Genomic DNA, 71,106 nt, shown 5'->3' with positions numbered 1-71,106 from the left:
TGACCGAAGTAAGTGCACATGGTCACAGGGTAGTTTCAGTTGTTTAAGTCAATATTGTCTCAGATGATCCAGGGATAGAATTCCACAGCAAGTGATTCAGAACTAGGAAAACGCCCAGGTATTTGGTTCCCAAGGTATTTGTGACCCAGTCCCTACAGAAGGTTACTCCTGAAGAGATCTCCTAGCTAATCCCAACATTTGGGAAATGCTGTCTGTGATGAGGTGCATCCACCCTGACATGGCCACACCCCCTCACCCTCTCTGGGCATGCTCCGACTGGAGACGGAGTATAAACGGGAGCAGCTCAGCCTGGGCGGACTGGGGAGAACAAACCTATATTGTTGGCACGGGGTATGGGGGTGGGGGGGAGAGCCCAGGGCTGGGGTGGCAGGGGGCTGCGGGTGGGGGGAAGCCCAGGGCTCGGTCGGCAGGAGCATGTGGCGGGGGACCCCAGGGCTGGGATGGGGGCAGCCAAAATTTTTTTGCTTGGGGCAGCAAAAAACATAGAGCCGACCCTGCCTCCACGCACTGTGAGGTAGGTAGGAGCGGCTCGTTATTATCCCTACTCGAAAGAGGGAGAAGCTAAGGCTGAGAAAGGAGAATTGACTTGTCTTAGGTCACACACCCAGCCAGTGGCAGAGTTGGGAATAGGACCCAAGAGCCCTGATTTTCAAACTAACCATCGGATATTGAATTTCAGACACTGAATGACCTGAATAAAGTGCTCTGATGAGCTCCAGACCAACAACAGTGACAGTAATTATTCAGCAAGTATCTGAGGAGAATTGCAATGTTAGAGGGAAGCGTGAACTGCTCAGAGACCATTAATGCAGAGAAGCAGCAAAATTCATCAAACATAGAACTGGTTCTGACTTTATTTACTTGTTCTTAAAAGAGACCAACAAGGACCTGAGTCTCGTCCCTGTCAATAAATCCCCTCCTCAGCCAATCAGGGTAGAGACTGAGGGGAGCTGAGGGTTCTCACCAGCAAGCCCAAAGGATGGCCCAGGTCACTGATGGGATCACTGCCCAAGCACTATTTCAGCCCCACATTTTTGGGTGGAGCTCCCACAGTGGAAGCTGCAGAGCACTCCCCTCCGCAACACACACACACCCACACACCCACCCACCCACCCCTCCTGGTGTTGGGAGGGGAACAGGTAAAAGGACAAAGGAAGCAAGAGAAAAAGAGGAGGGAGGGAAGAGGGGAAACAAAAAGAACAACCCCTAGTGGCCCCAGTGATTCTAAGGACAAAATCCCAGGTGCAGAATAAAGTTCTGCCTCCTTAAGCTCGTGTCTTCCATGCCTAGAATTCAACTGTCACCCCAATAGAACAGACTGAACAGCTTTCAAACCTCCAGGAGGCTCTTACCTTCTAAACAGGGACGGCTGTTTTCTAGTAAAATCACTAAAAGGGAAGGAGAAAACTGGAAAGAGGTTCCTCCTGGCGCTCACGTCCGGGAACCCGAATACTCTCTCATCCTCAAAGAGAGACCTGGAGAAGGAGACTTGCTGAAGCAAACCACAGGGGTCTCTGAGGTTTCCCTGGCCCCTCGCCCCGGTCCTGCCTGGCTGATGTCAGCATCTCTCTGTGAGGTCACCACCTCCCCACCCACCACCTCTGACCAATAGGCTGAGGTCTTGCAAAAGGCCTTTCTGATGTCACTGCCATACCCCTCCCTTGCTGTGCCAATGTCCTGCCCCTGCCCGGGCACTTTGGAGGTTTGAGCTACTCCCTGTGGATCACCCCACTCAAGGAGCGTTCGTTCTAGGCAGCAAGCCGGCTAGACAGGGAAACATCAGACACTGCTGCCAATGCTACACTCAGTTTTTCAGAAATTAGTCGACTTTATGGTCAGAAGAGACCATTAGAGCATCTAATCTGACCCCCTGCATATCACAGGCCTCCTGTATGACACAATAGCTACTTTTGAGGCAAACACATTCCAGAAAGGCATCTTGTCTTCATTACATGACATCAAGAGATGGAGAATCCACCACTTTCCTTGGTAGCTTGTTCTTGTGGTGAATCATCCTCGCTGTTGAATTTTTGTGCCTTAGTTGTAATATGAATTTGTCTCTCTTCACCTTCCAGCCAGGGGTCTTCTTTGCTAGATTAAAGAGCCCTTAAATACCCAATCTTTTCTTTCCATTAAGGCACTTCAATGACGTCATCTTTCAATCTTTTGATAAGCTAATCAGGTTGAGCTCTTTCAATAGCTCACTAGAAGGTATTTTTTCCAGTCCTCAGATCATTAGGTGGCTCTTTGCTGCCACAGCTCCAATTTCTCAACATCTTTTTCAAATGAGGACACCAAAACTGGAGCAGTATTCCAGTGTCAGTCTCAGTGATGCTGCGTCACCTCCTGTGACATTATTGACATAATCTGTAACTGTATAGATCACCATTGCGACCACTGTTCTATATTTGCAGCCAATATTACAGAGAAGTGGTCGTGTAAGGGGTCTATGGAGAGTGCTGATTATAATGATGCTATCTCTAGATGTGTATCATTTTTTTTAGTTGATATTATGAATATTGGCTCTATGCTGCCTGTATTTCAAACTTGTGCTCTGCTTCAGGGAATGATACGTTTTCTTTAATTGATGAAAACACAAACTAGACACTTAGAGGATTGGAACTGATTTCAGCTGATGGACAGGTTTGCTAGGTTTTTATGCATTTGGACAGCGAAATGTTGAGTGTTCACATTCATTTCAAGCATCCTCGTATGGTGGAGCTCCTGAACATAATGGAGAATAGAAATGAAAATTTTTTTCTTCGAGGTCACCTGGTTTGAACAAAGGACCATTTGATTTGCAATCAAACACTCTACTACTGAGCTATACCCCCATTACAACAGGAGTATGGAATCGTGATCTCCAGGACTTTGAAGGACAGACCCTGCTTCATCGAGCTCCTTTGCCATTTCCCAGACCACAGGTGGTTTTAAAAATGGGGTTTTGATTAAACTTCTTAAATGTGGTAAACACCACAGCTTGCACCCCCACCGATATAGCTTCTCCCCATGACAGAGCTGCCACCTCCTGGGGAAGTGGATTGACTACACCAACAGGAAAACTCTCCCCCCTCAGCATGGAGCAGTGTTCTCAAACTGGGGTCAGGACTGCAAAGTGGGTCGTGACCCTGTTTTAATGGGTCACCAGGGCTGGCATTAGACTTGTTGGGTCCTGGGGCTGAAGCCAAAAGTGTGAGGCGCCCCCACCCAGGGCTGAATCCCTCAGGCTTTGGTTTTGCCCTCCCCCCCCCGAGTGGAAGGGTAGAGAAGTGACTTTCAGCCGATCATATCCTTTCCCTGATACCTTACAAGTCATGCTCTATATGTAAGATCATGATGATATGAAAATGAGGATTATGGGGGTTACAGCCGCTCCCCCAAAGGTATAGAATGTCACACTGAGATTCTCTGTTCATTTGTTCTGTAACAGCATTACAGAGATCCAGTGACTGACCAATGGCATTTCCAAGTGCTAAAATAGCAAGCGATGTCAATCTCTCATTGGCTATCAGCGACTGAAGATGTGGTTTAATGAGCCGGAGCTTCAAGGCGAGGGTGGGTCTGTCCACTGCCTTCCATTGCGCTGCTGGGCCCCAAGTCCCTGGTGGCCAATATGTTAAGCTGGGAGAAGAGAGTGGGGTGGCAAGTGGCGGCAGGACTTTTGCCACCAGGGTCAAGCTGCCCAGCTTCCTCCTGGTACTGCTGGCCCCCCGTCGCCTTCAGGTAACCCAGGAACTAAGGCAGGAATAGGGCGAGGAAGCAAGTAAAGCCGAGCAAGGAAGGCAAAAGTGAATCTTGTCTTCATGGGCCGCTCGCAATGACGTCCTTTTTCTGTGCCACAGCTGACAACAACATTGCAGACAGAAAAGCAGGAGGCCAAAAAGAAACCGAGCAGCTGCTGAAGTAGTTCATTTGGGAGCGTGCTAGACTAACAGGCTCTTCTATCCCCCTGTGTGCACGGGTGGGATGTTTTCTGAAAGTGCAGCAGTTCCTTTAACTGCCATGAGTCCCTCATTTCAGGCTATGCAGCAGGAAAAGGCAGCATGGGCTTCTGCACCGAGTTGGCCCACCTGACCTTTCATTCTTCTCTTGCTCTTTGTCAGCAAGGGGAAGAAAAAGAAGCTCCCCTTCAAGCTAGAGTCACAAGGGCGACGTAAGGACGACTTCCTGAGCCCCGGCTCCAGTCCTCTGCTCTGCCAGCTGACCTATTGAAGGGCTGTCACTCCACTTTCTCCAGGTTTGTCCATCGGTCTGTGCCAAGGGTGAGCAACAGTCTAAGCAGGATGGAGTGTCCTTGTAAGTGTAGTGGTTATCACGTTTGCCTAAAACGTGCAAAAGGTCCCTGGTTCAAAAAACCAGGCAGAAACATGCATGGCTTCCTTTTCCCAGATACCCGTGCTGTTCAGGAAGGCCTCCTCCTTCTCCTATTGGCCTGGCCGTGGGATAAACTCCAACCCCTGCATGACAGAGGGTGCTGACAGCAGTGGAGAAAGCACCTTGACGTCAGGCTGGAGAACCTAGAGGAGTGCCGGCGTGTCACCTTTTGGAGGCTTTGTGCCTTGGCCTCCTATGCCCTGGGAGGTTGGCTGGTGGAGGCCGGCATCTTCCTGCTGGCCTCCTATGCGTGAATTGCCAAAGGAGGAAGTGAGGCAGGAATGGGGGGAAAAGAGGAAAGTCAAGATGAGAATGGAAGGGCTGAAAGTAAGCACCATAATTGCGGCTAAATGGGGTGAGTTAGAGCTTAACCATTCGTTCTGCAAAGCGGGGGAGGTGCGGATGGCTGCTGGGAGGCATGAATCCTGTGGCCTGCCGCTTGGCTTCCCAGGGGATGGCTCCTTGCAGCCCAGGAGAAGCGGGGTTTCTGGGGGAAAGGAAAAGCAGCAATGGCATGTGGCTGAGTTGGGTTTCCTTTTATGGCCAAAGATGGTTGCGGTCTGGGAGTTGCCTCGAAGCCATAAGTGGACTTGGTGCAGTGAAAAACCGCTGCTCCATTCTGGCTGACCTGGGGGAGCCATTGATGACTTGGGAGTGGGGGCAGGTCGGTGGCTGTGAGCCAATGGGATCTAGGAAGCCCCAGCCTGCCCCTCCAGGGGCCGAGTCGTCTTCTTCTCTCCTGCCATGGGGAGACCGGCCTAGAGCCTGCCCGAGACATGTGCTGCAGCTCGAGCATTATGCCTTGCTGTGGACATAACCTAATTACGGCCTAGTGTAATAAGGGGTCAAGTTTAGATTGTGAATTTATCTTTAATTTTTCCATGGTAGCTTACTTTGCTCTTTTATGCCTACCACTTATAATCCTTAAAACTCCATCTTTCTGTAGTTAGATAAATCTGTTTTTATGCTGTACTTAAAATAGTGTATTTTGCTTGAAGTTCTTGGGAATTCGCAGCTCCTTTACAAGGCTGGGTTAATGTATCTATTTCACAGTGAGGGAAGGGGTGGACCCTGCGTAATAAACTCACACTGATCAGGCTCTCTGATTAAAGGCAAGTTGGTATGATACTAGGGGCGGCAAAGGCTGCAGAGGCTGGGGGGAATTGGCGGGAGGCTCTCTGTCATTTGTGTTTTGAGTGGATGGGAGAAGAAAGCATTCATGTAACTCAGGTTGGATTTTATGTGAACCTACCTGTGGATGTCTGTGGTTAAGTGCAATATCTGCCAGAGATTCACATGCTCCTCACAGCATCACCGTGAGAGTGGGAGCCCAGTGGGACCACAGGGCTCAGGGCGGGTCCCCACTGTTCAGGTGTGCATCCCAATAGATCCCATCTACAGACTTTCAGCAAAACCACAGCAGATGTTCACTGGAACAAGTGCAGAGAAGATGGCAAAAATAGTGATCCTCCAGGGCCTGCAAGACATCAAAACTATCAGGAATTCTGCGCACGTAGAGAGGACCCTGCAAGTGAAAAATGTACGCTTTGGAAAAGGACCCTATCTGTCCCCAGCTGTGGTCGTACAGTGCTTAGTGCCTCTGCGTTGTGGCCTCATTAGCCATGGATGCAAGTTGAGTTTAACGGTGACCTTTTTCCTTTGTCTCCACAGTTTCTTAGGTGCCTCCTTCCAACCACCGTGTCAGAAAAAAACGACCGGTTTCTTTTGGAAGCATATTGCATTGCAAGGCAGAGGCAGTCCTCTACTGTTTCCCCCCCCTCAAAAATTGACCAAAAAGGTGGGAGGAGTGGACACATTTGGCAAAGGCACTACTGGGTGCTGCATCTCTAACTTCCACCTTACCTGGCAGGTGCCTCTGGGAACTTTTTCTCCCAAGGCTGCTCCATTTTTCATTCCAGTGACAAAATCAAAAGGGAAGAATGACATGACATCTCTGTGCAGACATCCTCAAGCGAATCACAAGGACGTGTGGCGCAGGCTCTTGTGTTGCAGCAATTGCAGTTTGAAGCAACCACCATGCTAATGCCAGTCATAGCAGCCTTTTCATTCAACTCCAGCTTGTGATTTGATTCTTTCCAATGTTTCTCTCCAAAGAAACCTTTTCCTTAGCAAGCAATTACTTGGATACCAAGGGAGGTCTCTTCTGTTTCCTGGAAAGACACAGGAAAATGTGAGCAGAGGAGACAAAAGCCACACAACAAAGCACCACTGGGAGCTGAACCCAGGATCTCCTGTTTACTAGACAGGTACTTTAGCCAGCTAAGCCACGGTGCCTGCCTCAAGAAAATACTTGCAACTGTTCCATTTGATGGTCCAGGACAGCACCTGCAAATTCCAAACTACAGACGTTCCCCATTTCCCTCAAGACTTGCAAGGAAGAAACTGGCAGGCCAAGGCCAGGATCTCCTGGTTACTAGGAAGTCACTTCAGCCAGCTCTTCCCAAAGATCACTATCCAGAGACCTTAAAACAGCCACTACAGAAGTTCACCGACAAAGAGATGCCAAAATGGAGTTCTCCACTGCCTGCAGCCATCACACTACCAGCCATCACACTACCACAGAGAGGCCCCTGCTGTGGGAAAGGCTTTGGTAGAGACTCTTCTGACACCAGCCCGTTCTCATATAGTGTTTAGCGCTCTGTGTTGTGGCTTCAGCATCCACAGATGCCAGTTCAATTGGGGGACATTTTTCCTGTCTCCACATTTGTCTAATGGCTCCTTTCAACTCTTGTCACCAAAAAGACGTGTTTCTTTTGCAAGCGATGTACAGCTAGGCAAAGGCAGTCTTCTCCATTTCCTCAAAAGTCACCAAGCTGTGGAGAGAGGGGAGACATTCAGCCAAGCTGGATGCTGAATCTCCTCTTTCTTCAGCAGGTATCTGTGAAGGGACACAAATCTCCATCGTGTAGAGGTCAAGAATAGGACTTTATTACACACCGCGCTGGCGGAGTGGGCTTATTAGACTCAGAGACACAATTAATTAATTACAATAGAATATATAGATTTTCCACGGGCGGGGGAAAGTGACGGCGTAGGCAGTTCCAAACCCCGGGATAGGTTTTGCAGCAAGACAAGATAGCACAGTAGCCAATGGTTAACAGGTTACATAATGTCTCCACCCATGGTCTCAAGTTAGCAAGTTAACATTTTTAATTACTTTGATAATATGTTATTAGTATAAAATATATATGTTGAATTCTGATTTGGGGTCCATAGGAATGGAGCAATGCCTTTGATTGTCCAACAGGTACATTCCTAGGGGTTAAAGCAAAGAAAGAGTGAAAGTATATGGCAATAAAGATTGTTTTCTGTGTGTCTTAAGGCAGGCATTGGTCCCTGGGAAGGGAGGTGGAAGGATGCCATATCTTATACTGACGTGCCAACTTTTCATAAACTCAAGGTTGGCTCTGTGGGAAAAATGTCTCCCTACAGAAGAGACTAACACAATAGGAACAGGGATTCTTTGCTCAATCTGCAACTCTGAATAAGACACAATTATTTAGTTCTTAGCTCCATCACCTGGCAATTTGCTGACCACGGCCTATCTTAGCTTTCTGTTTACCCCAGCTTTCTCTTAGCTGGTCACTATTTGCTAGGCTTCTGGTCCCTTGACCATACTCTTGACTTCGGGTCTGGAAAAGAGGTGGCCACAATCCATAGACGAGGTTGTTATATGAAATGCACATGGATTTTAACCTTTCACATCCAGTAATGGCAAAGTTCTTGGTTCAGGCTTGTAGCGGTGATGGAATAAACTGCAGGTTTCAAATCAAGTCTCTGGAGTACATCCCCCCACTGGGATGGGTCATTCAGTTCTTTGTACAGAGCTTCAGTTTGTAGCAAAGTCCCTCCAGAGGTAAGAAGCAGGATTGAAGACAAGATAGAGACGAGGCATCAGCCTTCTATAGTCTCTTGCCATGTGGTCTTTGCTTTCTTTGTCCCAAGGACACTATCCAGCACGTGGCACAGAAAAACCTTAGAGTTCTCATCCATAGGCAGGTCCCTGCATACCTTGCTGAGTCACAAGGCGTATCTGCCTTCTCTCAGTGGGTCGATTGTATAGCATATGGTCCTTAATGGTCCATCAAGCAGGCTAGGCTGAACTGACACCAACTTGTTGGTGTCCCTAGGCATAAGTGAACCAAAGTTGTGACTCTAGGCCTGAGTGAACCAAAGTTCTTCCATGCTGTGAACTTTAACCAAGCCTAAGATGCTAATAAACAGCAAGCAAAATGTGTAACTGTCAGCTTTCTTAGCTTGCAGCTGCAGTATAGCTCGAAACAGCAAAAAGCGGCAGTAAGACGAGGGAGAAGGGGGAGGAAAGTCTGCATGTGTCTGTGCTGTGAAGGCCATAGATAAACATGGGAATGAGAACAGTTCTAACAAGCTACATTATAGTGTTAAGTGTAACTGTTGCAAGGGGAGGGAGGGAAGAAGGGGGAAAATAAGGGGGGTATAAATGCTGGGACCCCCGCCTGCGTGCGGGTGTTGCAGGATTTGAGATTGCTTTTTCTCCCTTGCACCTTATTTGAGCTCAAATAAACTTGGTTTGCTTCTCCACCCTGGTGTGTTAATTAGTGCTAACGCACACCGGGCAATGAACCCCACTGTTGCCCCCCCCCACTCGGGCACTCTGGGCCGGCAACAAACTTGTCCGGGGTATTCCCCAGAAGCATATCACAAGTTTGAAATACAGACAGCATAGAGCCAATATTAATAACGTCAACTACAAAAAATGATACACATCTAGAGATAGCATCATTATAATCAGCCAATCAGAACCTCTCCATAGATCCCTTACCACCAGGGGTCCCCAACCCCCAGTCCGCCGTCCGGTACCGGTCCGCGGCCTCTTACAAACCGGGCCACGAACCGACCCAGTGGAGCTTCCGCAGGCGTGCCTGCGGGAGGTCTACCCGAGCCGCGGGACGAGCGCTTCCCTCCGCAGTCATGCCTGCGGGAGGTCCACTGGCTCCGGTGGACCTCCCGCAGGCATGACTGCGGACGGTTCGCTGGTCGCGCGGCTCAGCTGGACCGCCCGCAGGCATGACCCGGTCCATGGTCCTAAAAAGGTTGGGGACCCCTGCCTTACACGACAACCTTTCTACAATATTGGCTGCAAATATAGAACAGTGGTTGCAATGGTGATCTATACAGTTACAGATCATGTCAATAACATCACAGGAGCTGACACTGCATCAGTGAGACTGATATTGGAATAGCCTCCAGTTTTTGGTGTCCTCATTTGAAAAAGATATTGTGAAATTGAAACTAGAGCAGCAAAAAGCCACCAAAATGTTCTGAGGGCTGGAGAAAAATGCCTTCTAGGGAGCTATTGAAAGAGTTCAACCTGTTTAGCTTATCAAAAGATTGAAAGGTGATTTCACTGAAGTGTTGAAGGGCCTTAATGGAGAGAAAATATTGGGTATTAAAGGGCTCTTGAATGGAGCAGAGAAAGGCATAACAAGACCCAATGGCTGGAAGGTGAAAAGAGACAAATTCATATTACAACTAAGGCACAAATATTCAACAGTAAGGATGATTCACCACAGGAACAAGCTACCAAGAAAAGTGGTGGATTCTCCATCTCCTGATGTCAGTCAATGAAGACTAGATGCCTTTCTGGAATGTGTTTGCCCCAAAAGTAGCTCTTGTGTCATACAGGAGGCCTGTGATATGCAGAGGGTCAGATTAGATGCTCTAATGGTCTCTTCTGGCCATAGAGTCGACTAATTTCTGAAAAACTGAGTGTAGCATTGGGAGCAGCGTCTGATGTTTCCCTGTCTAGCCGGCTTGCTGCCTAGAACGAACGCTCCTTGAGTGGGGTGATCCACAGGGAGTAGCTCAAACCTCCAAAGTGCCTGGCCAGGGGCAGGACATTAGCCCAGCAAGGGAGGGGTGTGGCAGTGACATCACAAAGGCCTTTTGCAGGACCTCAGCCTATTGGTCCAAGGTGGTGGGGAGGTGGTGACCTCATAGAGAGATGCTGACATCAGCCAGGCAGGACAGGGGCGAAGGGCCAGGGAAACCTCAGAGACCCCTGTGGCTTTGCTGCAGCAAGTCTCCTTCTCCAGGTCTCTCTTTGAGGACTGAGGGAGTATTCGGGTTCACGGACGTGAGTGCCAGGAGGAACCTCTTTCCAGTTTTCTCCTTCCCTTTTAGTGATTTTACTGGAAAACAGCCGTCCCTGTTTAGAAGGTAAGAGCCTCCTGGAGGTTTGAAACCTGTTCAGTCTGATCCATCTGGTGACAGTTGAATTCTAGGATGGAAAACACGAGCTTAAATAGGCAGAATTTTATTGCACACCTGGGACTGAAATAGTGCTCGGGCAGTGATCCCCACCATTGACCTGGGCCATCCTTTGGGCTCTCTGGTGAGAACCCTTCGCCTCCCGTCCTCAGTCTCTACCCTGATTGGCTGAGCAGGGGGTTATTGACAGGGAGGAGACTCAGGTCCTTGTTGTTCTCTTTTAAGACCAAGGAAATAAGTCAGAACCAGTTCTATGTTTTGATGAATTTTGCTGCTTCTCTGCATTAATGGTCTCTGAGCAGTTCATGATTCTCTCAAATGTTGCAGTTCTCCTCAAATACTTGCTAAATAATTCGTGTCCACTGTTGTTGGTCTGGAGCTCATCTGTGAGCACTTTATTCAGGACATTCAGTGTATGAAATTCAAGATCCGATGGTTAGATTGAAAATCAGGGCTTTTGGGTCCTATTCCCAACTCTGCCCCTGACTGGCTGTGTGACCTAAGAGAAGTCAATTCTCCTTTCTCAGCCTGAGCTTCTCTCTCTTTCGAGTAGGGGTAATAATGATCCGCTCCTACCTAGCTCAACACACTCACTCTTCCCCAGCACACACACTGTCTCTCCCCAGAACACAAACAGTCCTCTACCCCGCCCACGCACACCGCAGTTGAAAAGCAGCTGGCAATCTAGTAAGGTGCTCGTGGAATGGTGGGATAGAGAAACCTGCATCATGTGATGCTGTACCAGCCCGTGAGGCATTGCAAACCCTTCCCAAAACACCCTGCAGCCAGTTGCACAGTGGGATAGTTACTCACAGTGCACTGCTCTCTGTTGCCATCCACGAACTGCTAGCATGGATGTGCTCTGGTGACACAAGGGGCATAGGGAGGACATTCAATAGCTGTTTTAACTAAACACTTTAACTAAAGCAGCAATGCCGGGGGGTTGGTGGCTTCTTTGTTTCCTCACCCTGGAGTAAACTCAGCTTTTTATTCCATTCTTGATGCTTCATGGAATAACAACAGACGACCGAAGAAAGACATGGACAGGGTGGGTCTCAGGGGAGGGGCAGAGAGGTTCGAGCGGTGGGCAGAGCAGGTCTCGGAGGTGGGGGCAGTGGGCAGGGCAGGTCTCAGGGGAGAGGCAGAGAGGTGTGGGTCGTGGGCAGGGTGGGTTGCAGGGACAGGTCAGAGCGGTGGCGGCTGGTGGGCAGACCTTGTGGTAGGGGGTGGAGCGGCACGAGCAGCAGGCAGGAAGGTCTTGGGGGAGGAGAGGAGCGAGCGAAAGGTGGCTCAGCAGTCCTCAGCCAAAGAGGAAGAGCGGGGGGTGGGAAGTGGCCAAATAGGAGCAAGGGGGGAGCACAGGTGGGGCCTCAGAGAGAGGAGAAGGGTGGGGGGCAGTGCCATGGTCTGGGCACCAATGGGCCCCCCACTTCCAGGGAGCTTCCAGCGCTCACACCCAGCCTCCCCAAATGCAAGAGCCATGGGCCACCTATTCTCTTCATCTTCACTAACCAAGCCCCTCCCCAAGCTATGCTGATGGGAGAAGCCCTCCTGTTGACACAGCACTATCTGCACCGGGGTTAGGCTGATATAACTGCATTGCTTAGGGAGGTAAATTTTTTACACCCCTGAGTAATGTAGTTACACCGATCTAATTTTGTAGTGTAGATCTGTCCAAAGAACCTTGGGAGTAAAACTTCACCTGCTCCTCTGCTTTACTGAATCCAAACACCAGCAAAGCTTGTCAGGCCTAGATGGAGGTTGGCAGAGAGTCAGGTGTGTGCAGACATGACCCCTTCAGCAACTGTAGGCACCATGGCTTAGCTGGCTAAAACCACTGTTTTGTATACAGGACATCCTGGGTTCAAGTTCCAGTGGTACCTTACTGAGTTGCTTTTGGGGCACATGGTACTGGCTACTGTCAGAAGACAAGATTCAGAGCTAGATGGACCGTCGGTCTAGCCTAGTGTGGTTTTTCTTATGGTTTAAATTACGCTCACAGGCACTGATGATAGAGTTACTGAAAGTTTGGGAGTTAGGAGCTGATAGGTCAGTGGTCCAGTCCCCTCACAGACGACCCTGTCCCTCTGGGACAGGGTCAGGTCTGAGCTCTCACACCAAATGCTCATTGTGGCTGCTAGAATCTGTGGGCAGCTTGTTTAGTTTATGCCGAGGGTTGAGTCCTGTTTTTGTGCACCGAGTATGAGAATGAAAATCCTAAACCGCCCTTTGAAATAACAAAAGCAGCAGGACGTGTTTCTGTCTCTGCCCCAGAGCAGACAGACCAATGGAGAAACGCCATGAGTCCAGGGTAATACTCCCCTGCGGTTTTACCATTTCCACTTGCTAAACCCCCTCCCAACCTTCTGGGCTCCTGGAGCAGGGGACTGAGCCTGAGCCGAGACACGGACACTGCAACTTTGCAGCCCAAGCTGCATGACCCTGATTAATGTGACACGGGCCAGTCGTGGGTGTTTCATTGCACTGGAGACGTAGCCTAATGTTATGTCTGCACTGCGATTAACACACCCAGGACACCTGTCGCAAAGCCCGGGTCAGCTGACTCAGGGTTATGCGGCTTGGGCTGCAAGAGTATAAAATTACAGTGCAGACAGATGGGCTTGAGCCCAGTCTCTGAGACCCCACGAGGGGTGAGGGTTTCCGAACCCAGGCTTCATTGTGAACACAAATATCTGCACCACAGTTTTTAGCCTCTCAGCTTTAGCTTCATGAGCCCACGTCAGATGGTCCAGGCCAGCCATGCTGCCATCTTTATCCCAGGAGAGATGGACTCTAAGGGTACGTCTCCATTGCAATGTCAGCCCAGGGGCGGCTCGCTGTGCTCAGAGCAGCACCCTGGAAGCCCCATATTCACCAGTCTCATATAATGATGATACGGTTTGTACAAAGTCTGCCTGGTGAGGTATCATTTCAAAAGTCTTGGTCTGTTGAACCTTAATATTGTGTTGGATTGTGTGTGTAGCATTGGCTGGGAAGTTTTGCTCCGTGTGTGTTACTGAGATGAGGTTGGGAAATGCCCACCACCAGCCTTTCAGGTGTGACAATGGAGGAGCCAGACTCGCTGCTGGCCCATTAAAGGGATCCACACTCCCAAGGACTGTCCCAGGAACCGTGTACAATGCAGACTTCTCCGAGATAGCACAGCGACAATGGGCACTGCTTGACTCACATCCTAGCAAAGGTACTTCCTAGCCAGTTGGAAGAAACTATGAAAGGGGGGGTAGAGACATGAATTGGCCTCTCTCCCCCACAACTCAACACCTGTAAACACATCTGGAGGACAAACACTGTTAGGTGTGAGAAGTATAAACTGTTCAATATGTTCAGTTAGTTGGTTAATAAGATGTTTATGAAGTAAATTGAAATTTAATGTGGATAAATGTAAAGTAATGCACATTGGAAAAAATAACCCCAACTATACATACAACATGATGGGGGCTAATTTAGCTACAACGAGTCAGGAAAAAGATCTTGGAGTCATCGTGGATAGTTCTCTGAAGATGTCCACGCAGTGTGCAGAGGCGGTCAAAAAAGCAAACAGGATGTTAGGAATCATTAAAAAGGGGATAGAAAATAAGACTGAGAATATATTATTGCCCTTATATAAATCCATGGTACGCCCACATCTCGAATACTGTGTACAGATGTGGTCTCCTCACCTCAAAAAAGATATTCTAGCACTAGAAAAGGTTCAGAAAAGGGCAACTAAAATGATTAGGGGTTTAGAGAGGGTCCCATATGAGGAAAGATTAAAGAGGCTAGGACTCTTCAGCTTGGGAAAGAGAAGACTAAGGGGGGATATGATAGAGGTATATAAAATCATGAGTGATGTTGAGAAAGTGGATAAGGAAAAGTTATTTACTTATTCCCATAATACAAGAACTAGGGGTCACCAAATGAAATTAATAGGCAGCAGGTTTAAAACAAATAAAAGGACGTTCTTCTTCACGCAGCGCACGGTCAACTTGTGGAACTCCTTACCTGAGGAGGTTGTGAAGGCTAGGACTATAACAATGTTTAAAAGGGGACTGGGTAAATTCATGGTGGCTAAGTCCATAAATGGCTGTTAGCCAGGATGGGTAAGAATGGTGTCCCTAGCCTCTGTTCATCAGAGGATGGAGATGGATGGCAGGAGAGAGATCACTTGATCATTGCCTGTTAGGTTCACTCCCTCTGGGGCACCTGGCATTGGCCACTATCGGTAGACAGATACTGGGCTAGATGGACCCTTGGTCTGACCCAGTACGGCCTTTCTTATGTTCTTATGTTAAATCACTGGCTTTAAAATAAGATCCAATCTGGAGCATATGAACTATTGACCCCTGGACTCCATCTCTGAGAGGGGACTTGTTTACCATCAGGGGACAGGCTCAAACCAGTCCAAACCGGTTTTTCCCCGCCAAAACCAGCCCTCAGCGTTCCATCTCCTCAGCACTTTTCCCGCCACAGAAGTGATATAAGGACGTGCTCAGCGCCTGCGCGGGGCCGGCCCCCCCAGCGACGGCCCCTCCACGGTCGGGTCTTCCCAGCGCTCCCGAGCCGGAGAGTGATGAACCCCCTCGGTCCCGCCGTGAGACTGAGGAACAGGAGGCCTGTCACCCCCATTCCTGCCGTCCTGCATCCCTGGTGTCCAGCCTCCCACAGGGCCTCCCTGCCAGCAACGACGAAACCCACCCGTCGTCTGGACTCCCCAGTGCTCCTCCTCAACGGCTCTAAACCAGCCGGCGAGTGGAAGGTCCTGGGCCTCGCGCCGGCCCATGGGACCCGCTGCACCTGCACAGGGGGGAAAGGTTTCTGTGCTGGGACATCGTTCAGTGTTTTCCGGTTTCCAAGGGAGGGTTTCTGGGCCTGAGTGTTAAGCTCCCAAAGGCAGTCGCTGTTTGATTGGATTCATTAAGTTTGCATTTTCCCTTCTTCCCCCAGTTTTCTGTACCTTTATCCTGACTACACTGACCTTTGTTTGTGCCAAACCACCTTGTTGCCTCTTTATTTTATTGACAGCTCACAAGGAGGGAGGCTAAATCCACTGGTGATAGAGACAGGAGGGAGTCGAGTTTGTATCTCCTGAGAAAAGGGGCGTTTTCCTTTCCTATTTCTCCCCTGCCACTTCTAACGTTTTCCTTTGAAGCGCTGCCTTATTCCCCTGGAGGTCACAGAGGGGACGTGGCCACCTTCCCCTCTGAGAGTGAGATATTGGCTCGGCTCTTTCTTTACGCTGCTGCTGTTAGTCCATGAAACATCAGGGATGGATGCAAGGCTGAGCTCACGCACCAACCCCCTGAAACATTTCAGTAGCCCAGAGAAATCCTGCCCCCGGCTATTGGCATCATCTGGTGGCCTCTGGGTGACTGGGCAGTGCTAAGATGTAGCCACCTGGGGTGGATCCAGGGTGGCCATTATTTCCTAGTGACAGGCCATGGACATTTCTTACCTATTTTGTCCCTCCAGGCCTTCCATACTCCTGTTCAAGAGACATCCCCCAGGGCTCCCTCTGCCTGTGTGACTGGCCAGCAGGGGGCGGTGGTCACTTTCTATCCACTTCTCAGGCACTGTGAGGTAACAGTGTTGCTGGGTGGGGGTGGGGCTGTGGGGGGAGATAGCACCTGAAGGGGGATTGTGGTGGGGGAGGCCTCTGGGTGGCTGGGCAGGGGGTACCCTAGTGAGGTTGGTGGGTTCTGGAGATTTGGGGTTTCAGGGGGTGGGTGTGATGTGCCCAGCCCTGAGGCTATGGGTCCTGGAGGTGGGTATCGCTGGGGGCCTGGTGGCTGCAGAACAGCCGGGGTGGGCGTCTCTTGGGGAGGCGGGACAGGGGGTTAGAGGGAGCCTGGTGCTGTGCCAGGGGCTCTGTCTGGGCTTCCCCCGCAGACTCCTGGGATCGCTGCCCTGCCCAGTGCACAGAGTGTGTGGGGGAGAATCCCCGGCGCTAGGCCAGGGGTGCCCCTGTAAAGCATCAGGGGATCCCGCAGGGGCGGGAGGGGGTGCCAGGCAACGGGCTGGGCAGATCCTGCTGGAGGGCGGGGGAGGGATCCTCGGCTGGCAGTGTGGGACTGAGTTCCCAGTGGGGGTCCCTTTTGGGGGCTCTCTGGATGTTGGGGTCTCTTGGTGGGGGGAACCTTTTCGGATTCCCAACCTGGCAATGAAGGTCTGGTGGGGGTTTCTGGCCGGTGGGGCTCTGAGGGGTATCTGAGGTCCCTGGCCAGGGACTCTGGGAGCTGGGTCCCAGGGAATATCTGTGGGGGGGGGGGGCTGGCTGGGGCTCTAGGGGCTGCTCCTGACCTTGCTGCTTCTCCATGATTAGCTTATGCCAGAACCCTGGCTCCAAGCACTGCCCGACATTCCTCGGCCAGGCCCAGTCACCGTGATAACTTTCTAGCCACTTATCAGACACTGTGAGGTGAAATCACAGATTTTTGCTCTTCTCCCCTCTTGAAAACTGCAGGAACTTCCAGTTCCATTGTCCTAGATTGTCCAGTCCTTGTCCTGGATCTGGGGGTGAGGGAGGTGGGAAGGGGGTCAGCACTGCCGCACAATGGTCTCTTCCACAGCGTTCTGGACTCATTCTTTCTGAACTCTGGTTTCATTGAGACCATTGTTAATCCAGAGTCACTGTATGGAAAGACAAGGAGTGACTCCAGATGGACAGTGCGGCAAATGAGATCAGCAATTCTCCCTGTGAGGAGGGGCTCTCATTAGCTGCTCTCCCCAGAGAGCTAAAGGAGGGAAGCTGCTCAAACGCTCTGTCCCTCTCTGCTCAGGATACTGGGGTTCAGCTTCCTGGGTCAGACGCTGCAGCCTCCATTGTGATCTGGGAAACCAGGCTTAGCAGCTGCTGCTCCCCCAGCGGGATTCTGTGCTGGGAAGTGACCTGAATTAAAGCTGCTGCAGCCCTGGGCCCTGTTAATACTAAATTCTGAGCCAGAGTCTCCAGGTAACTGACAGACCTCAGGGAAAGTGCTGGGGACTGGCAAGAAAGTGACTCTGCACAAACAGCCCCTCCTCATTTCTCCTCCGAGTAGCAATTGCCAGGAGAAAATCCAGCCATGGGAGAGCAAAGCCCCCAGGAATGGGACTGTCCCAGCCAGAGGGGCAGGGAGAGAGGACAGGGGAAGGAGAGACTGAAAGGGGCACTGGGAGAAATGAGGGGGGAGAAATTTCCAGCTCTCTAGTCCACCCAGACACATGTATTGCTGCATCCCTGGGCAGAACCACTTTCCAGTGGACAAAACAAGGATCAGACAGAGGAAAAGCCAGTTCCTGACTCCATATTCCCTCTGCTGGGGTGTGGCTGCCATGGGGTCAGTGTCCGAGGGAATCCCCCACAGTGACTCCTTTGGTTTCTAGCCTTGTGTTCAGAGACTTTGTTAGGGGGTGAGGGGTGGGAGAAGGGAGGTTAAAAATGTGTCTGTGGGCTTAGCCTGGCAGGAGGGGCCAGGTCTACATTGTAATAAACAGATTGAGCATTTCCCAGCATGGCAGGATCTAGGGTGTCTGTGTGCAGGGAAAGGGCCTGGGGGAATTCTGATGTGAAATTAACTAAAACTGGTTCTGAAACACCCACAACTGCCCTTCTCCCCCAGACAGGCTGCAGAATGATGTCCATGTTTTGCTCCAGCTCATCCCAGCCTGGCGTGGGACAGGGAAGAGAAATGGCTGCAGTGGAGCCAACTCAGGTAGAGATTATCGGGGGGTTGCTGGTGGGTTCCTGCTGGAGGAGAGGGAGAGCAAATACACCGGAGATGGGAAGGTTTGCACAGTCTGGTTTGGAGGTTGGAGCGGGGCAGGAAATGCACAGGGTGGGGAAAGGAGGAGGCCAGGGTGTGGCAAACCTGCTGGGAGTTATTTAATAAGTGGCCTAGATTCTAGGAACAGACCCAGGAGGTTCGGAGGTGGAAATTCCCTAATGTGTGAAGAAAGAAAATAGCCCACCTACATGGAGCTAGTCAAACTGACCAGACTCCCAGGGCTGGAGCCTGAGCTCACTAACCAGCGGCTGCTGTGAGATATGAAGGGGGCACCCATGAGTCAGGCTTATTGGAGCTGCCTCTCCCTTCATATCCCGCTTCTCACAATGAGGAGGCTATTGGGCTTCCTACCAGGGAGCTCTACCTGGACCCTGCTAGGGTTTCCATCTCCTCTATCGGTCAGTGGCCAGTAGGTGTGTGATGGATCTGCTGGGAGAGACAAGTGGCTCTCTCTTCGTCCCCTCACCTTGGTATTTGCTGGATACGCTGAGCGGGGTGGGGGTGGGACTCTGTTGAGTGGGATCCACCCGGAGCTTCCATTTGATTGGCTCCTCTCTGCCACAAATAGTGGGGCTGTGAGTGGGGAAAGAGGTCCTGAGTGTTGGAGTCTTGCTCTTTCAGGGGCCGGTGACCTTCGAGGAGGTTGCTGTGCATTTCACCAGGGAAGAGTGGGCTCTGCTGGACCCCGCTCAGAGAGCCCTCTACTGGGATGTCATGCAGCAGAACTATGAGACTGTGACCTCGCTGGGTAAGGGTTCCTGTCCCCTCGGATCTTGGAAGGGGAAATGAAGAGAAAAGGTTCATGCCAGCCCCATGATGCCACCTCTACTCTGTCCTGTTTCAGCATCACCCCAATATGCCAGTGACACACACACACTACCAGAGACCCTCCCCTGCTGCAGAACACTTTGGGAACAGAGCACAGGAGCCGTATCACACAGTGTCAAATAGCTCCTGTTTGCTCAAGTGAAACCGGGGGTTAGGTCTGGCATAACTGTTCCATACCCCTTGTTGCCCTTTTCTGAACCTTTTCCAATTCCAATATATCTTTTTTTGAGATGGGGCGACAACATCTTCATGCAGTATTCAAGATGTGGGTCTATCATGGATTTATTTGCTGTTTTTACAAATATGATATATGATATATTCTGTCATATCTATCCCTTTCTTAATTATTTCCAACATTGCTTGCATCATATTTTTGCAATATATTCCAAATAAGGTAATTAACGTGCAACATGTGTGTCGTTGTTTGGGGTTTTAAGCTTTAAAAAGGCTTCTGTGATTTTTAGCTCAGGGGACAGTATTCCAATAGCTGTCGCCCCCTGCACACTTTTAACTAAGAAAAGAACCTCAGGCTGAGCTGATTCAAAATCAATCGTGTGGTTGTTTTCCACAACAGCTTCAAGAGGTCCCTGTGATGGAATGTAAATGTCTTCTTCGCACCTTCCCCCTACAGGAGAATGGCTGTTTGACCAGCTGTTTGCCTTGCTGTCTCTGAGGAACTGGTCTGTGGGTGTTCCCCAGAATTGTAACTTTTTCAGTAATCTCATACTGTAAAATCTCATAACTTTACATACAGTGTTACTACACATTTTAACAGGAGGATAATATTCAGTAGATTATGCGTTTTCAAATGATACCTCACAAGCCATACTGTGTACAAAATTGATCATGATTTTCTAGAAGAGTGAGCACAGTGACACAGTGTCTGTGTGTGTGTTCCCAGCAGATATGTGGGTATTTCAATCCCTTATAAGCATAGTGTTCAGCATCTTCAAGGACCTGGGGAAGTGGTCCTGGAAATTCACTGTTTTACCAAGTGTGACACTGTATGGAATTGTGAGACACTTTGGTATTAATAATAAAATAATAATATAATCTGATAAAATTGCAATGAATCGTGCTAGATATGCCATGTAAGGTGTCAGTAAAAATGCTATGATTTGCCAAGTATGATAATATTATTTCTATGTTTGTATCACCTTTGTATTGTGAGTTATAGATATGTAGGGTATATCTGTATTTCCAGACTTGTGCAGTGTTTCTGGGTGACACCCCCAGACATATTGGGATCAACACTGTCTAGCCTGTTTGATGGCCCATTGACGATCATCAGCTGTACAATGAGCCCAGGGAAAGGACCAAGGGGATACACCTATTGAGTCAGCAAGACATGCCGGGGTATGCCTGTGTAATGAGAACTCCAAGGCTTTTCCATGCCATGTGCTGTGAATCTTGTGTTTGGAACACAGGAAGTACAGGCCACATGGCAAAAGGAATATAAAGGGCAGCTGCATCATCTCCATTTTGTCTTCAATCCCCCTTCCTACCTCTGGAGCAACTTCTCTACAAACTGAACCCTGGAACAAAGGAGTGAATGACCCATCCAAACTGTGGATGTGTTCCAGACGGACTTTCAAGCCAGCAACTCACCAATACTGCTAAGAACCTGATATATCCATTTTGGAATGTATCTGACTGCTTTCCCATTTAACTTCTTTCTGTCTTTCTTTCATTTAAACCTTTAGTTTAGATGTTAAAGGATTGGCTGGAAGGATGGAATTTTGGGTAATATCCAAACCTATACTGACCTGGTGATATGGCTGACGCTTTGGGGTCAGAGGAACACTTTGTTTATGTGAGCAGAGTTTTTAAATAACCTCTCACTGTATTGGACCTCGCTGCTGATTAGGAGCCAGAGAACTGGGATGGAATAAAGGGGGCCGTGTGATTTCTTTTTTCAGCTTCTCAATTACCCGTGTGGGGGATCAGAAGCACAGTTTGTGACTGGTCGGTGAGTTTAACTTCAGTGTTAACCAGCAGTTTTGGGTATCCGCTCTCCCTTTTTCAGCCTGCCCTGATCTTGGCATTTTCAGTGAGAACTGCCCCTGGCCCACCAGGTCACACTAAGCACTGAAGTTAAATGAATAGAATATTTTTTTTATGCCCAAGTCTTATGAAATCAACTGAACTCCTTTGTTTTCTTTCATCTGAGCAAGGTTTCTAGTTTTCCAGCGTGATGTGATCTCCCAGCTGGAACAAGGGGAAGAGCCATGGGTCTCAGACCTCCAGGGTTCAGAGGAAAGAGAGATCCTGAGATCTCCCTGCACAGGTGAGGAAACATTAAACCACCTCAGAATCTGTAAGTGCCTGAAGGAAACATCTGGGATGCCCAACAAAGCCCCTGGGAGGTCTCTCAGTTCATTATTGTCCTTAGCAGGGGTTGTATCCTCAGGGTAAATATAGCTCATGGCTTCCTATAGATCCTAGCTCACACCAGGCAGTAGCTTCCTCCCTGCGTATTTGGATGGGATGTGAAGGCTGAATTCATCCCCCTCCTCTCTCCTATTTGGGGGAAGAGTTTGGGGGAGTTCAGCTCCTGATTTTTATTTCACCTGTCTTCACCACTTGTTTTTGTTTGGTCTTCTCCTTTCCATCCCTGTTTGATGTTTCTGTCTCTATCACAGCAGGTGATGCAAAGGCATGTGAGAAAGAGGAGCAGAATTCTCAGCCTGAAAATGTTGAGCCAGTGGGTAAAAACAGAGCATTATCTCAACGATGGAAAAGGAATGTGTCCAGGAGTCATGAGCAGGGAAAATCCTGGGAGATTCAGCACAGACCAAAAACAGATCAAGGAAAGCAGCCAGGGAAGAAAGTGGATAAATTTATTTCTTCTTGGGGAACTCAGAAGATCCTCATGGAAACCCCAACACAGCAGGATATCCTCAGGCGAAAGAGAAAAAATACATGCAGTGAGTGTGGAAAAACCTTCTCTCACAGCTCAGCCTTTCTGTACATCAGAGAATCCACACAGGGGACAGGCCCTACAAATGCCCTGAGTGTGGGAAAACCTTCAATCGCAGTTTGCACCTTATTAGGCATCAAACAATCCACGGAGGAGAGAGCCCCTAGGAATGCCGTGAGTGTGGAAAATGCTTCACTAGCAGCTCAAACCTTATATTTAATTTACCCTGGTTCCTCAACTGTTGCTACAGCTTTAGTACCCATCAATCCAAAGACTGAGAGAAATGGAGAGTTCCAACCATTGTCCTTTTAGTATCTTATTGTTCCTCTCTCTGTTTTTTGTGCTGGCCTTTCTATTCTATCACTTTCTGCCTTTGTTTAGTTGGTAACAGTTGGTTTGCATCACTCACATTTGTTTGTTTAAATCTCTATCCGTTGTGAAATAAATTTTTTGCTTGTTCAATAACTGTACTCAAGTGCTGTGTGAGATACAGTAGCAATGGTCCACAGTAAAACTAGTAACCTGGGATACTTGGGGAAGAGAGGATCTGGGATTTCACCAGGTATCTGGTGATCCGGGCTGGACCCCAGAGGGGGACACATTGAAGGAACTCAAGGGTTAAGGTGGCTGCTGTAGCTCAGAGGAGGGTCCTTGAGTTCCAGCAGGCTGGTGAGTTTGGTCACTAACATCCAGCTGCCAAATGCAAAACTCCCTCTTCCTTGTGGCAGGTGGCAACAAGGAGACTCACAGTCCTCAGCACCCTGAGAAGGGTCACAGTGTGTCTCTGTGTTGATCCACCTGTCAAATCCACACAGGGAAAGCTCCCGATAGCACAAAACTCTGCCCTATGAAATCATGGAACATGTGCTCTTTGCTCTGTGAAAGCATGTAAAGAATCCAAGCGCTGGAGGACAGGGTTTGGGTCCAGAGCGACCTAGACAAATTGGAGGATTGGGCCAAAAGAAATCTGAGGAGGTTCAACAAGGAGAAGTGCAGAGTCCTGCACTTAGGACGGAAGAATCCCAGGCACTGCCACAGACTGGGGACTGACTGAGTGAGGGGGATTTGATAGCAGCCTTCAACTACCTGAAAGAGCAGCAGTGTGGGCTTTCTCCTGGCCACTTTTGCTGGGCTGGGCAGGCAGCCTGGAGGCCTTTCTAGAAGAGCATTGGGAACGGAGTTAGAAAAACCAATGTGAAAACCAGAACCTCAGGTTTAGAGTCATTTATAATATTAAATCTTCAATTCTAGTGTCACAGTCAATACAATTGCTTCAGCCTGATAGTTGCCCAAAGGGAAACTTAACGTCTCTCCAAGGGGAGTGGAGAGAAAACACTTTTCAGAGTCCAAGAGAGACAAGGCGGGTGAGGGTAAGATCTTGCAGAGGACCAACCTCTGTTGGTGAAAGAGACAAGCTGTGGAGCTAACCCAGTACCCTTCTTCAGTTCTGTGTAGCCTGGAAGGTCGTCTCTTCCATAACCAGCAGTTAGAACATAAGAACAGCCACACTGAGTCAGACCAGTTCATCTAGCCCACTCTCCCGAAAGTGGCCAATGCCCGGCGCCCCAGAGGACCCCTGGGACCAACATGGATACACCACCACCACAAACAAGGTTAAAAGTCAATGCACATGGGAGAACGATCTTGTGTTTCATTCCTTATGTCCTAGTCCCATCATGTGGCCATTTCCTTTTCTTCCTTTCTGTTAAAAGCTTTGGTGTTTTGCACAGAAACATTATTTCCCCAGGAGAGACCCAGGAGGGGGGGCTGCATTCCTGTGCCAAACAGTCACTGGAAGGGGGCAGACAAAGGCCTTTAGGATGAGGCATCCGTCACTGTCAAAAGATCATCTCCCTCCTGCAGGTCACTGGCAGCCTGAATTTGTTCCTTATCCTCCCAGAGTCTGGGGGCTGGAATCAGCACTACCCAGCCCCTCCGAATGTAGCAGGAACAAACACAAACCTGGTCTTTAAAACAAGCTGTCCCCTTCCTTCTCAGGGAAGATTTTTCTGTGATTGAAGTTGAGCTTCCGTTGCCCTCTCCTAGGGGTGGGGCAGGTGTGGGGCCAGCTCCCAGTGAGATCTGTTTTCACCTTTGCCCCCTTTCAGTCACTCTGGGATGGTAACTCTGCTCCCAGCTGTCAGGCAGCTTCCAGTCCAACCACCCTGCTCACTAACTCCATGGTCATATGTCACCCCCTTTGCCAGCACACACAGCCTGCAGGAAAGCTACTCCTGCCAATTGCATTGGTGGTATAGTGGTGTGCGTAAGTGTCTTCCAAACAATTCACCTGGGTTTGATTCCCAGCCAATGCAATAATGGCTTTTCTCTTCTGTTGTTTCCTCATCTGGATGTGGTTTAATTTCACTCACATTGTGTTACAATCACATTATCTATAGAATGAGACAATAAATGTGTCGAAGTCCAGCAGGTCATACAGGATGGAAGCACACAAGGGGCTGGAATGTGTCATCTGAGAAAGACAGAACACTTGGAAACCTGCATCTCCCATCCCCTGGCCTTGCGTGTTATGAGTCCAGCTGCGTGAGCTGCTTGTAGGATGTTCCGGCATGATGGGGAAATGAAGTTTTGAGTCAGTTTTTGCTCCTGCAGATTCCTTTGCTGTTATAATTATAATGACATGAACAACAGGGAGGCAAAATAAACATAAAACCCCAAATTGCAATACAGGTGGGGAAAGAGACGATCACGGTTAAGCCAAACACGTCAAAATAAAAATTAATACTAAAAAAGGGAAGGGGGGAAGAGATCAGGTATGTGGAGATCCCCTTGATATTTCAATGCACATTGTTAGAATCAAAGATCAGACTTGACACTGGAAAACTACCTGTCTCTCTGAACACCTGTGATGAGCAAGATGGAGTTGGGACACCTGTTCTGCTTCAATTATTTATTGTCTCTCTGTTCTCTCCTTCTTCTCCCCCCAGTTCCTCGTCTCCAATGTCTCTGCCTTTCTCCTCTTGCTCCTTCTCCCCTGCCCTTTCCAGGAACTCACACTCTACAGCATTTAGGACAAGCCAGAGCTCCCATGTTCTGCACATGAGCCTGTGTCAGAGGACGTGTGACCCCGGTCAGAACCAGTCACCAGATCAATATGACCCTTTATGGGCGACTTCTCTGCCTGCTCTGCAATTTACATCTCCCCCCTCGCCCCCCCCCCCGCAAACAGGGTGGGGTACAGCTCTGACTGAGGCCTAACAGGAGAAATTTCAGCCCAAAGACAAATTTGTGTGAAATGTTGAGAAATGAAGAGCCCCCCCAAATCCCCAGAACTCTAGTGTCACCCCCATGGCACCAGCACAGGGAACCCAGTGAGATGGGGTTACAGAATACAAGGGGGGAGGCAGCAGGGAGAGAGGTGACAGGGAATCTCTCTTTTTCTTTCTCTCGTCACTTTCTGTTCTTCTCTTTCCTTCCAGGAACTGCAGTCACAGCAGGGAGGGGTTTGTCTCCGTGTCTGTCACGGAGGTGGTGGAAGTGACGGATTCTGTGACTTCCTGCAACCTCCGTGACTTCTGCAGTGGGCACAGTGGCTGACTCCAGGGCCACTCAATCAACTGGCTCCGGGGACCGCCCAAGCAGCGGCCAGTGCGGCTGGCCCGGGGACCACTTGACCAGCGGTCCTGAGAGCAGCAGGAGCAGCCACAGCTTGGTGGCCTCTGGCAGCACTTCTTGGGTGGCAGGAGCAGCAGCTGGCCCCCTGGGGCTCCCCCCTGCCCCAGCAGCAGCTGGAGTGGCAGCGACTCTCAGGGCTTCTCCCCTGGTAGCTGGTGCTCATTAGCCATCAAATAAATCAAAACACTTCCCCTGCAAGTGGATTTAGCCCGGGACCCTCAGAGTCAGCAGCTGTTACGCCCCCACTGAGCTCTCTGGCCAGGTGTCCTAGTGCCGGGAGCCTCCGATGTAGATCCTAAAATAGCGTTTTTGCACCAGGGGGGCTGAAATTTTGGACCAGACATTGTAGCTCCACCGTTATTTTACTGAATTGCTTCAAAACAGCAAGTGTAGAAAGTCTCCTAAGTGCCAGGCTCTCTGCCATGGAAACAGCTGCCCCTGCTCTGCAGGAGTCTGTGCGTTCCACCCAGCAACGTACACACCTGCTCGACACTGAAGGGGGGTCAGACAGTGACGGTAACGCAAATCTTCAGACTATTAACCCAGGTCCCTTTCTTTAACCCAGGACGTGCCAGTCAGCTGTTAGCCATGGCGTTATCTTCATCTTCAAATACCTCTCAGGACATTGAACAGAGGAAGTGAACCCCTCCAAATGGCTCCCTGTTGAGGCGTTGTACCGTACCTGCCCCTGGAGACTGTCTGGTTTTATACTCTTAGAGCTTTTTCTCTTCAAACCCCTTATTCCAATCTCTGGGCCAACCTGCACATTTCAGAGTTTAGAATTTACTCTCATCACCCTCCTATGGCACTTTCCATGTGAATTGGGCAAAGCAAGTAGGGGAAGCTCCGTGGCTAATGAAAACCAATGCTCTGGGTGAGGCCTGAACTCACACCCACAGCTGTATTTCCCCCTGCATGAGCCACTATAGGTGCTTCTTAGACAAACTTGGGCTGTCGGTGGTTATGTGTGTCTGTGCTTCACCACTTTGGCTGCTCTGTGAAAAGCTGATGGTTCAAACAGAAGCTGGTGGGTTTTTGTTTTGTTTTAAGCAATTAGAGTCTAGTACATTTTAACAGGCAGAAAATGTCCTATTCTGGTCTAGCCCCATTTGACTCCTTCTGTCCAGCTTCTTCCTTCCCCCTCAGTGTCTTTCCTTCCCCATTGGGGACATGCAGAGATGAACCCCAGTCAGTCTGTGTCACAGAGAGTCTGTATCTCCTAAGGAATGTGGGTGAAGGATTCCAGCTGAATTAACGCTGCTCACCTGGGTTAGAAACATTTGTTTCTTTCGAGCAGATAGTGGGAAATGGGACATTAATTCAGACCCAGGAGGCAAGGCAGAGGCTTCATGATCCTGATCTCCAGGAAGGGAGAGAGGATCCCCAGGAAGGAACAGAGCTTCCTTTAGACTCAAGCTGGGTCTCCTGGAAGTTGGAAAAGACCCTTGGTCACTGAGGATCCCATGGGATCGTGCTGCTGCAGAGGCTCGAGAGTCCTGGGTGCAGGGAGGGTGTCACTGCACAGTCTGAAATGGAAGGGAGGACCCTGGAAGGGAAGGGGAGGAACAGAAAATGGAGAGGAATGAAACAGAATAAAGGCCTCTTCTCTTTCCCATTCCCAACCCAGCAAGAACTGTTATCAGTGGGGAAACTCCCCACGATGAATGGCAGAGACCACAGAGACATTTGCCTCATGCTGAGAAGTAAGGTGACCAGACACCAAGTGTGAAAAATCAGACACTTTCACCAGATGCGTTGGTGGTATAGTGGTGAGCATAGCTGCCTTCCAAGCAGTTGACTTGGGTTCAATTCCCAGCTGATGTGATGATTCCTCCACTAGGAATTGGTTTAATTTCAGTCACGTTGTTTCAGTTTATCAATGGAATGAGAGAATCAGTGTCCCAAATCCCAACAGGTCATTAAACACCCAGTGGAGGAAGAAAGGGGTGGGACTATATAATGAGCAGTTGGAGTCATCCTGGTATTACAATGCTTGGTTTATTTTATTTTTTTAAATCCTTTACTTCCCTCTCCCTTTTAGACTCAGAGCCTTTAAGGTCAGAAGGGACCAGTGTGATCATCTAGTCTGACCTGCTGCACCTTGCAGGCCAAAAGACCCCACCCACCCACTCCTGGAATAGACCCGGGAGGGGAGGCAGCTCCGTGCTTTGCCCCTACCCCAGGCAGCACAAGGAGGCCCTCTGCTCCCCTCCCCCCACAACGGGTGTGCAGAGATGTGCCAGCAGCACTAAGGTGGCTCCCTGCCCACTCTGCCTCTGTCCCTCCGTGCCGCTCCCAGAAGTGGCTGGCATGTCCCAGCATCCCTTGGGGTGGGAGGAGTGTCTCCACGTACTGCCCCTGCCCCGAGCACCAACTCTGCAGCTCCCATTGGCCAGGAACTGTAGCCAATGGGAGCTCTGGGGGCAGCACCTGCAGAGAGCAGCACATGGAGATCCCCTGGCCCCACTCATCTAGGAGCTGCTGCCGGAGGGTTGTGTATACCGGTCACTTTGGGAGCTGCACCACCCCTCCTGCACCCCACCCCCACCCCCAGCGCAGAGCCCACACCCAAATTTCCTCCCAGTGCTTTGCTTGTCTTCCTTTCACCAGAACCATCCTTCTTCTCCTGGGCTGCAAGTAGCCACCCCTGGGAAGCCAAGAGGCAGGCACAGGATTCTGCCAGGTAAGTGTCCCACAGCGCCGTGATGGACAGTGCGATGAAGGTAAGTCTTCCTGAGGCACAATGAACTGCAATGCAGCGAACCACTGGCCAGGCGGTCCGGGCGAAGGGCATTCACTGGAGGTACAAGCTTGTGAGTGACTCCTGAACACAGGGCCCCTTCCCCTTTTAAGGACCTGCTCCTCATGGCCTGCGACTAGAGATGACTTGGCTGCATCTGGTGGGTCACACTCCACCTCAGCCAGTGTCCATGCTCTGGGTGTGTGATCGCTGCCTAATTAGAGTCCCAGACACCTTGTCTATCTAGGAGTTCCTCTGATCTTCCAGCTGTTCAACCAGCCCCTTCATCCCACAAGCATTGCAGGAGGGAGCGAGAGAGGGAGGGGGAAAGCCACTTCACAGGCATTCAGAGAGGGAGAGGAGACAAAAATGGGAATGGGGGAAGTATAACAGACCTATTGAGCATAGAAATCACTGCTGCTCCTACAACAGCAGGGACAGGCCACTAGGAGCTGGGAAAAATTAAGCTATCATGTTTCTGCCTGATTTTGAACCAGGGACCTTTTGCGTGTTAGGCAAACGTGATAACCACTACACTACAGAAACTCTGTGGGAGGGCTCTGCCCCTCCCTTCATAAGAACAGAAGAGTGGCCAGACTGGGTCAGACCAAAGGTCCATCCAACCTCATATCCCATCTGCCAACAGTGGCCAATGCCAGGTGCCCCAGAGGGACTGAACCTAACAGGTAATGATCAAGTGATCTCTCTCCTGCCATCCATCTCCACCCTCTGACAAACAGAGGCTTGGGATACCATTCCTTACCCAGGCTGCCTAATAGCCATTAATGGACTTAACCTCCATTAATTTATCTGCAAAAATAATGAGGAGTATTTGTGGCACCTTAGAGACTAACAAACTTATTTGAGCATAAGCTTTCATGGGCTAAAATCCACTTAATCAGATGCATACAGTGGAAAATACAGCAGGAAGATATATATATACACAGAGAACATGAAAAAATGGGTGTTGCCATCCACACTATAATGAGAGTGAGCAGTTAAGGTGAGCTATTATCAGCAGGAGAAAAAAACTTGTAGTGATAATCAGGATGGCCCATTTCCAACAGTTGACAAGAAGGTGTGAGTAACAGTAGGGGGACAAATAAACATGGGGAAATAGTTTTACTTTGTGTAATGACCCACCCACTCCCAGTCTTTATTCAAGCCTAATTTAATGGTGTCCAGTTTGCAAATTAATTCCAATTCAGCATCTCTCGTGGGAGTCTGTTGTTGAAGGTTTTTTGTTGTAATATTGCGACTTTTAGGTCTGGAATCGAGTGACCAGGGAGATTGAAGTGTTCTCTGGCTGTGTTTGAATGTTATAATTCTTGATGTCTGATTTGTGTCCATTTATTCTTTTATGTAGAGACTCTCTGGTTTGGCCAATGTACATGGCAGAGAGGTATTGCTGGCACATGATGGCACATATCACATTGGTAGATGTGCAGGTGAATGAGCCCCTGATGGCATGGCTGATGGTGATTAGGTCCTATGATGGTGTCCCCTGAACAGATATGGGGAGAGAGTTGGCAATGGGCTTTGTTGCAAGGACAGGTTCCTGGGTTAGTGTTTTTGTTGTGTGGTTGCTGGTAAGTATTTGCTTCAGGTTGGGTGGCTGTCAGTAAGCAAGGACTGGCCTGTCTCCCAAGATCTGTGAGCGTGAGGGATTGTCCTTCAGGATGGGTTGTAGATCCATGATGATGCACTGGAGAGGTTTTAGTTGGGGGCTGAAGGTGACGGCTAGTGGGGTTCTGTTCCTTTCTTTGTTGGGCCTGTCCTGTAGTAGGTGACTTCTGGGTACTCTTCTGGCTCTGTCAATCTGCTTCTTCACTTCAGCAGGTGGGTACTGTAGTTGTAAGAACGCTTGATAGAGATCTTGTAGGTGTTTGTCTCTGTCTGAGGGGTTAGAGCAAATGTGGTTGTACTTTAGAGCTTGGCTGTAGACAATGGATTGTGTGATGTGGTCTGGGTGAAAGCTGGAGACATGTAGGTAAGTATAGCGTTCAGTATGTTTCCGGTATAGGGTGGTGTTTATGTGACCATCGATTAGCACAGTAGTGTCCAGGAAGTGGATCTCTTGTGTGGATTGGTCCAGGCAGAGGTTGTAGGTGGGATGGAAATAGTTGAAATCATGGTGGAATTCCTCAAGGCTTTTCTTTTCCATGGGACCAGATGATGAAGATGTCATCAGTGTAGCACAAGTAGAGTAGGGGCATTAGGGGACGAGAGCTGAGGAAGCGTTGTTCTAAGTCAGCCATAAAAATGTTGGCATACTGTGGGGCCATGTGAGTACCCATAGCAGTGCCGCTGACTTGAAGGTACACATTGTCCCCAAATGTGAAATAGTTATGGGTGACGACAAAGTCACAAAGTTCAGCTGTGACATTATCGGGGATACTGTTCCTGATGGCTTGTAGTCCATCTTTGTGTGGAATGATGATGGAGCGTCTACATAGCCAGACAATCCTGCTGTCAGGGTGCCAATGCCTGAGATGATGGAGCATCCAGGATTTCCAGGTTTATGGATCTTGGGTAGCAGATAGAATAACCCTGGTTGGGGTTCTAGACTGTCTTATTGCCAAGGGACGGAGAAACTCAGCCAGCCGCAGGGGATGCATAACACCGCCCTAGTGTGGGGGTGACAGCGCCTCCAAGATCCTGACACCCCTATTGGTTCCACTGCTGGTTGTTTTCCTTTTCCGGTGGGACTTTGGGCAAGTTGCTCCCCCCTCTAGGGCTCCGTCCCCAGCAGGCAAATGGGGATTTAATACCTTCCCGCTATTGGAAAGTGCTGGGAGAATCCCCCAGCCAAAGCTGCTCTGACAGCGCTAAGCAGCATCTGACCATTCAAGGTCAGAGCGCACGGCCCAGGAGGAGGAGTGTCTGGCTTTGGGGTTTCACTTCAGCCCAGTCTAGAAAGAGGGGCCCAGCCATGGGGTTTGGCTCAAGAAGACCAAGTCTCCAATTTGTTAAGGGTGTTTTGGATTCCAATCCTGTGCTCCAAAGTGCTTGGTGTCAGTTGCACATTTTAGAAGCAGGCTCTCCACTCCATTTTCCAAATCAGTCATGAAACTATTGAATAGTACCGGACCCCGGACTGATCCCTGCCGGACCCACTAGGTGCCCCCTCTCCGTCGGACAACCAAACCTGGAGAAGGGCCCCTGGAGTCTGGGCTTTCAACCAGCTCTGCACCCACATGACACTGATTGCATCTAGACCGCATTTCCCTGGTTTGCTTGTGAGAATGTCCTGCGGGACTGTGTCAAAAGCCTTAGTAACCCCGAGATAGATCCCATCTACTGTTTACCCACCTCCACTAGGCCCGGAACCCTGCCGAAGAAGGAAAGAGGATTGGTTTGGGATGATTTGTTCTTGACAAATCCATGCTCCCTCGTCCTAAGAGCCAAATTATCCTGTAGGTGCTGCTGACAAACTGATTGTTTAAGAATATATTGCAGTATCTCTCCAGCTGTGGAAGTGAGGCTGGCTAGTCTGTAAATCCCAGGGGTCTCTTTGTTCCCCTTTTAAAAATGGGTCCTGTCTTGTTCATGGATGGGAAGATGTTCTTTTTCAGGGATCTCAGACGAGAACTGAGGCACAACACCTGGTTTGTTACGGCCACAAAAATGGAGGCAGGAACCTCTTCTCTCCTGCTGGCAAAGAACCCCAGGTACCTAAAAGACAGGGACTCACACCCCTGAATGGGCTTTAGAAAAGGCAGTGGTTAAAAAGTTTGGCCCTGACCATTTCTTGTTTCCACAAATTAGACATTTTAGCAAACTTTAGAATTCCTTGGTGCTAAACACCCTGAAACGCCCCTTTCTCCTTCACAGAGGGCTTTATCACCCCTTATCTCACTCAGGCTCACGACTGCCCAGAGTTCGAGAACTGTCCCTGTTCCCATTGGGCAGATGGGGAGGAGCCTGAGGTATAGAGAAGGGAAGTGACCTGTCACCAGATGGATCAGACTGAACAGGTTTCAAACCTCCAGGAGGCTCTTACCTTCTAAACAGGGACGGCTGTTTTCTAGTAAAATCACTAAAAGGGAAGGAGAAAACTCGAAAGAGGTTCCTCCTGGCGCTCACGTCCGTGAACCCGAATACTCTCTCAGTCCTCAGAGAGAGACCTGGAGAAGGAGACTTGCTGCAGCAAAGCCGCAGGGGTCTCTGAGGTTTCCCTGGCCCCTCGCCCCTGTCCTGCCTGGCTGATGTCAGCATCTCTCTGTGAGGTCACCACCTCCCCACCACCTTGGACCAATAGGCTGAGGTCCTGCAAAAGGCCTTTGTGATGTCACTGCCGCACCCCTCCCTTGCTGGGCTAATGTCCTGCCCCTGGCCAGGCACTGTGGAGGTTTGAGCTACTCCCTGGGGATCACCCCACTCAAGGAGCGTTCGTTCTAGGCAGCAAGCCGGCTAGACAGGGAAACATCAGATGCTGCTCCCAATGCTACACTCAGTCTTTCAGAAATGAGTCGACTTTATGGCCAGAAGAGACCATTGGACCATCTAATCTGACCCCCTGCATATCACAGGCCTCCTGTAGGACACAATAGCAGGTGAGGGTGGGGGCTGAGGAAGTGAGAGGGCAGGCAGTGGCGGGGGGGCAGGTGAGCCGTCCGCTCTGCCTGCTCCCCTGAATGCCCCGCCTCGCTTTCCCCCCTCCCCCTGCTAATCAGCTGTTCGCACAGGAAGCCTTGGAGGGAAGAGAAGCTGTGTGGCGGCTTCGCACTCAGGCCCAGCAAGGTGGAGACGGAGACGAGGTGAGCTGGGGCAGGGGGGCCGCCCGCACCGCAGCAGGTAACCCGGGGGGGGCACTGGGGAACCGCTCCCCACCCCAGCTCACCTACCTCCCCTCTGCCTCCCTGGGCCTGAGCATGAAGCCGCCATTTGCTTCTCAGCCCTCCCAGGCTTCCCGCGTGAACCGTCAGGGGCAGGGGTTCCAGGTGCCATGAGGGGACAGGGAGAAGGGGGGGTTGGATGGGGCAAGGGTCCCAGGGGGGCCATCAGGAATGAGAGGAGGGGTTGGATGGGGCGGCAGGGGGCAGTCAGGGGACAGGGAAGGGGAGTGGATGGGGTAGGGGTCCCGGGGGGGGGTGTCAAGGAACGTGGGGGGTTGGATGGAGCAGGAGTCCCAAGGGGCAGGAGTGGGCCACAACCCCCATGTGGGGTGAGGAGGGAACTGGTTGTTAAGATTTTGGCAGGTCATCACTCGCCACGGGGGTGGGAGGCTGAGGAGGCGAGCGGGCGGGCAGTGGTGGGGGGTGAGTATGCGAGCCGGGGAGGGAGGAACGGAGGTGAGCGGGGGGGCAGGTGAGCCGGGGGAGTGGGGGTCTGAGGAGGAGTGGTTGATACGCTGGAGGGTAGGGATAGGATACAGAGGGACCTAGACAAATTAGAGGATTGGGCCAAAAGAAATATGATGAGGTTCAACAAGGACAAGTGCAGAGTCCTGCACTTAGGACGGAAGAATCCCATGCACTGCTACAGACTAGGGACCGAATGGCTGGGTAGCAGTTCTGCAGAAAAGGACCTAGGGGTTACGGTGGACGAAAAGCTGAATATGAGTCAACAGTGTGCCCTTGTTGCCAAGAAGGCTAATGGCATTTTGGGTTGTATAAGTAGGGGCATTTCCAGCAGATCAAGGGATGTGATCATCCCCCTCTACTCAGCACTGGTGAGGCCTCATTTGGAGTACTGTGTCCAGTTTTGGGCCCCACACTACAAGAAGGATGTGGATAAATTGGAGGGAGTCCAGCGGAGGGCAACAAAAATGATTAGGGGGCTGGAGCACATGACTTATGAGGAGAGGCTGAGGGAACTGGGATTGTTTAGCCTGCAGAAGAGAAGAATGAGGGGGGATTTGATAGCTGCTTTCAACTACCTGAAAGGGGGTTCCAAAGAGGATGGATCTAGACTGTTCTCAGTGGTAGAAGATGACAGAACAAGGAGTAATGGTCTCAAGTTGCAGAGGGGGAGGTTTAGGTTGGATATTAGGAAAAACTGTTTCTCTAGTAGGGTGGTGAAGCACTGGAATGGGTTACCTAGGGAGGTGGTGGAATCTCCTTCCTTAGAGGTTTTTAAGGTCAGGCTTGACAAAGCCCTGGCTGGGATGATTTAGTTGGGTTTGGTCCTGCTTTGAGCAGGGGGTTGGACTAGATACCTCCTGAGGTCCCTCCCAACCCTGAGATTCTATGATTCTATGAGGCAAGCGGGTGGGCATTGGCAGGGGGGTCAGGTGAGCTGGCGGTGGGGGAGGAGAGCTGAGGAGGCAAGTGGGCGGGCAGGCAGGTGAGCTGGGGGGGGCTGAGGCGAGTGGGCGGGTGAGCCGGCGGCAGGGGAGGGGGGGGGAGGAGGGGAGGGGGGGGCGGGGGGGGCTGAGGAGGTGAATGGTGAGTCAGTGGATGACCTGGTCTGCTGATCTGGTCTGGCTCCCAGCCCCTCTCCAAGGGTTGCAGCTGTCTGGAGGTGCTGCCTTCCTCAGTCCCACCTCATTCACTCTACAGGGCAACTGATTACCAAGGGGCGAGGGGGAGATCTTATTCTACTTCTAGCAAAAAGACAGTTTTCTTTTACCTTAATTATACTACCTTAGGGACTCCCTATAACATATTAGCAAGGTTCATTACCGCTGTTTTGGCAGGGTGGTGCTGGGGAAGGAGGGTTTGTTTCCATGGGGCGGGCGACACTTGGGGGGGGGGGGTGTTTTGGGGGGCCTAGGCAGCAGTGGGGGCATTGTTTTTGCAGGGTGGGTTGTGTTTCAGAGGGGCTGGGCGGTGCTGGGTGGGGGTGTTGGGTGGGGTTTTAGCCCTCAGCTGTTTTCTTTGGAGTAATATTGCCCTCGACGCTTTACGAGTTGTGCAGGCCTGGACTAAACCACAGCCTCAGAACTCAGCATTCAAGTATCCTGCAGTCTGAGCTTCGCATCTGATACATTCCCTCATTGGCTACCACTGTTTGCCCAGCATGGAAGTACTTCTTGTCCACCAAGGCAGCCAGATTGGGACCCATAGGCGCGGAATGGCTCTGAAGGAATCAGCTGTTTCTCTCTGTGCTTCATGAGACTTTGGATCCAAATGGTAAAAGACAGTTGTGCCCAATTTAATCATGGCGTCCTTCAGGAGTGTGATCAATGCCACTTAACTAGGGAGCAGGGTTCTAAAAATAGTTTACCTGGGCCACAGCTTCCATCTCGGGGGTGACAATCAACCACTAGTACCTGCAATTTCTACCTGAGCTCTTGTGAAATCTTTGACCTTCCTTGGAGTAATTTTATACTTCTCTGGTGTAGAATTCTTCACCAACCACACAACAGATCAGTAGCAACAGTGAGGTACAACTCCCCCTACTATGCCTTTTTATTTCTTTAATCTGGTGGCACAGATTTAAATTAGGGACTAAGTTCAGGTGCGGCTTAGAATCCCTGTAAGACAACAAATGTCAGGTCTCTATTAAAAAGAGGTATCTTTCTGCAGCTATATCACATTCAACATGGATTTCATTTTCTACACATTTGCAGCATCTCCCAGGGGTGAGCTGAAGAGAAATGTCACTTCCATTTTTCCCATCTCTACCTAGATAGGGATTGCATTTCCCAAATAATAGGCAACATGCAGCTGATTAGGAAGGAGATCTCTTCAGGAGTGACCTCCTGCAGGGCCTGGGCCACAATGGCTTTGGTAGCCAAATGCATGGGTACTTTGCTTAGTTATAAGTTATTTACGAGTGAATCCTCTTCCCAGCCCTTTAGAAAAAATATAGGCCTAAGAAGCTGAACAGAAGGGGGATTGGGATGGTGAAGAATCAGGGTAAATCAGAGGGATTCCCTATGTTCTTCTGCTGTTATAGAGGAGAAATGACATTTTCCCCTATCCCTGCCTTGTTCCTGCCCTGTGTTATAGTTCAATATATTTTTAGTGAGAAAAATGGTAGTAAAAATATCTGCTCCCCAGCACAACCTGAACCAACATCAGAGCAACTGGGAATGAAACAACTGGTTCCTAAAGGGGGAACTCGATGACTAACAATTGCTGTGAAATGGGGGAACAGTATAACCGTGATGCTCAGGGTTTGTTTAGACCAGGGAAAGTGATGGAGTTTAGGTCAGGTCACGGGGGAAGCCAATGCCAACCCCTGCACCCGGGCTGCATCTGCTCTACAACTATAATTGTCTTTTTACACCAAGATGACTAACTTGAGCAGCCAACGCCATGTACAGAACCTAGTGGATGGAAGGCACAGGTAGTTTTTGCCTCAGTGTAGCTTGTTGGGTGTGACGATGCGGTCTTGGTGGGACCCAACTGAGAGTGCCAGTTCAGGACCAATTGCTTAAACAGGACAGTTACAGCCCTGGGCTGGGTTTTTCCACCTGTAAGGCAAAGCAAACCAGCCAGCCAAAGAGGACTTTGGTTTCACACCACTGGCTAACCACGAGTCACACAAGCAATTCCCTTAGACACTCCAGTCTCCCGGTATCACCACCACTGCCACTCGTCCTGGGGATGAATGGTTATGAAAACCAACACCCCAATAAAAGAAAACGGTTCTCTCGATCCCAAAGAATCAAGCCCCAGACCCAGGTCAATATACATATCAGATCTTACCCACAAATCACGCTGTTGCCAATCCTTTAGAATCTAAAATCTAAAGGTTTATTCATAAAAGGAAAAAGATAGAGCTGAGAGTTAGAATTGGTTAAATTGACTCAATTACATGCAATAATGGCAAAGTTCTTAGTTCAGGCTTGTAGCAGTGACAGAGTAAACTGCAGGTTCAAATCAAGTCTCTGGAGAACATCCCCCGCTGGGATGGGTCATTCAGTCCTTTGTGCAGAGCTTCAGTTTGTAGCAAAGTCCCTCCAGAGGTAAGAAGCAGGATTGAAGACAAGATGGAGATGAGGCATCAGCCTTTTATAGTCTCTTTTCCAGGTGTAAGAACCTCTTTGTCCTTACTGTGGAAAATTACAGCAAAATGGAGTCTGGAGTCACATGGGGAAGTCCCTGCATACTTTGCTGAGTTACAAGGCGTATCTGCCTTCTCTCCATGGGTCAATTGTGTAGCTGATGGTCCTTAATGGGACATCAAGCAGGCTAGGCAGAGCTAACACCAACTTGTCTGGGGTATCACCCAGAAGCATAGCACAAGTTTGAAATACAGACAGGATAGAGCCAATATTCATAACTTCAACTAAAAAATGACACATGTATATAGACAGCATAATCATAACCAGCAACCCATAACCTGGTCTTAGACATCTTATATGACCCCCTTTACATAAGATTTGGTGCCACTACAGGACCTTGGTTACAACCATGTTCTATATGGTCCCAGATTATATCAATAACGTCACCTGGAGCTGATGAACATTCCTGGCTGGAGGGACACACACTCCTTCAATTCAAAGGGAAAGGAGTTGATAGAGAAGATCACAGGACTGACCCCAAAGAAGGGTGAGCTACAGAAGGCAGAAGCAGGCAACTCATCTGGGGGAGCTGAGACACCACAGTCAAGATGGTGCAAAGACCACTATGACGGAATTAACAAATGTGATTAAAAAAAAAAATCTTTGGTCAGTCCTAGTCAAGGCGTTTGTGGATTTTCAGATGTCTAATAAGGACTGAGCTGTAACCGAAGCTTTTACCGCACTCAGAGCATGTGTAGGGCGTCTCCCCTGTGTGGATTCTCCGATGTCTGATAAGGTGTGAACTCTGCTTGAAGCGTTTCCCGCACTCAGAGCATCCATAAGGTTTCTCACCAGTGTGGATTCTCTGATGTGCGACAAGGTTTGAGCTCCGATGGAAGCGTTTCCCGCACTCAGAGCAGGAGTAGGGTTTCTCTCCTGTGTGGATTCTACCATGTGCGAGAAGGGTTGAGCTCAGATGGAAGTTTTTCCCACAGTCAGAGCACGTGTAGGGCGTTTCTCCTGTATGGATTTTCTGATGTCTTAAGGTTTGAGCGCAGATTGAATTGAAGCTTTTCCCACACTCATGGCATGTGTAGCGTGTCTCTTCCAAGTTGTTTCTCTCACGTGTAATAAGGTCTGAGTGGCTACTGAAGTTTTCCTCTGGCCTGTGCAGAGTCTCACAGGCGTTTGCTTTTTCTGGGAGTGCACAACTCCTGGAAACATTCCCTTTGGATCTTCCTAGTAACATCCTATGTGGTTCTACTTTCTCAGCATCTTCCTGCTGGGGTTTCTCCTCCTCATTCTCACTCACCTTCCCATCACCTGATGGGAGACAGAGAGAATCCAGACACAGGTCACTCTCTGCACCTGAGAGAAAGGAAATCTCAGAGAGAGGAATGGAAAAAGGAGGGAACAAACCAAAATATGTGCAGGAAAGATCAATCCTATCAGGAGCTGATTTTCCCCAAACCCTTCCCCAGAGGAGAGAGGAAGGGATCAGTTTTGATCCACATCTCACCAGAACACTCAGGGGAAAGTGAGATCGGGGAGGGACCTGCTGCCAGTTGTCAGTCAGAATAGGAGGGAAGCCATGAGTGACATCTGCCATAATGATTCCACATCTGCAGGGAACAATCCTCAACTTGGAGAGCTCACAGGGTCTTTGCAGGGCATCCCAATTGTTTCCTGCATTCCCACACACTTGTTGAGTTGGTTTAACCAATTCCTCACCTGTGCAGGCAGCTCTTGGAAGCACTTCTTTCTCAGAGCCCTGGAGGTCTGGGACCCACGGCTCTTCCCCTCGTTCCAGCTGCGAGATCACATCAGGTCTGGAAACTGGAAACCCTACTGCAGGCAAAGAAAACAAGGGAGGTCAGTGGAATTTGTGGGATACTTGTCACAAGGAATAGTCCATGGTTTTAACCCCAGCTCATTTTTAAGCAGTAACATCCCAAGGCCAGCTTCCTTGGCTTCAAGTGGCAGGAGAGTTATTATGATTATAAATCATATGAATTATCTTAGTGCCTAAGGACCAACTAACAGTGGGTCTCCATTGTGCTAGGCACAGTACATACCCAGAATAGTAGCTGGGCCATGCCCTGAAGAATTTACAATCTGAATAAACAAGCCAGACACAGAATGTGGGAAGGGATAGAACCCACTGTTTATAGGCTTTACAGGCCTGTTCTGTTTAAGAACTTAGGGGTATTTTTACAACTTAGCTAGTTACAGGGGTATAAAACAAAGAATCAAAATCTCAGTCCACCTGTGTCTGGGCCTTCTCTCACTAGGATAGTCTGAGGTCTTGTTCTTAGGCTAAGGAGTTTGGCTAAGCAGCAAGAGAAGCCATTAGCTGGGAAGCAAAGGGTCAGATCCTCACATCCCAAACCCGTCACACTGAAATAAGGTGCTACTGGGCTGTTAGGAAGATGATCCTGTCCTGATAGTGCCCATCACCACCAGATAAAGAAACAGATCTTAAGATGGTTAAAGAAAACTTAGTTTGACAGCAGCCTGTCTGGCAACAAATCACTTATCAATGGTTGTGAAACCCTCATTTCTGTATTGTTCTATCTTTATGGCCCCCACTTTTTTATTGTTAATCTGTCTGGTTCTCTAATTGTTTCTGTCTGCTGTATAATTAATTTTGCTAGATGTAAGTTAATTAGGGTGGTGGGATATAATTGGTTAGAGAATTGTTACAATCTGTTAGAATTGGTTCGTTAAATTTCAGTAAAATGATTGGTTAACGTATAGCTGAGAATATTACTGTATAAACGGGGTCAAAGAGGAGGGGGAAGGGAAATTGGAATCATGTTTGTTAAGATGTAGGGGGGGAAGCAGGAACACAGGTGAGGCTCAGCTGCATCAGAGCTGGGAAGGGGGACACGGGATAAACGCTCTGCGCCATCAGAGCTGGGGAGGGAACACTGGGGAACAGACTGTATCAGTAGATCGAGATAAGCCCGACTGGTGTGAAGGGCTTCAGAATATGCTTCCTTGGAAACTAACCCCAATAAACATGGCATTGTCTGCGCTTTGGACTTCTGGTCTTTTGCTGCTTCCTGTCTGCGTGACAAGAACCAGGGAAGTGGGAGGGTGAAGAGAAAACCCTCTAACAAAACTGACATGACCTGATACCCAAGAGGTGAGCCTTAGAGGAAGGTTTTAATACACTTTGGAACAGATCAGGGATTCCCATGAGGACTGGTGAGGGGGTGATGGTAAATACGCATTTAGATCCTTTTCTTGTTTTGTATCTTTTCCCCATAAGGCTGAACCTCTGGCACTGTCATGGATCCATAGGATCTGTGCAATTCCCTGGCTTGTAAACAGTCCTTGGGAGGTGCCCCTTGAGTGCACTAGACCCCCAAGGGCTCCCACTCTTCCACAAGGACAGGCCATGTAGCTTCAGCACCTGAGACTGAGCCTCTGGCTTCAACACTTCTACTTCAACCTGTGAGCTCTGCCAGCAGGTCCAGCTGAACGACACTCCTGTTCAGAGACTGTTCCTCAGTCAATGCACCTCAGCAAGTTTTTGCTGTGACACTGGGCAGACTTTTAAAACATTGCAGGGTTTATTAGTCAACCGAAACACAGCACTGGAAAGTCTTTTCATTAGCACAGAGAAGCAATGAAGACAATATAGTCCACACTGGCCAATGCCCTTGAGCCAGGCTGCTGTAGAAAACAGTTTGGTTTCTTTTCACTGTCTCTGTCCATTTGTCTTCACTCCGGCAAAGCTCCCTGTGTCTGCGAGCCCAGTTCTTCCTGCTCCCAAAAACATAACGAGTCCATGTGTGCTTCACTCAGCCAAGCTGAGATCCTCCCATGGACAGGTGACAATTATTCCCTTGTCTCTGTCGGGTATTCCATTGATCTAAGTTGGCCCCAGCCAATCCTTAATGACCCATTCATATCACCCCATGACAGCTACGTGAGAAAACACCTCACGTCTCCTGCTCTTTATAATCACAGCAATACCAATGACAGCAGGAAACTGAGGTGTGTATTGGCATCATACAGGTATCACCAAAAGTCCCACCTCTCTCACACACACACACTGCTCACAGCCCCTGGAGAGAAAGCAACGCACAGGAACTGGACGTTAGTCCAGCGAACACAGTGGAGGACAAGCTGCAATCCTCACACCCTGGTCAAAAAGGAGAGGCAGGTGGGTCCCTGCCCATAGAGAGGGGCTGGCTAGAGGCCTGACACCTGAGGGGCCATTCCGTGAGCAGACCATGGAGGCAGGTCAAAGGCTTCGCTACACCAGAACTGTGACATCGCAAAAGCACATTTTGGGGAATTAGGAAATCTAGTGACTCAGGGGTAATGGGAGGGAGAATTAAACTCCCCCAGTGGGAGGAGAAGGCTGGGGAATTACACACTAACATTCAGGAGCAACAGCCCCTAATTCTTCCGGAAAAGGAGAAGGTCAGAAACAAGAACTGGGCCACGCAGCCTCAGGAGGGACCGGCTCAGAGATCCAAGGAGCCGGGAGGGAAGACAGCTTGTGGCTGCTGCAGATGGGGAGAGGGGGGACAAGACTCTCTCCAAACTCTCACTCTTCTTGACCCCGACCTGAGTTTACGATCTATGACCCAGTCTCACGTCTTGTGAGCAATTTCATACTCGCTAGAGGTAACATGTCATGATCAGAGAATTGCTTATGAGCTTGGAACATGCGTGGAGGGGCAAGGAGGTGAACATAGATAAATGGGTTATTCAGCTTGCTACAGTTAAGGGCCTTATATGAGGTGGAGGCTTTGTGGGAGAAGTTCTGCTGAAGTCTGGGATGTACCTGACCAGGCCTAAGGAGAGAATCCCAGGTCAGATATTTTGCACCCTCATTTTGACAGACTAAGGAGTAACTACAAACAGGTGGAATACGCCACAGGATTCTGAAAGAAGGACGTTTGGGGTGGGCTTTAGCAATTAGGTTGCTATGCAGGATCTCAGCAGTTGGACACATTTATATATTGGGATTATTAATAACTAAGTGATGTAAATCATGAGTATTAAGGCTTGATGCTAAATTATGGACTTCCCAAAGGTCACATATGGGTTGGGGCAGCTATTGACATTATTGTAATCAGAGCAAAGCAGCAGATATGGTATATCGCCATCCTATTACCATAAGGAAGTGGATAAATTACCTCTCCTAGTGACCATTTTTTCATTTTGTCAGGTCCCCAAGACAGTGTAAACTGAAGCAGGGCCTCCCTTCTGACGGGCTCCCTTGCGCCTCAATCTTTGTTTCCATTGGTGTCATAACTTGTACGTCCGCACAGTGCAAGTCCCTCTTTACTATACTGATCTTAGTCTAACTGTTACGTGGATTGATCCTTGCCTGTGATTTCAGTTATAACTGTCTCCATTCAATCAAGTTTCTGTGTGTTTCACCCAATTTCATCTTCTCAATTAACGTTGAGTAGCCATGTACAAGGGCGAGTTGTGCCCCAATACGTAATCTTATAGGTGTAAAAACTGTACAGGCTACACCACCACCCTGTGACATCATCAACAAAGTGCCCATTTGTGCCTGGGTAGGGGACCTGCTCTGGGAGGGAGGATGCAGCAAGGACTCAGGGTCAGTGGCCGGGGTCTCTGTGCATGGAGATGGGGAGGTTATACGGGGAGGGGGGTAATGAGAGGGAGAGGGAGGTCAAGAGTTAAAATAATATTTGGGGAGGAAATGTATAATGAAGTGAAACAGAACAGAAATAAAACTGGAGTGGAGGCTCTAGAACAACAAGGCTTGGGTAGGGATTCGAGGTTAAAGCTCTGGGATCCCCCAGCGCTCTAGATCCCCAAACCTCTCCTCCCTCCCACTGACCCACCCAGACCACTTCCTGGGTGCCCTTCCCCCACACTCCCCTCCCCTTCATCCCATTACTCTCAGCCAGCACCACCTCCCGGCACCTTGGGAGCTTCTTGTGTTCCCTCCTCGTCTCTCACAACCTCCTCCCTCCCTGCTGCTTCTTAGCTCTAACCCTGCACACACCCACCCCATGTCCTGGCACCCCAGAATTAGCTACTCCCCCCTTCTCCTCCCCTCCCACGGCTCTGTTCTCCCTTCACCCGTGGGCTCCTGAATGGCAACATTATACGCTCTCCTATCAAAAGAGGAGCTCATCTGACTGTCACACAAGCCATGCATCAGTCACACACCTATTTTTATTAATTAAATTATTTATTTTTTATAATTTTATTAATTAATTTTAAAAAACAGTTGCTAATGTAGCCAATAAGGACACATTAAATGCAATTTCAAAATGACTGATGACAAATGTCTAAAAATTATTCTAGTGGGTGGAAGATGAGGCAAAAAGGGGGGGGCAAGGAAACTTGTCAAAACTTGTATGATGAATAAAGGTATCAAGTTATTACTACTCAGGTTCTTTAGAGACCCCACAGCTTCTAATAACCCAGGGGACAGGACTCCTTACCCAGCGAGGTCACCGTCTCATAGTTCTCCTGCATGACATCCCTGTAGAGGGCTCTCTGAACAGCGTCCAGCAGAGCCCATTCCTCCCTGGTGAAATACACAGCCACCTCCTCGAAGGTCACTGGCCCCTGAAAGAGCAAGAGTCCAACACTCAGGACCTGCTGCCACACTCACACTTTCAATCAAATGGAAGCTCTGGTGGATGACAGTCAACAGAGTCCCACCCCCACCCCGCTCAGAGCAGCCAGGAAACGCCAGGGGGAGGGACGAAGCGAGAGCCCCTTGTCTCTCCCAGCAGAGCCATCCCCCCCCCCCACTAGCCACAGATGGGCACAGGAGATGGAGGCCCTGGCAGGTGCAGGGAGAGCTCGCTGGCAGGGAGCCCAGCGCTGTTCTCATTGTGAAGAGCTGGACGGGGCCAGACTCAGTGGGGGGCAGACGACATGACGGTCCAGGGGGGCCTTGCTGAGGGGGTTCCTCCCGCAGGGGTGTCCTGTCTCTCCTCCCCCCACTTCTCTTCAGCTGTCTGCCCCTGCAGCTCTTCCTGCAGCCCTGCCCCCCCTCCCCACTTGGAGCTGCCCCGGCCAAGCTGCTCCCAGGAGCCTCCTGTGCTGTGCGGGGTGTGTGTGTGGCCCCACCCTCCTGCCTCTGTGCCCAGTCTCTGCTGAGCTGAGGTGGGGCGACAAGATTCTGTGCTGCTGCCTCTGGGTCAGGAGTGGGGGCTGCTGGCCCCTGCTGCCGTGTGAACGAGCCTTCGGACTAGTGAGTGCCGCTGGGCTGGGAGTGACAGCGGGTGTGTCTCACACTCCCCCCCCCACACACACACCCCACCACAGACACGTCAGTTACTGTTGTTACTTCCTGTCAAAACGCGCAAAGTACATGTAGTCTCCATAATTTTATTCTTTCACATTCGGTCAGGATGACAGTGCTGGTAGTTTAGCTTTTTAACTGATCTCTGAATTTCATCATTTTATTTCTGTCTTATGCTTAAATTCAGTTCTTTGAGTAACGAGTTCTAAAACGCCTCACCTGTCCTGGCTGGAGTAATTATCATTATTACTGTTATTGCCGTATTGTGCTTTGTCATTCGTTATTTACAATGGTACAATCAAATAACAGACTGTACATTTTGCTTGTACTTACCTTAGCAGGGCTCGTCTGAAAAAAAATAGCTAAACTCAAAACTTTAGACACTGTGCAGATGAAGATCATTTATCTTCAGCCTGTATTTTTAAATCTGTCTGTAAAGTAACTTAAAATTTCTATGAAAATAAAAGCAGCTCCAAGTATGATACTAATAGCAATGATGGAGTCAAATCTTACTGAGTCACATACATGATAGTGATATGCAGAGAACCAGGCACATGCAGGGCAGTGGAGTTTTTATAGCAGGTTGGGGGGCCTTAGAAAGAAAAAGGTTAAGAACCCCCCTAAGCCTCCCTGGTGGGTGCCCCTCACATCTCACAGCAGCTGCTGGTTAATGAGGTCGGGCTCCAGCCCTGGGATTCTGGCCCATTTTCCTAGCCCCACCTAGGGGGGTTGTTTCCTGTCCCACAAATTAGAGCATTTCCACCCTCTTACCTCGTGGGTCTCTTCCTAGAATGGAACCCACATATTGAACAAGTCCCAACAGGTTTGCTACACCTTGGCCTCCTCCCATTCTCCACCCTGGGAATTTTTTGGCAAACTCCAACCCCCAAACCAGACTGCCCAAGCCTCCCTCCTCTGGTGCATTTGGTATCCCTCTCCCTCCAGCAGGAACCCACCAGCAAACCCCCAATAACCCCTACCTGGACGGGATCCTCTGCAGTCATTTCCCTTCCCTGTCCCATGGGAGGATGGGACGAGCTGGAGCGAAACATGGACGACATCCTGCAGCCTGGCAGGGCGAGAAGGGCAGTTCTGGAGGTTTCAGAACAGGCTTTAGTTCATGTCACATCACGATTCCCCCAGGATCTTGCCCTAGGTTCTGCCATGCTGGGAACATGCTCCATCTCTTTATTGCAGGGGAGACCTGGTCCCTCCTGCCAGGCTAAGCCCACAGGGAGATTTTTCAGCCTCCCCAGTAATAAAGTCTCTGAACAAAATGCTGGAAAGGAGCAGAACCAAAGGGGCTGGGCAGGCTCCATAGGGACACTGGCTCCTCCCTTCCCCTCCTGTGCGGCCATGTCCTGTTGCTGGCAGAGATCGGCCCCCCCATCTCCCCCCAGAGGCAGCCGTGTCTGCGGGCTCCCCCAGCCAGCACCTACTAACCCCCACCCACGCTGGGGGAGTGACACAGGACAGCAAATTCCCACCCACCCAAGGACAAATTGCTGCAGATAAATGGGCTGGGTTCACATCCCAAAGCTGAGGAGAATTTAAGAATTATGGAGAAAATAGGGAAAATGAGAGACTAGAGAGTCAGTAATTTTAGGGAAAACGAGGGAATCTCCTTGGGTTTTCTAGCCATGTGTGGGGAGGGGAGAGAGAAGGGGAAGAACCAGAGAGAATTGTTCTCAGGTTTTGAGACGGAAAGAAATGGAACAAACAGGAAAAGGATGTGAGTGGCTCACCCCCGTGACCATAGGCGTGTGCAGCACATTTCATTAGGGTGCGCACCCAGGGAGCCCCGCCCTAGCCCCACCCCATCCACTGCCTCCCCCTTCCTGGCCCCTGGCTGCCCCCCTCAGAACCCCCAACCCTCCCTGCTCCTTGTCCCCTGACTGCCCCCTCCTGAGACCCCCCCCACTGTAACTTCCTCCCTAAGACCCTACCCCCTACCTGTCCCCCTGACCCTTTATCCTCACCCCTGTCCCCAGACAGACCCCAGGGACTCCCACACCCCATCCAACCACTCCCCACCCCGACAGCCCCCAGAAATCCCGATCCATCCAACCCCCTCTGCTCCCTGCCTGCTCCAATCCCGCTCCACCGCCCGACAGGCACCCCCCGAACCCTCAACCCATCCAACCCTCCTGCTCCTTGTCCCCTGACCGCCCCCTCCAGAGACCCCCCCACCCACTAATCACCCCCCCAACTATCCAACCCCCCTCCCCACCTCCTGGCAGCTCTGTCCAGTGGCTGCTCCCACCCACACACTCAAAGTGGCGGAGGAGATTCCCTCTCCTTCGGTGGGAAGGTTGCCTAGTGGTTAAGGCACAAGACTCAGGCTCATGTGTTCTGGGTTTGAGTCTCTGCTCTGCCACAGACTCCCTGCTTAGCCTTGGGAAAGTCACTTCACCTCTTTGAGCCCTAGATCCCACCTGCCCAATGGGGCCAACACTGACCCTGCCTCCTGGGCTAAATCCATCCATGGCTGGGTGATGGGGGGGGGGATGGAGATACCAACATGTGGAGATTGGGGCTGAATTTCTCCACAGCCGGAGAGTGAGAGCCAGCTCCACAGGGGGGATGGGAGCGAGAGGGGCTCAGGCCAGCTCCACACAGAGGGGGGTCAGGGCTTCGGCCCTGCAACTTCTGCCACTAAGGTGGCTGGGGCTCCCGAGCCGGGGACTTCAGCCCCACATCTTCTGCCAGGGTCCGGGGTTCTCCTCCCTGCCCCAGGGTGGCTCCTCGCCCCCTCCATCCCACCCCCGCCCAGCGCAGCTCCTGCAGGGGCCCGGGGCTTCTCCTCCCGCCCCCCCAGCTCGGCTCCCCCCCCCGCCCCCTGCCGGTACCTGGAGCTTCTCCGCCCCCCAACCTCCCCCAGCCCCAGCCCAGCTGGGCTCCCGCCGCTGCTGTGGCCGGAGCCGAGCCTGGCGGGCAGGGAGCAGCGATTCACGCGGGGGCCCTGGCAGAGCCCCCAGCCTGAGCGGGGCGGGGCAGCCCCAGGGGAGCGGGGGGGGCTCTGCTGCTGCTGACCCCGCCCCCCACCGACCCCTGGGGCTGTTTTGGGGGGGCTCACTCAGCCCCCCAGGAGCGGGGGGGGGGGGAGCAGCGGAGCCTGCCCAGCAAACAGCTGATCGCAGCCGCCCCCGGGGAAAAGCTCAGTGGAGGAGGCGCCACAAGCTGCCGGCAGCGGGTCAGTCCCGGGGGGCAGGGGCTGAGCACCCGCCTGCAGCCGCCGCAGCCTCCTCCCCCCCCCCACCGAGCCCCCACGGGCGGGGGGGAAGCAGCCTCCCCAGCCGGGGCTCAGGGCATTGGGGTGCCAGGGCTTCGCCCCCTGCGCACGCCTGGGCCCGGGACACTCACACACACACTCTGCCCCGGGGCTCCCCTGGTGCCCAGAGACCGATCAACCCCCCGCCTGCCCCCCCGCCCTTCCCCGCCTGCAGCTCCGGCCTCTCCCCTCCCGCCCCGCCCCGCCAGCCGCACCCAGGGGAGCCCCGGGCCCCAGGCTCTGTCCCCACCTGGAGCCCAGCGGGGCCGGGGGCAGCTCCTGCTGCAGCTGAGAACAGCGGCTCCGCTCCGGCCCGGGCGGCTCCAGCGCTGCTGGCAGCACGTGGCCACCAGGGAGCAGCTGCTGAGCCCGGGCTCCTGCGTCACAATGTGCCAGAGCCCCGCCCCCAGGAGCTGCCCCGCCCCCGGGCTGTGCCAGAGCCCCGCCCCCAGGAGCTGCCCCGCCCCCGGGCTGTGCCAGAGCCCCGCCCCCAGGAGCTGCCCCGCCCCTGGGATTTGTTCTCCTGCCTCCTTCTTCCCAGCACCCCCCTCTCCCAGCTGCTCCCTTCCTGTGTCTGCAAACACCCCCCGGACGGGCTGCAGCGCTCGCTGGGGCTGGCTCCAGTGGCTGAAGTTGCCTCCATCTCTGCTCACCTGGGGGGAGGGGAGGGATGAAGAGAGGAGATGGGCCCAGGGTGTGAAAGCAGAACCAGGGGGCAGGGAAAGAAGGACTGTTTGGAAAGGTGGGTTTTTTTGTGCAGGGGGGTGGGGGTGTGATCCAGATGGAGTCAGAAGCAGTTGGGCAGCAGAGGCTCAGGGAAATTGAGGGGAACCCCCTGGGTGTCCCAGTGTTGGCCAGGGATTGTACAGCACCTAGCGCAATATGGGGTCCCAGAGCCGTAACTAGCTATTTTTACACCCAAGGCAAGAATATAAAATTGCGCCCCCCCCCCGCTGTGCCACCCAGCCCCCTTGAAACACCCCCCCAGCGCCACCCATCCCTGTGGAAACAACCCCCCCCCAGCACCGCCCGCCCCACAGAAACCAACCCTCCTTCCCCAGCGCCGCCCCCCCGAAACAGCTGTGGGCCGAAAAGGAAGGTTTGGGGGAGGGAGAAGAAACGGCCCCCATAGGGTGACCAGATCTCACCGTCACACCCCTCTTCACCCCCTAGCCCCCCGCTGGCCTGCTGCATCTCCTGCTAGTCAGTCCCCCACCCACCACTCCCCTCCTTTCACCTCCTCCCTCCCCTGCCAGAAACGCCCGTGCCCGCCCCTAGAGCCCCTGCTGGCTCACTGCTCACCTCTGTGCCCACCCGCCACTCGCCCACCCGCTCACCCACCTGCTCCCCACTTGCCCCCTCACCCCCCCCAGTATAAAGCCTCATTCAGAGCCCCAGGGGTCACTATATTACAGCACACAGCAGTCACTCACTGCAGTACCAAACATTAAACTACTGAAAATGGCGCCCCCCTCCAGCCACTGACGTTTTGGACTAGAAAGCTTTGCCCCAGACATCCCCTTCAGAAGACACCCCCAGACGGGCTGAGGGATACTGGTGTGACCTCACCTGGCAGCCCCCAAAGAAGGAACTGGGCGGGGGGCTAAATGGACAGGGCCCCTCTCTAGCTGAAGCCTGGCAAGGGAGGTACGTGGATCCCACCAGAATTTAAAATGAAAAGTGAGGGAGGGGAGGCTCTACTGGACCTGGGCAGCTCTAGATACAGCACCAGGCATGTAGGTGGATTTCCACTCCTGAGCCATGGAAGCAGGAATTGACTTTTCCTTTCTGGATTTAGCTAATGTTCAGAAAGGGAATCTAGCGCCTGCCTTCCAGATTTGAACACCTCAACATGCAGGAGTGCTCCAGCTCAATTTGGGCAGCTGTTACTTCATTTCTCCCAAATCAAATATGCTGATCCGCTGTCATTTGCTGTAGAAAAAGTAGGATAAAATTGAGCAAGAAATGCTTCCCAGGGGTTATTAGGACTGGAATTGCAATTTTCAACAGCCATTGCCTTTTTGTTTGTTTTTGTTTTATTTGTTTAAAAGGAAGACAGTGATATTGCATTGGCAAATTCCCCAGAGAAAGAAGGAGTGGAACAAAAGAATAATAAAGACACCTCAACTTTTCCTCATTTATGGAGGACAGTCTTATAATATGCATCCAGATCTCCTCCAATCACACAAGCTGAAAATTGTTCCATTTTACTGCAGTTTTGTAACCATATGGGAACCAATCCTGTCTGTGTTCTGTGCACATCCAAAATTCCTGCTGAGTGACCCACCCTGGGAGCAAGTTACCAGTGACCCAGGGCTGGGGTGGAAGGAGAGTGCAGGGGTGTGTGTGTGTGGGGAGAGCCCAGGGCTGGGGTGGCAGGGGGTGTGTCGGTGGGGGAGAAGTTGGGGGAAAGGGCGAAGGCAAGAGCTGGGGCAGCCTGGGGTATGTGGGGGGGAGAGCCCAGGGCTGGGATGGCAGGGGGTGCAGGTGGGGGGGAGAGCCCAGGGCTGGGATGGCAGGGGGTGGGCGGGGGGGGGCGAGCCCAGGGCTGGGATGGCAGGGGGTGCAGGTGGGGGGGGCGAGCCCAGGGCTGGGATGGCAGGGGGTGCAGGTGGGGGGGAGAGCCCAGGGCTGGGATGGCAGGGGGTGCAGGTGGGGGGGAGAGCCCAGGGCTGGGATGGCAGGGGGTGTGGGTGGAGGGAGCAGAGCCCAGGTCTGGGGTGGCAGGGGGTGCAGGTGGGGGGGAGAGCCCAGGGCTGGGGTGGCAGGGGGTGCAGGTGGGGGGGAGAGCCCAGGGCTGGGATGGCAGGGGGTGCAGGTTGGGGGGAGAGCCCAGGGCTGGGATGGCAGGGAGGTGCAGGGGGGAGCCCAGGGCTGGGGTGGGGGCAGCCAAAAAATTTTTTTTTGCTTGGGACGGCAAAAAAGCTAGAACCGGCCCTGCCTCCACGCACTGTGAGGTAGGTAGGAGCGGATCATTATTATCCCTACTTGAAAGAGGGAGAAGCTCAGGCTGAGAAAGGAGAATTGACTTGTCTGAGGTCACACGCCCAGGCAGGGGCAGAGTTGGGAATAGGACCCAAGAGCCCTGATTTTCAAACTAACCATCGGATCTTGAATTTCAGACATTGAATGACCTGAGTAAAGTGCTCTCAGATGAGCTCCAGACCAACAACAGTGCACAGGAATTATTCAGCAAGTATCTCAGGAGAACTGCAATGTTAGAGAGAATCATGAACTGCTCAGAGAACATTAATGTACAGAAGCAGCAAAATTCATCAAACATGTAACTGGTTCTGACTTATTTCATAGAATCATAGAATCATAGAACTTAAGATCAGAAGGGACCATTATGATCATCTAGTCTGACCTCCCGCAAGATGCAGGCCACAAAAGCTGACCCACCCATTCCTGAAATAATTCTCTCCCTTGACTCAGCTGTTGAAGTCCCCAAATCCTGATTTAAAGACTTCAAGTAGCAGATAATCCTCCAGCAAGCGACCCCTGCCCCATGCTGCGGAGGAAGGCGAAAAACCTCCAGGGCCACTGCCAATCTACCCTGGAGGAAAATTCCTTCCTGACCCCAAATATGGAGATCAGCTGAACCCCGAGCATGCGGGCAAGACTCTCCAGCCAGATACTCAGGAAAAAGACTTTCAATATCCCAACATTGACCCTCGGAACTAATTACCAGTGGTCGCACGTTATTGACCTATTGACTAAATCACGTTATCCTATCAAACCATTCCCTCCATAAACTTATCAAGCTTAATCTTAAAGCCAGAGAGGTCCTTCGCCCCCACTGTTTCCCTCGGTAGGCTGTTCCAGAATTTCACTCCCCTGATGGTTAGAAACCTTCGTCTAATTTCAAGCCTAAACTTCCCGACTGCCAATTTATATCCATTTGTTCTCGTGTCCACATTAGTACTGAGCTGAAATAATTCCTCTCCCTCCCTGGTATTTATCCCTCTGATATATTTAAAGAGAGCAATCATATCTCCTCTCAACCTTCTTTTGATTAAGGAAAACAAACCGAGCTCCTCAAGTCACCTTTCATACGACAGGCTTTCCATTCCTCGGATCATTCTAGTGGCCCTTCTTTGTACCCGTTCCAGCTTGAATTCATCCTTCTTAAACATGGGAGACCAAAACTGCACACAGTACTCCAAATGAGGTCTCACCAACGCCTTGTATAACGGGACTAGCACCTCCTTATCTCTACTAGAAATACCTCGCCTAATGCATCCCAAGACCGCATTAGCTTTTTTAACGGCCACATCACATTGCCGACTCATAGTCATCCTGCGATCAACCAGGACTCCGAGGTCCTTCTCCTCTTCCGTTACTTCCAGCTGGTGCGTCCCCAGCTTATAACTAAAATTCCTGTTAGTCATCCCTAAATGCATAACCTTACACTTCTCACTATTGTATTTCATCTTATTACTAATACTCCAGTTTACATGGTCATCCAAATCTCCCTGGAGGATATCCCGATCCTTCTCCGAATTGGCAATACCTCCCAACTTCGTGTCACCCGCAAACTTTATCAGCCCACTCCTACTTTTGGTCTTGAAAGAGAACAACAAGGACCTGAGTCTCCTCCCTGTCAATAACCCCCTGCTCAGCTAATCAGGGTAGAGACTGAGGACGGGAGGCTGAAGGGTCTCACCAGAGAGCCCAAAGGATGGCCCAGGTCACCGGTGGGGATCACTGCCCGAGCACTATTTCAGCCCCACAGTTTTGGGCGGACCTCCCACAGTGGGAGCTGCAGAGCACACACACACACACACACACACACACACACACACACACACACACACACGTGGTACTGGGAGGGGAACAGGAGAAAGGACAAAATACGCAAGAGACGAAGAGAAAGGAGGGAGTGGGGGAGGGAGGAAAAGGTGAAACAAAAAGCACAAACCCCAATGTTTCCAGTGATTCTAAGGGACAAAATCAGTGATGAGCTGCCAAAATATTAACAACCGGTTCCCTCCTCCTCACCCCGTGAGGGGTCATGCCCCTCCCCTGACTCCTGTCCCATCCAACCCCCCCATGTTCCTTGACAGCCCCCCCCCCCGGACCCGTGCCCCATCCACCACCTTCCCTGTCCCCTGACTGCCCCTTGCCACCCCATCCAACCCCTTCTGTCATTCCTGATGGCACCCCGGGACCCCTACCCCATCCAACCACCCCTTCTCTCTGTCCCCTGACTGTCCCTGGAATCCCTACCCCTAACTGCCCCCCACCGCCCCATCCAACCCCTGCTCCTTTCTCACTGCCCCCCGGGACCCTTGCCCCCATTCAATCCCCCTGTTCCCTGCCCTCTGACTGCTCCAACATTAATCCACCCCCCCCAACTCCCCTGCCCTCCCTGCTCCCTTACCTTGCTGCCTGAAAATGGGGGCCCAGGTGGGCTGGGGCTGGGACCCTGACGCCGGGGCAGGAGCCGAGCCCCGCTGCGCCGCCCGGCCCGACTCCGGGGCAGGAGCCGAGCCCCGCCGCGCCGCGCCGCCCGGCCGGACCCCGGGGCAGGAGCCGAGCCCTGCCGCGCCGCCCGGCCCGACCCCGGGGCCGGGGCAGGAGCCGAGCCGCGCCACCCGGCCGCACCTCCCCTCCCCCTTGCCCCAGCTTACCTGCCTGCCTCCCTGCCTGCTGCTTGTTCAGGCTTCCCGCGAACATCTGATTCGCGGGAAGCAGGGGAGGGGGAGGAGAAAGGGGGCGGAGCAGGAGAGGAGCAGGAAGTGAGCTTGGGCCGGAGCTTTTGTTAAATAAAGCCCTTATAGAACTGGTTGTCCTGGAACAACCGGTTCTAAAAGGGATGCTAAATTTAACAACCAGATTGCGCGAACCGGTGCGAACCGGCTAAAGCTCACCACTGGACAAAATCCCATGTGCGGAATAAAATTCTGCTTCCTTAAGCTCGTGTTTTCCATGCCTAGAATTCAACTGTCACCAGATGGATCAGACTGAACAGGTTTCAAACTTCCAGGAGGCTCTTACCTTCTAAACAGGGACGGCTGTTTTCTAGTAAAATCACTACAAGGGAAGGAGAAAATTCGAAAGAGGTTCCTCCTGGCGCTCACGTCCGTGAACCCGAATACTCTCTCAGTCCTCAAAGAGAGACCTGGAGAAGGAGACTTGCTGGAGCAAAGCCACAGGGGTCTCTGAGGTTTCCCTGGCCCCTCGCCCCTGTCCTGCCTGGCTGATGTCAGCATCTCTCTGTGAGGTCACCACCTCCCCACCACCTTGGACCAATAGTCTGAGGTCCTGCCAAAGGCCTTTGTGATGTCACTGCCACACCCCTCCCTTGCTGGGCTAATGTCCTGCCCCTGGCCAGGCACTTTGGAGGTTTGAGCTACTCCCTGTGGATCACCCCACTCAAGGAGCGTTCGTTCTAGGCAGCAAGCCAGCTAGACAGGAAAACATCAGACGCTGCTCCCAATGGTACACTCGTTTTTTCAGAAATTAGTCGACTTTATGGCCAGAAGAGACCATTAGAGCATCTAATCTGACCCCCTGCATATCACAGGCCTCCTGTATGACACAAGAGCTACTTTTGGGGCAAACACATTCCAGAAAGGCATCTAGTCTTCATGAAATGACATCAGGAGATGGAGAAACCGCCACTTTCCTTGGTAGCTTGTTCCTGTGGTGAATCATCCTCACTGTTGAATATTTGTGCCTTAGTTGTAATATGAATTTGTCTCTTTTCACCTTCCAGCCATTGGCTCTTGTTAGGCCTTTCTCTGCTCGATTCAAGAGCCCTTTAATACCCAATCTTATCTCTCCATTGGGCACTTCAACACTTCAATGAAGTCACCTTTCAATCTTCTTTTGATCAGCTAAACAGGTTGAGCTCTTTCAGTAGCTCACTAGAAGGCATTTTTCTCCAGCCCTCAGAACATTTGGTGGCTCTTTGCTGCCCTAGCTCCAATTTCACATCTTTTTCAAATGAGGACACCAAAACTGGAGTCCAGTATCTGTCTCACTGATATTGTGCCACCTCCTGTGACGTTACTGACATAATCTGTAACTGTATAGATCACTCTTGCGACCGCTGTTCTATATTTGCAGCCAATATTGTAGAAAGATTGTCATGTAAGGGGTCTATGGAGACGTTCTGATTGGCTGATTATAATGATGCCATCTCTAGATATGTTTCATTTTTGTAGTTGATGTTATGAATATTGGCTCTATGCTGCCCGTATTTCAAACTTGTGCCATAATGGAGGACAAAACAGCTACCTTGTTAGAAGTGGCTTTGCCAATACATGGAACCTGGGATTTAAACTCCCAATGATCACACTGTATTTGGGATCCATTTGAATTCCCCTTCCAGGTTTTTGACACTTTCATCTCCACTCATAGCGACTCTGATATAGGATTAAAGAAGTCAAAGCATCATCTCCAAGCACAGACAACGGAGAATGCTTCATCACATGACACTCTGAGAAGTGGATGGATAGAATGTGATGAAGATAAACTCTGCCTGGCTCAGACAAAGGGTAACTGTTCTGCAGTGATGAGGAAGGAGGGAATCTCTGAGTCACCCGTCCACGGTCGGGTCTTCCCAGTGCTCCCGAGCTGGAGAGTGATGAGCCCCCTCGGTCCCGCCGTGAGACTGAGGAACAGGAGGCCTGTCACCACCATTCCTGCCGTCCTGCATCCCTGGTGTCCAGCCTCCCACAGGGCCTCCTGGCCAGCGACGAAACCCACCCGTCGTCTGGACGCCCCAGTGCTCCTCCTCAACGGCTCTAAACCAGCCGGAGAGTGGAAGGTCCTGGGCCTCGCGCCGGCCCGTGGGACCCGCTGCACCTGCACAGGGGGGAAAGGTTTCTGTGCTGGGACATCGTTTAGTGTTTTCCGGTTTCCAAGGGAGGGTTTCTGGGCCTGAGCGTTAAGCTCCCAAAGCCAGTCGCTGTTTCATTGTATTCATTACGTTTGCATTTTCCCCTCTTCCCCCAGGTTTCTGTACCTTTACCCTGACTACACTTCCCTTTGTTTGTGCCAACCCCCCTTGTCTCCTCTTTATTGTATTTACAGCTCACAAGGAGGGAGGCTAAATCCACTGGTGACAGAGACAGGAGGGAGTCGAGTTTGTATCTTCTGAGAAAAGGGGCTTTTTCCTTTCCTATTTCTCCCCTGCCACTTCTAACGTTTTCCTTTTGAAGCGCTGCCTTATTCAGCTTGAGGTAACATTACCTTTTGAGATAAAAACTACAAAATACAGAACTAGAGACATTTTTTAGAAATCTGTGATTTAGACATTTTATTTAAAGCAAGGGGGGGTGTCGGAGTTTCTGAGAAGGTTTTTGTTTGCAAGAGGCAACATTGTTGGGTCTGTTATTGTACCAAGGGGGGAGATGGTTGTCTGTAAAGGAGAGTGAAGACTAAATGCCTCCGATGAGGATGGGATTCAAACCCATACGTGGGGAACACAATGGATTAGCAGTCCATCACCTTAACCACTTGGCCACCTCATCTGAGCTGTAAAAAAAAAAACAGGACAAGAAATCTAAGGCCAGCAGAGATAGGGACACTAAGGAGTTTCCCAATACTAAGCGGAAGCAGGGGCTGAATGAGCTCCCCCCTCACATCTAGTGAGAAGCTGGGGGAAGACTTCAGGAACAGGCCGTGTTTGCATAGACACCCCTACTCTGCCTAGCTTTGCAGCATGATGGGGCCGCTTCCCCAAAATGACCAGTTTGGGAGGGTGGTGGGTTGCAAATCACTTTAGCATTGAGTGGAATGAAATGTTATTCTCCTCCCTGTACGAGTGAAGGGAGCAGAACGTACCTAGGCCGTCCTGACAGAGGGGTGGGTGGGGGAGGAATCGCTTTCATTGGACGGCAGAGAAGCGATTGAGGACGTCACCCTAACCCAGTGGTCCCCAAACATTTCACACTGCGCCCTCGTATCCATGGCTGTGGCCCCTCGGAAGCCGTGGTCAAGAACCGGGGCTGGGAGTGGGGCCGTTGCTTGCTGGGGAGAGGGGTGCGGACAGGGGTAAGGGGGTCGTGGCCGGGCTGGGAGCCAGGGGCTCAGGCTGAGGGTGGGGTTGGGGAAGAGCTGGGACAGAGTGGGGCTGAGTGGGGCTCCCTCCCTGCCCTCCATGGGGGCTGGCTCAGGCCCTGAGGTGCCCCCATCAATCTTCCTCTGTGTCCCCCTAGGAGTCACGCCCCACATTTTGGGGACCACTGACCCCTACTCGCTCAGCAGGGGCTAGTGATGCCAAAGCCCAGGGAAAGGGAGAACAAGTGCGGGGGCCCCAGCACCGGAACCCTGCCCCCCCCCACTTCTGTGTGTGGCTCCGCCCCCTTCCACACCTTCCACCCACGGCCCCACCCACTGTCACCTCTGTTCCACCCCTTCCCCCACTGGCCCCCCACCCTGTCACTCCTTTACCCCGGCCCCGCTGCGGCCCCGAGACCAGAGAAGCTCTGTGCCCTGCTGCAGCCCCTGGGCCGTAGCAGGGAGTGGGAGCTCCTCCAGCCCTGCGGCTGACATGGGGGAGACTTTCCCAGGGGGACCCAATTTGGCCAGGGCCCCTAGTCATGGGCCCCACTGCCCCCTTGGCGACGCAAGGTTTGGGGAGGCTGAGCCCCCCCGAGCCTCCATTACGAGCCGCCCAGGCTACCTCTGCTCAGTGTGTGGCCAGTTTCTCTGTGTCTCTGCTGTTCGTGCTGGGGAGCCCGGCCAGCCTTAGGGGTGGGGCCCCCGGAAGCCGCCCAGGGCTCCAGAGGGTCAAAGGGCACCGTGTGGCCGTGCAAAGGTGCTCACTGCTCTCCCCTGCCCCAATGCTCCTCCGTGGCCCCACAGAGGGTGGGGGGAGCGAGGAGCAGCACTACGTGCTCCATGCGTCCTGGTCACTTTCCCCACCTGGGCTGGGCTGTGAGGGGAGCATCAGAAGCTGCTGCTCTCTGCCCTCCCCTGACGCAGCCCGGCTGAGGAAAGTGCCCTGGATGCAGGGAGCTCGGATGATGTCACTTCTCGCCCTCCTGCCCCTGCTAGGCAAGGCTGATGTGTGGTGTCTCCATGGCTGCACTTTCAGTGATGCAGGTTTCTCTCCACCATTGCTCCATGGGCATCCTACTAGATTGCCAGCTGCCTTTCAACTGTGTGAAGACTGTGTGTGTGTGGGGAGAGACAGTGTGTGTCTTGGGGAAGAGTGAGTGTGTTGAGCTAGGTAGGAGCAGATCATTATTATCCCTACTTGAAAGAGGGAGAAGCTACATGTGAGAAAGAAGAATTGACTTGTCTGAGGTCACACAGCCAGTCAGTGGCATAGTTGGGAATAGGACCCAAGAGCCCTGATTTTCAAACTAACCATCGGATCTTGAATTTCAGACATTGAATTACCTGAATAAAGTGCTCTCACATGAGCTACAGACCAACAACAGTGCACACGAATTATTCAGCAAGTATTTGAGGAGAACTGCAATGTTAGAAAGAATCATGAAATGCTCAGAGAACATTAATGCAGAGAAGCAGCAAAATCCATCAAACACAGAACTGGTTCTGACTTATTTCCTTGGTCTTAAAAGGGACCAACAAGGACCTGAGTCTCCTCCCTGTCAATAACCCCCTGCTCAGCCAATCAGGGTAGAGACTGAGGGCGGGAGGCTGAGGGTTCTCACCAGAGAACCCAAAGGATGGCCCAGGTCACTGGTGGGGATCACTGCCCGAGCTCTATTTCACCCCACATTTTTGGGTGGACCTCCCACAGTGGGAGCTGCAGAGCACTCCCCCGCAACACAAACACACACACACACACACACACACACCTCCTGGTGTTGGGAGGTAAACAGGAGAAAGGACAAAAGAAGCAAGAGATAAAGAGAAAGGAGGGAGAGACGGATGGAGGAAAAGGTAAAACAAAAAGGACAAACCCCAATGTCCCCAGTGATTCTAAGGGACAAAATCCCAGGTGTGGAATAAAATTCTGCCTCCTTAAGCTCATGTTTTCCATGCCTAGAATTCAACTGTCACCAGCTGGATCAGACTGAACAGGTTTCAAACCTCCAGGAGGCTCTTACCTTCTAAACAGGGATGGCTGTTTTCTAGTAAAATCACTAAAAGGGAAGGAGAAAACTCGAAAGAGGTTCCTCCTGGCGCTCATGTCCGTGAACCCAAATACTCTCTCAGTCCTCAGAGAGAGACCTGGAGAAGGAGACTTGCTGGAGCAAAGCCACAGGGGTCTCTGAGGTTTCCCTGGCCCCTCGCCCCTGTCCTGCCTGGCTGATGTCAGCATCTCTCTGTGAGGTCACCACCACCCCACCACCTTTGACCAATAGTCTGAGGTCCTGCCAAAGGCCTTTGTGATGTCACTGCCACACCCCTCCCTTGCTGTGCCAATGTCCTGCCCCTGGCCAGGCACTTTGCAGGTTTGAGCTACTCCCTGTGGATCACCCCACTAAAGGAGCGTTCGTTCTAGGCAGCAAGCCAGCTAGACAGGGAAACATCAGACGCTGCTCCCAATGCTACACTCGGTTTTTCAGAAATTAGTCGACTTTATGGCCAGAAGAGACCATTAGAGCATCTAATCTGACCCCCTGCATATCACAGGCCTCCTGTATGACACAAGAGCTACTTTGGGGGCAAACACATTCCAGAAAGGCATCTAGTCTTCATGAAATGACATCAGGAGATGGAGAATCCACCACTTTCCTTGGTAGCTTGTTCCTGTGGTGAATCATCCTCGCTGTTGAATATTTGTGCCTTAGTTGTAATATGAATTTGTCTCTTTTCACCTTCCAGCCATTGGGTCTTGTTAGGCCTTTCTCTGCTCGATTCAAGAGCCCTTTAATATCCAATCTTTTCTCTCCCTGAAGGCACTTCAACACTTCAATGAAGTCACCTTTCAATCTTCTTTTGATAAGCTAAGCAGGTTGAGCTCTTTCAATAGCTCACTAGAAGGCATTTTTCTCCAGCCCTCAGAACATCTGGTGGCTCTTTTCTGCCCCAGCTCCAATTTAACAACATCTTTTTCAAATGAGGACACCAAAACTGGAGGCAGTATTCCAGTATCAGTCTCATTGATGCCGTGTCACCTCCTGTGACGTTATTGACATAATCTGCAACCGTATAGATCACCGTTGCGACCGCTGTTCTATTTGTAGCCAATATTGTAGAAAGGTTGTCGCGTAAGGGGTCTATGGAGAGGTTCTGATTGGCTGATTATAATTATGCTATTTCTAGATGTGTATCATTTTTATAGTTGAGGTTATGAATTCCTGCCCATTTCCCCACTGGCTGGAGCATGGCTAGAGTGTGTCTGTGGTTAATGATGTTGCTGTAGATTGTTCGTTTCCTGCCTTGGCAATTCAGACAGTCCCTTTTCCCAACATATCTCCAGCACATCATTAGTTCCAATAACAGGGGCAGCTTTTCTCTGGGGCACTGGGATTTTTTGGGGAGTTGATGGCTCCTTTCTTTCCTCACCCTGGAGTAAACTCAGCTTTTTATTCCATGGTTCATGTTTTATGGAATAACAACATCAGCATGAAGAAAGAGGAGAGGGAATATCTCACTGCCAGGGCTGAAGGTGGCCACGTCCCCTCTGTTTGACCGTTGCCATTGCAGGAGAGACGGTGTCAATACAATCGAATGCCCTGGCTCAGACAAGAGACACAGGGAGGTTTTGCTGTTCATGGATCCATGCAAAGGAAATTGTGTCTCTGTGTGAAACTGAGAAGGGAAATGAAACGCCCACAGGGTGGCGCAATGCCCTAAGCTAAGGCAGGAGGGTGAAGGAATCGGGCTGAGGAATGACTGAAGTGGACTCACCTGGGATTGAAATGACATTTGTTTCTGACAGACAGTGAGAAACTGACATTAATTCAGATGCAGGGTTGAGGCTTCTTTAGCTGCTTGTAAAACTTTTGAACTTGATTTCCCAGAAGGGAGAAAGGGAAAGTCTGGGGCTGCCTTGAGTCCCTGGCTGGGTCTCCTGGGCAGTGGAAAACGTCCCTTGTTTGGCCCTGCCAAGGGGATCATGGATGCTGAGACGCCCCTCGGCTTGGATCAAAGGGGGAGTTGGATGGAATTTATCACACAACCCTCCCTGCTCCCCAGAGCCCCACGGGGAGAAGCTAGAGAAGGGGGAGTCATTCCTCCCCTGCGCTCCCAGAAGAGCTGCTAGCAGGGCCGCCCAGAGGGGGGGGGGCAAAGGGGGCAATTTGCCCCAGGCCCTGGGTCTTGCAGGGGCCCCCACAAGCAGGAGCGTAGCTAGGGGGGAGCAGGGGGGGCTGCCGCTCCTCCACTGAGCACATTCCCCCAAAGTGGCGCCTTAGTAGAAATTTGGAATAAGGTGGAAAGATCTGGGATTTCCTCCCCCACCCCCGCCCCCCGCAGAGTGTGACACTGCTGATTGGCCGCCGGGGCCTGATTGAGCTGCTCCCATTGGGCCTCCAGCAGCCAGACCCCCCCTTGCACACACACACACACACACACCCGCTGCCTCAGCACGCTGCGGGGGAGGGGCTGTGTGCTGGCACGTGTTTAACTTTGACTCCAGAGGCAGCCAGCGGCTCGAGCTGCCGGGTGGTAAGAGGAGTCCTGGGGGGCAGTCAGGGAGCAAGGGGAGGGTTGGATGGTTCGGGGGGGGACTTTCTGGGGGCTGGGGCAGTCGGGGGGGTTAGATGGGAGGAAGTCTGGGCCTCTGTCCAACAGCAAAACACAAGCCTAGAAAAGCAGCCGTTAGCGGGAAGTGCTATCAGCTGGCCCGGGCAGCCTGCACGGCCCCCGGCCCGCTTGCCTGAGCTGTATTGTTAATGCATTTTATTTGGAAGATGCAGCCTGAGTGATTTACAGGCCCCAAACGCAGCTGAAAGAGCTGGGACAGTTGCAAGCTTTCTCTGCTGGGCTTTTCATCGGGGTCACACAGTGCAAACCTGCTTGAGGCTCCGCACAAGAGAGATTTCTTGAGGCCGTCCATGCAGCTCACAGCTTAAGCTCTTCTAAGCTTGCGGCCGTGGCACAAAAGGATTTGGGAGCAGTTAACAATTCTGTGTGGTTAAGAGATTTTCATTTCCTGGGCCCTGCTACCCAATGCCACAGGGGAGACTGAGTGAGTAGCCCGGCTTGTTCTCTGCAGTCCCTTCCCTGCTTCTTGCCCTTGTGTTCGCAAGGGGCTCATTAACATGCTGCATCCGAACGCCCCTCCCCAGGCCTTCCCTCCAGAGACACAGTCCTGGCTTCTTCTCCTGCCTCACTTCCTCCTTCTCTCCCTCTCTGTGGTTTTTCTCCATGCCCCGTCCCTGGTCTGTGCTCCCTCTCCACCCCATGCACGGTATCGAGCACGTCTCTGCCTCTCTTGTTTATGGGCCCTGTGCTGGGATGGCAGAGGCAGGGCTATTGCTGTGTTCTCTGCTGGATCTGTTTGGATCAGACTCTAAAATCAAACGCTCCCTTTGCTAGCAGGATCCCTCTGCCTGCTCGCAAGGGCTTCTGGCTACACACTAGAGCCAGGTGCTAGGGCAGAAGCAGCTGCCCATGTACCCTCAATGGCAGGAGCGGTGCATGGTCCCTCGCCCCGCCCCCCCCCCACTTTGGATTACGGGGTGTGTCTTGGTGTGTATTGGGGGTCCTGTCAGGGGGCGGGGAGTGGTTGGATAGGTGTGGGAGTCCTGGCAGTCTGTCTGGGGGCAGGGGTGTGGATAAGGGTCGGGGCAGTCAGGGGACAGGTAGGGTTCTAGGGGGGCAGTTAGGGGCCGGTGTCCCAGGAGGGGGCAGCCAGGGGACAAGGAGTGGGGGGGTGTTGGGGATTCTGAAGGGGGCAGGAAGTGGGAGGGAGCGGATGTAATTAGTAATTTGATATGTTGGGTGGTGCCTTTTTTTATGAGTTCACTTCCCCTCATGTCAGACCCTGGCTACACCGCTGCCCACGGGAATCCAATATTCTAATTGCAACTTTTTTCTCTGGAAGGGGCCCCCAAAATTGCTTTGCCCCAGGCCCCCTGAACCCTGTGGGCAGCCCTGGAATAATGTCGAGTTTTTGCTCAGCGGGGAGGAGGGTAGTGGGGAGGGATCCTGGAAGCAGGGGAGTTGGACAGTGTGGGGAGGGGAGCCCAGCAGTGGGGGTGGGGGGCAGAGGTCTGGGGGAGGTCAGGGAAGGATCCCAGCGTTGTGGGAAGTGGGCAGCATGGAGAGCCCAGGCCTGGCATGGGCACTGGGCAGAGTGACTCTGTCCTTCTACACTCCCCCCCGGCAGGCTAGGCAGGACGGGGAGAATTACGTGTGTGTTGGTAAATGTCGATGTCTGTGTAAACACAGGACCCAATGGCAAAATGTTTCCATTGATAATCATCAAACCTGACAGATGGGCAGAGTAAGGAACATGCTGCTTGAGAACGTGTCCTGTTCTAATCCGATACGGGTCCCTTCCGCCTTGGGCACCACCAGGTGGGTGTTTCATTTCCCTCCCCATTTTCACACAATTTCCTTTGCATGGATCCATGAACAGCAAAACCTCCCTGTGTCTCTTGTCTGAGCCAGCGCATTCGATTCCACTGACACCTTCTCTCCTGCAATGGCAATGGTTGGACAGAGTGTGTGGCCAGTCTCCCTGTGTCTCTGCTGTTCGTGCTGGGGAGCCTGGCCGGCCTTAGGGGTGGGGCCCCCGGCAGCCGCCCAGGGCTCCAGGGGGTCAAAGGGCACCATGTGGCCGTGCAAAGGTGCTCACTGCTCTCCCCTGCCCCAGTGCTCCTCCGTGGCCCCACAGAGGGTGGGGGGAGCGAGGAGCAACACTATGTGCTCCCTGCGTCCTGGTCACTTTCCCCACCGGGGCTGGGCTGTGAGGGGAGCATCAGAAGCTGCTGCTCTCTGCCCTCCCCTGACGCAGCCCGGCTGAGGAACGTGACCTGGATGCAGGGAGCTCGGATGATGTCGCTTCTCGCCCCCCCCTCCCCGTCCCGTCCCGTCCCCCAGCCCCAAGGGGTGCCCGGAGGAGCAGCGTTCCAGGGAGGAGCAATGCCAGCTGCTCCATGCACACAGGTTAGTGTCCCCACGTGGGCGCTGGGGGGGGGGGTGCAGGGGTTAGGGGTGAAGGGGGGGCAGGAAAGGGCCAGTGGCTGGTGGCACAGGAGGGGGCGCAGGGGTTAGGGCTGAAGGGGGGCAGGATAGGGGCAGTGGCTGGTGGCCTAGGAGGGGGCGCAGGGGTTGGGGTGAAGGGGGTGCAGGAGAGGGGCAGTGGCTGGTGGCACAGGATGGGGTGCAGGGGTTGGGGTGAAGGGGGTGCAGGAGAGGGGCAGTGGCTGGGGGCACAGGAGGGGGCGCAGGGGTTAGGGTGAAGGGGTGCAGGAGAGGGGCAGTGGCTGGTGGCACAGGAGGGGGAGCAGGGGTTAGGGCTGAAGGGGGGCAGGAGAGGGGCAGTGGCTGGTGGCACAGGAGGAGGTGCAGGAGTTGGGGTGAAGGGGGTGCAGGAGAGGGGCAGTGGCTGGTGGCACAGGAGGGGGTGCAGGGGTTAGGGGTGAAGGGGGTGCAGGAGAGGGGCAGTGGCTGGGGTCACAGGAGGGGGGCGCAGGGGGTAGGGGTGCAGGGGGTGCAGGAGAGGGGCAGTGGCTGGGGGCACAGGAGGGGGCGCAGGGGTCAGGGTGAAGGGGACACAGCGTAGGGGTTAGGGTGAAGGGGGTGCAGGAGAGGGGCAGTGGCTGGTGGCACAGGAGGGGGAGCAGGGGGTTGGGGAGAAGGGCGTGTAGGAGAGCTGCAGTGGCTGGGGGCACACGAGGGGGCGCAGGGGTTAGGGGTGAAGGGGACACAGCGTAGGGGTTAGGGTGAAGGGGTGCAGGAGAGGGGCAGTAGCTGGGGGCACAGGAGGGGGCGCAGGGGTTAGGGGTGCAGGAGAGGGGCAGAGGCTGGTGGCACAGGAGGGGGCGCAGGGGTTGGGGTGAAGGGGGTGCAGGAGAGGGGCAGTGGCTGGTGGCCCAGGAGGGGGCGCAGGGGTTAGGGCTGAAGGGGGCGCAGGAGAGGGGCAGTGGCTGGTGGCACAGGAGGGGGTGCAGGGGTTGGGGTGACGGGGCGCAGGAGAGGGGCAGTGGCTGGGGGCACAGGAGGGGGCGCAGGGGTTAGGGGTGCAGGAGAGGGGCAGTGGCTGGTGGCACAGGAGGGGCGCAGGGGTTGGGGTGAATGGGGTTCCTGAGAGGGGCATTGGCTGGGGGCACAGGAGGGGCGGCAGGGGTAGGGGTGAAGGGGGTGCAGGAGAGGGGCAGTGGCTGGGGGCGCAGGGGTTGGGGTGAAGGGGTGCAGGAGAGGGGCAGTGGCTGGTGGCACAGGAGGGGGCGCAGGGGTCAGGGTGAAGGGGGTGCAGGAGAGGGGCAGTGGCTGGTGGCACAGGAGGGGGTGCAGGAGAGGGGCAGTGGCTGGTGGCACAGGAGGGGGCGCAGGGGTTAGGGGTGCAGGAGAGGGGCAGTGGCTGGTGGCACAGGAGGGGGCGCAGGGGTTAGGGGTGAAGGGGGTGCAGGAGAGGGGCAGCGGCTGGTGGCCCAGGAGGGGGCACAGGGATTAGGGGTGAAGGGGCACAGGAGAGGGGCAGTGGCTGGTGGCACAGGAGGGGAGTGCAGGAGTTAAGGGCAGAGGGGACACAGCGTAGGGGTTAGGGCACAGGAGGGGGCAGAGTTAGGGGTGGGGGAGGTGCAAGGGTCGGGAGTGCAGGAGCTGGGGGTAAAGGGGGAGGGGGGTCGTCCAGGGGCGATGGGGAAGGGCCAAAGTACAAGGTTTACCCAGGGCACCATTTCCCCTCACGCTGGTCCTTGGTAACATTTCTTGCTGGGAGGGGGAGGGGAGAGAAGATGGCGTTTTCTCTCTGTTTCTTTCCTCTCCGTTTTCTGCTCCTTCCTTCAATTCCAGAAGCCTCCCTTGTGTGTCAGACGGTGCAGTGACACCCTCCCCACCCCAGGCCTCTGGAGCCTCTGGAGCAGGAAGATCCCAGGAGCTGAGGATGGATCCAGGGGTGAGTAGCTGGCAGGAAGGAGCCCTAGCAGCTCTTCTGGGGGCGCAGGGGAGGAACGACTCCCCCTTCTCTAGCTTCTCCCCGTGGGGCTCTGGGGAGCAGGGAGGGTTGTGTGATAAATTCCATCCAACTCCCCCTTTGATCCAAGCCGAGGGGCGTCTCAGCTCTGCACGATCCCCTTGGCAGGGCCAAACAAGGGATGTTTTCCACTGCCCAGGAGACCCAGCCAGGGACTGATGTCCTGGAGATATGTTGGGAAAAGGGACTGTCTGAATTGCCAAGGCAGGAAACGAACCATCTACAGCAACGTCATTAACCACAAACACACACTAGCCATGCTCCAGCCAGTGGGGAAATGGGCAGGAACTCTGGCTGTTCAGACATGGCCACACGTACAGAGCTGCACAGCAGTGAGTGTGCTGGGGAAGCTGGTCTGAGGAAACAATTGGAAATGACCCTTCAGTGAGAACAGAACCAGAGTGTAGAAAGGCCCCTGTGTTAAGTGGTTGTGGCTGAGGCCTTAGGGAGCTGGGTTAGAAGCCGCAGGGTGTTTCTGTGGAGGTTTGATTCTTGCCAGCTAGGCAAGGCTGGTGTGTGGTGTCTCCATGGCTGCACTTTCAGTGATGCAGGTTTCTCTCTCCCCTTGTTCCAGGGGCATCCTACTAGATAAAATTGAGCAAGAAATGCTTCCCAGTGGTTTTTAGGACTGGAATTGCTATTTTCAACAGCCATTGCCATTTTTTTCTAGTTTTGTTTGTTTAAAAGGAAGACAGTGATATTGCACTGGCAAATTCCCCATAGAAACAAAGAATAATAAAGGCACCTCAACTTTTCCTCATTGATGGAGGACAGTCTTATAATATGGATCCAGATCTCCTCCAATCACACAAGCTGAAAATTGTTCCACTTTCCTGCAGTTCTGTAACCATGCGGGAACCAGGCCTGTCTGTGTTCTGTGCACATCCAAAATCCCTGCTGAATGACCCGCCCTGGGAGCAAGTTACCAGTGACCCAGGGCTGGGGCGGAAGGAGGGTGCAGGTGTGTGGGGGGAGCCCAGGGCTGGGGCAGCAGAGGGTGTGTGGGTGGGGGAGCACTGGTGGGGAAGGGGGAGCCCAGGGCTGGGCAGCATCGGGTGTGTGTGGAGGAGAGCCCAGGGCTGGGGCGGCAGGGGGGTGCGGGTGGGCGGGGGGCAGAGCCCAGGGCTCGGGCAGCAAGGGTTATGGGGGGGAGCCCAGGGCTGGGGTGGGGGCAGCCAAATTTTTTTTTCCTTGGGGTGGCAAAAAACCTAGACCTGGCCCTGCCTCCACCCACCGTGAGGTAGGCAGGAGCGGATCATTATTATCCCTACTCGAAAGAGGGAGAAGCTAAGGCTGAGAAAGGAGAATTGACTTGTCTGAGGTCACACAGCCAGTCAGTGGCAGAGTTGGGAATAGGACCCCAGAGCCCTAATTTTCAATATACCTGCCCCTGGAATTTTCCACTACATACATCCGACAAAGTGGGTATTCACCCACGAAAGCTCATGCTCCGAAACATCTGCTAGTCTATAAGGTGTCACAGGACTCTTTGCTGCTTTTACAAACTAACCATCAGATCTTGAATTTCAGACATTGAATGACCTGAATAAAGTGCTCTGTGATGAGCTCCAGACCAACAACAATGACAGTAATTATTCAGCAAGAATTTGAGGAGAACTGCAATGTTAGAGAGAATCATGAACTGCTCAGAGACCATTAATGTAGAGAAGCAGCAAAATTCATCAAACACAGAACTGGTTCTGACTTATTTCCTTGGTCTTAAAAGAGAACAACAAGGACCTGAGTCTCCTCCCTGTCAATAACCCGCTGCTCAGCCAATCAGGGTAGAGACTGAGGGCGGGAGACTGAGGGTTCTCACCAGAGAGCCCAAAGGATGGCTCAGGTCACTGGTGGGGATCACTGCCCGAGCTCTATTTCAGCCCCACATTTTTGAGTGGACCTCCCACAGTGGGAGCTGCAGAGCACACCCCCGCAACACAGCCACACACACACACACACACCCCTCTCCTGGTGTTGGGAGGGGAACAGGAGAAAAGACAAAAGAAGCAAGAGATGAAGAGAAAAGAAAGTGAGGGATGGATGGAGGAAAAGGTGAAACAAAAAGCACAAACCCCAATGTCTCCAGTGATTCTAAGGGACAAAATCCCAGGTGTGCAATAAAATTCTGCCTCCTTAAGCTTGTGTTTTCCATGCCTAGAATTCAACTGTCACCAGATGGATCAGACTGAACAGGTTTCAAACCTCCAGGAGGCTCTTACCTTCTAAACAGGGACGGCTGTTTTCTACTAAAATCATGAAAAGGGAAGGAGAAAACTCGAAAGAGGTTCCTCCTGGCGCTCACGTCCATTCAACCGAATACTCTCTCAGTCCTCAAAGAGAGACCTGAGAAGGAGACTTTCTGAAGCAAAGCCACAGGGGTCTCTGAGGTTTCCCTGGCCCCTCGCCCCCGTCCTGCCTGGCTGATGTCAGCATCTCTCTGTGAGGTCACCACCTCCCCACCACCTTGGACCAATAGTCTGAGGTCCTGCAAAAGGCCTTTGTGATGTCACTGCCACACCCATCCCTTGCTGGGCTAATGTCCTGCCCCTGGCCAGGCACTTTGCAGCTTTGAGCTACTCCCTGTGGATCACCCCACTCAAGGAGCGTTCGTTCTAGGCAGCAAGCCGGCTAGACAGGAAAACATCAGACGCTGCTCCCAATGCTACAAATGAGTCGACTTTATGGCCAGAAGAGACCATTAGAGCATCTAATCTGACCCCCTGCATATCACAGGCCTCCTGGATGACACAAGAGCTACTTTGGGGGCAAACACATTCCAGAAAGGCATCTAGTCTTCATGAAATGACATCAAGAGATGGAGAATCCACCACTTTCCTTGGTAGCTTGTTCCTGTGATGAATCATCCTCGCTGTTGAATATTTGTGCCTTAGTTGTAATATGAATTTGTCTCTTTTCATCTTCCAGCCACTGGGTCTTGTTAGGCCTTTCTCTGCTCGATTAAAAAGCCCTTAAATACCCAATCTTTTCTCTCCATTAAGGCACTTCAACACGTCAATGAAGTCACCTTTCAATCTTCTTTTGATAAGCTAAACAGGTTGAGCTCTTTCAGTAGCTCACTAGAAGGCATTTTTCTCCAGCCCTCAGAACCTTTGGTGGCTCTTTGCTGCCCCAGCTCCAATTTCACAACATCTTTTTCAAATGAGGACACCAAAACTGGAGGCAGTATTCCAGTATCAGTCTCACTGATGCCATGTCACCTCCTGTGACGTTATTGACATAATCTGTAACTGTACAGATCACCGTTGCGGCCACTGTTCTATATTTGCAGCCAATATTGTAGAAAGGTTGTCGTGTAAGAGGTCTATGGAGAGGTTCTGATTGGCTGATTATAATGATGCTATCTCTAGATGTATCATTCTTCTTGTTGACGTTATGAATATTGGCTCTATGCTGCCTGCATTTCAAACTTGTGCTCTGCTTCCGGGGAACACCCCAGACAAGTTGGTGTCAGTTCTGCCTAGCCTGCTTGATGGCCCATTAAGGACCATCAGCTATACAATCAACCCATTGAGAGAAGGCAGATACGCCTTGTGACTCAGCAAGGTCTGCAGGGACCTGCCTATGGACAGAACTCTAAGGTTTTTCTGTGCCACGTGCTGGATAGAGTGTCCTTGGGACAAAGAAAGCAAAGACAACATGGCAAGAGGCTAGAAAAGGCTGATGCCTCGTCTCCATCTTATTTTCAGTGCAGCTTCATGTCTCCGGAGGGACTTTGCTACAAACTGAAGCTCTATACAAAGGACTGAATGCCCCATCCCAGCTGTGGATGGACTCCAGAGACTTGATTTGAACCTGCAGTTTATTCCATCACTGCTACAAGCCTGAACCAAGAACTTTGCCATTACTGTGTGTAATTGATTCCTTTAAAATTTTTAACTCTCATCTATATTTCTTTCTTTTTATGAATAAACCTTTATATTTTAGATGTTGTAAGGGAAAATCCAGTGTTATGCATGGCCTTGTAGGCCCAGGCCTCATGTCAGGCTGCCAGGGCCGGACAGACAAGCCAAGCAGGGAGGCACAGAGGAGACAGTGGAAAGTCCTAACAGTCCCCAACTGAAAAACAATTTGGTAATATCCCCTACTGTCAACATGTAACCGCATAGAACAGATAAGTAATAACAGGAAAAGCCTAATATGGAAGAAATTTACTCCTGCTCCAATCAGCATTAACTTTGCAATATTTTTTTAGCAAAATAATAAGGAAATGATGTATGTAACTTGCATATTACGATTGTGGTTTTAAGCTTTATAAGGCTGTCTGTAACCAGCTTCGGGGAGGCCATTTCCATAACGGTTCTCCCCTGCGTGCTTCTAATCAATAAAAGGCCTCAGGCTGATCTGATTGAAAACACAACACATGGATCAATTTTTCCATAACAATGCTAAAGGATTTGCAAGAGCATGATTTGTGGGTAAGATCTGACTCGTCTATTGACCTGCATCTGGGGCTTGGTCCTTTGAGAGAACCTTTTTGCTTTTACTGGGGTATTGGTTTTCATAACCATTCATCCCCCTAAGGAGTGGTGATACAAGGGAACTGGAATAGCTGAGGGAATTGCTTGTATGATGTCCGATTGGCCAGTGGTGTAAAACCAAAGTCCTCTCTGCATGGCTGGTGTGACGTGCTTTAATAGTAAAGGGCACCCAGCCTCAGGCTCTGACTGCCCTGCTCCAAGCAATTTGTCCTGAATTGATACTCTCAATAGCGTCCTGCCAGTGGTTGCATCGTTACAGGGGTCGTCCGGGATTAAAGTTGGAAACTCTCCGAAGCTCAGGATGCGCTTCCCTCAGCTAGGGGAAGTACGTAACCCACACACCTCCAGGGTGTGGTGGTGTGTCCCAGCTAGTGGCACCGAGATCACTTAAAGGGAGCAATAAAACCTGTCTTCTATACAGCCCTCGCCAACAGCCGGGTGGCTTTTAGTTCATGCTGTAGAGGCCCACACACTAAGCTCCAGAGGTCCCCGGTTCAATCCCGCCCACCACCGCGTCACCAGCCTGGATCTGCCAGCATAACAGAGGCAGCTGCCATGCCACACCCGGCTGAGAAGAGGTATCAAGCAGTGAGCTG

At 51.8% G+C, this 71,106-nt stretch overlaps 2 non-coding genes across 2 annotated transcripts; one reads left to right on the top strand and one right to left on the bottom strand.

The window, feature by feature from the left end:
• The first annotated feature begins 27,564 nt into the window (after positions 1-27,564).
• Positions 27,565-27,636, top strand: TRNAG-UCC. The gene has a single exon. It is a non-coding gene; the product is annotated as a tRNA-Gly (tRNA).
• Positions 27,637-29,025: 1,389 nt separating this feature from the next.
• Positions 29,026-29,098, bottom strand: TRNAV-AAC. The gene has a single exon. It is a non-coding gene; the product is annotated as a tRNA-Val (tRNA).
• Positions 29,099-71,106: the final 42,008 nt, after the last annotated feature.

The sequence above is a fragment of the Mauremys mutica genome, unplaced genomic scaffold (assembly GCF_020497125.1).
Source record: "Mauremys mutica isolate MM-2020 ecotype Southern unplaced genomic scaffold, ASM2049712v1 Super-Scaffold_100084, whole genome shotgun sequence".
NCBI lineage: Eukaryota > Metazoa > Chordata > Testudines > Geoemydidae > Mauremys > Mauremys mutica.
This window is presented reverse-complemented; position numbering and strand designations above follow the sequence as displayed.